We start from the raw sequence: 70,326 nt of genomic DNA on the forward strand, positions 1-70,326 counted from the left end.
TTATCAAGAAAAAAGAAATTATTGCTGTTTTAAACTGCACTGCCAATGTATTTCCTCAAAGCAATTTTTAAATTTTCCCCATTTAAACAGCTGGAGCAATTCAGATTAAGTACCTCACTCATGTTACTACAAAGGGCACCATCTGGGCCTTGAACCCACCCTCTTCAGGTTACAAGATTGTGTTGCTAAGCTGTAGACTACCTACAGTCTAGCCTTGTATGAAATCTATTTTTTTCCTGATGTTTAGTTCAAAGACAGCACTGGCTAACGCTGTTTTGGCTTAATGATGTATATGCGTCTGTCACATTCAATACTAAGGGTTCTTTTTCTTCCTAGTCTGTGTCTGTCGCCATGCCAAGGGACTTTGGAAGCCACAGCCACAGTCTTTCCAAGTCTCTCATTTCATTCCAACCTTCCCTGCACCTTAAGTCTCATAACCACGTTTCCAAGTTATACCACCTGTCAGATCTGTTATTTGGGTGTTTTTAATTTGGTTATGCTTTATCTGTTTCTGGGCATGATCGGGATACACTGACGAATGATTGCGCAAGTGGTGACAGCCAACAAGTACAATAAATAGATAAAGCAATCCACATACCCACCCTTGCTATCTTCCAAGCTGTAAAAATAGCTCTGTTTTTTCCTTGTATTGATTCATTTTTTCATTTATTTATATGTCAAAGAATATGTTGTTGCACCCTGACTGCTGGAGGTAAATTGACAGGTGAATCTCATAAATGTAACCTCTAGAATCGATTTTAAAATATACTTTTTTTATTTCTGTAGGTCACAGACATGTTGTACGTTCCAAAGGAAAAGGTCACCCTCTTTCCCCTGTCAAACAGAGATTGCTGCTTTATTCCTGTGGTGGAAACCATTGTGTCCGTTTATTACACTTTGGTGCCCTCGCTGATATGAAGGAGGATTAAGGGTAAAGATGATGGGAGTTTTGGTTTTGTCTTTCATGGAGAGAAAGTGGTGTGGTAGTTGAGGCACTGGGATCAAAAGTTGAAAGCTCAAGGCTTCACTATTGAACCCTTAATTCAATCTGAGTGAAAGACGCACATAAACATATCTAATAAACTAAATGCTTGATGTGTCTGTAATGGCACTGGTCAAATTTCCTGTTTACTGGTGCCAGATGGCACAGAACAGAGCTTTATTCTACATACGCAACTATTCATCTGACCCTCATAAAAATGTTCACTTGTGTCTTCCAGCTGTAGCTTACAGCTGTCATGTGCAGATCTCTACATTTCATGGCAAGGGCAGCCTGCTCAGGTGCAAATTTTGTTGATTCGCTCTGGTATGTCTACCCTGTTATTGTCCACAGAAGGGGCAGGGGTGAGCTGGCCACCAGAATACTAACCAGTGGTGTTCTTGCTTCATGCCGGAATGAGTCCGTTGTCATTAGTCCCTTCTGAATCCAGTGAGTGACCACAGACTTTTAAAAACAAGTCTTGAACACGGTACACTATTCTTATTATTTATTCATGTAGCTGACCTTTTTCTCAAAAGTGACTTACAATTATTTATTCATTGCTATAAGGAGGTGCGGTGGGGCAGTGGGTTGGACCGGGTCCTCCTTTCCGGTGGGTCTGGGGTTCGAGTCCCGCTTGGGGTGCCTTGCGACGGACTGGCGTCCCGTCCTGGGTGTGTCCCCTCCAGCCTTACGCCCTGTGTTGCCGGGTTAGGCTCCGGTTCTCCGCGACCCCCGTATAGGACAAGCGGTTCGGAAAATGTGTGTGTGTATTCATTGATATAAATGTGTAATTTTTACCACAGTAGTTCAGGGTAAGTACCTTGCTCAAGGACACTGCAGCAGGTGGTGGGATTCAAACTGACTCCTTTGACTGTAAAGCAATGGCTCAAAGGCTCAACCAGCTGCCCCTTTTAAATAATATTCTTAGGGGAAGTGGTGATGTGCTGTGCAGAGGAATGAGGTGCGGAATGTCTGTGTTGTACATGATGTCAGATCATATCAGGTTTATAGATCATCTATAAACGCTGAGTTCAACTTGTTCACTTTCTGGTGATACTGCAGACAGCTGCCTGGGCGAAAGGTGTTGCTGAACACAAGCGTCCAGTTGGAGTAGTGATGACAGTAAAGATTCATGTAGCATCACACTGCTGGATGCATTGATGTCCCTAGCTCAAGCACCCAGCACGGGTCTTCTCCGTCCTCAGCTGTCACTGTCACATCCAATGAGACGTTGCTCCTGAATCCATCCACAGACAACAAATCACTCATTGCCGAAGCTGCAGTCCGGAGAGCGAGGCCAGATTCTACACATGTTCCATGTTGAGAGTCAGCCCTCCGGAACAACTCCTCATGATGGATGGAAGACTTATATTCCCAGACATTTTGCTTGGATGAAGTTTTTTACAATTCCATGTATCCCCCCAGATGTTCCAAACAGGTCCTCTTCAGTGTAGTTCCAGATAGCCTCTATGCTTGTGTTTCCAAGTGTGGCAACACCAAAGGAAAAACATATCCCCGTCGCGAAGGAGCGGGCCTGGCCCTGCATCTGTTTTCTGAATCAGATCTAATCTGGAGTACCACGAGGAAGCAATCAGTATCATTGCCCTGGGAGGGGGAAAGTCATCTTACTGTAAGGTGGCGGGGCCAACAAAAACAAAACATAAAGCAGCGTATAAACACAATGTGCTCCACACAATGCCTGACGTTCAGGACTGTGCTGCGATCTCTAACCCCTCCTGGACAACGAGTGGCCAGTCTGCCACAATAGCTCTCAGAAAACAAATTAAACACAGACTTAGTGTCCTGCGTCTGAACTTCAGCTGAAAATGGTGTATTTTTTTTCCAGCAGATATATGCTTTTGGGGACATCTGAACCCCATAAATAAAGTACATAGACAGCTTTCCCGTGCTCGGAGCTGGCACAGAGAGCAAGCTGGGGTGCACCCAGGGACCAGTTATAGCGATTTTTGGGGATTTATGCATTTTTCATATGCTGCTCTAGGTTTCACCCATCAGGTACTATATATTGTCAAACTCTGACAGGTCTCTTTTATTTGAGTAATGGTTGATGAAGGGCTAATGAAATAAATCAAATGACATTAGTTTCAATTAGTTTCCATGGCAACTCCAGTGTAGCACATTTCTCCTAGATTATTTTCTGATTAGCTAGTTGCCATGGACCTGGGGCAGGAGGTGGCGTAGTGGTTAGAGCAGCACTCAATTTCAAACCCCTCCTTCAGCAAGGTACTTACCCTAAATTACTTCAGTACAATTACCCAGCTGTAAAAAATGGGTAAATCATCACAAGTCTGTGGAGAAAAGGATCAACTAAATGAATGCAATGTGACTGTAGTACCGTGTGCTGGATTTATGGCACTCTTCCATGGGTCATTTTACCATAGTCTGGACTGCTATAACAGCCCTACTGTGTGTTGTACATGTGTTTTGTGCCTGATCCCTTTACACACTACCTCTTCATTAAAGACACTCACTTTGAAGATATCTGTTTTAACTTCTTTCAATTTTGACCATACACTGCCTGCTTCTAAAGGATATGTACAATTTTCAAAGAAAAACAATTATTTTAGTCTGTCTGCCACTAGGCTTCATCACTGACTTATCTTCCCTAATGTAATATTCCTTGCTCCTGGCACACACTGAGTAAGTGTCACATAATGAAATTTTAATTGCTGTGGAAAGATGAAATAAGACTAGGACCGTTGTAATGGCATTGATACTGACAGTCCAGCTGTAAAATGTAATATCTATGCATTGCTTCCCTTGCAGGCTGCATTTAGAACCACACTGTTCATGACACACTCACACAGGTAAAGAAGAGCACAACGGACTGGAACTAATGGAGCAATAATCACTGCCACATCGATGTCTTCTTTCCACAAATGCTGTCGATTTTGTGTTTTTTCCATTCCTGGAAAATAAATTCATGAGTTGCGATCCTTAGAGCTCTTCCTAAAATATCGCCGTGCACGCAAGTTAAACAAACAAACAAAAAGAGGTAATTATCACGGATTTGTGCCGCGCTAAAGTTGTTCTCCTTTCCACTTCCTGTCCTTAGTTATTTGCTGGCAGCCGCTCGTCCTCCATACAGACGAGGAAGATACGCGACAGGCTGAGCCCAACAGGCTGTTTATCTGGATTTCGGCACATAGCCGCTACCGACGGCTCCTGCGCCGGCTCTCCTGCCAATAAACCGTAGGCTGGAGGTAAACAAACACCCACAGCTTGGCTCCGGGACTTCTTCAGAAAGAGCAGGAATGAAAAAAGCTCAATTAAGATGGCAGAGAGTGCATGTATTTTCTTTGAAGGGGATTATAAACAGGAAAGATTCGCTCTGGCACCCGAACCCTTCGTTTTAAATATGCAATAAGCAACAAAACATGAAAAGCTCACTGAGGAGTTGGTGAGGGATACGGGAGCGAAGGGTTGTTATTTCGAGATGGGCCTGGCTGCAAAGATACATCCCCAGCTATACAATGTCAGTCAGAATCCAATTCCCAGATGGGCTGTTTTCACACAAGCAACCAATCAGCATCTGAAAACCACGTTACTGGCATGTTATTGGAATTGAAAGCATTTAGCTTCAAAATATCTGCATGAAGCTAAGCTGTCCAAAAAGCTCTGAGAGGTAGTACCATGCTTATTTGGGTAGTCCAGCATTAAATTGCCTTCATTCCTATAGTTTAATGGGTAGCTCTTACTGTATCAGTTCGGGGTCAGTACCTTGATCAAGGGTAAGAGAATGAGCAATGGTTTAAAACTGGGACCTTCAGGTCTAAAGGTGGCTGCTGTGACCACTACGCCACCTGCTGCTCCAAGTTGTGGAAGGAGACTGCATTTACTGCTCTTCTTCTGGAGTTCTGTCTGTCATTGCTTCCTGAAAAGGGCTGAAAGTCAAACTGGGCCTTTCCGTTGACATCCTCCTTGGGTGTTCTCACTCATTAAGCAATTAGGGTCCTCGCTTTAAGGACCCATCCCCTTTGTGCTTCACCACAGGGACCTGTAGCTCAACAAATCCTAGGCCTCGAGGGGAATTCATTCATTTGCCCCAGAGGATCATGGTCTAGCTGATGAGGGCTCTGTATTTGGCTTGTCCCTCCTTCTGTGCGTTGCCGTGCGGTCTCCTGCCGTTCTTGTCTTGGTGCCAACGTAACTTTGTGTTGTCGCTTTGGTCTTGTTAAAGTTGAGCAGAGGATGTAGGCGGCAATTTCTCAGAACTTTTCACAACTATTGTTCTCCTTCAGCTTCGTCGCCAAGTATAGCTGTTATGCCAGATTAACAGCTATCCGTAACCAATAACTGCAGTGTGGCGTGGTAACGCAAACGCAGGGACACACTTTGTCTGAAAGTCCCCATATCTTCCAAAGGCTCGCGAAAGGGATCCTTCTGGAAATCTGGTGGCCTTGATTTGGGTACCCAGCAGACAGCTACATAAAGCCCGTTCCAAGCATTCCTATACTGAGTCAAGCTCCTTTCTGCACTTACTCAACTGGGAATGTATTACATTCTTGCAGAAAGCCAAGGGTCCTGCTATCACCTTTTTTTGGAAGTTTTCTGATGAATTTTAATGCCCTTCAGTTTCTGTGCTGCTGCCCCACCTTGCCACAGAGCTGCTGGCCCCCTTTGTCTGCTGTCAGCAAGCATCTCTTGCTTCATGCCGCTGTTCCAACAGCACAGCCTCCTTTCAAGTTAATGTCAAGGTCTTGCCCGGAGACTTTGTTTATGAACCCCGGCGAATGTTCCACGAAGTGAGATCAGGTTCTATTACCGTGAGAGACAGTAAAGGGAAGGAAGGATGCCGTAAAGCTGTCTGTTTGTCAGTTGACTGACTATGCACCGCCCATCCAGGCAGCATACTCTGTTCTTACCACACTCTCCTTCTGCTGCACTGTGGCTATTGCTTGTGTGCCCATACATCTCCTGTTCTTAAGAAGCAGGGCTTCCTGTTAAGTCCAGGAGGTAAAACTGATGGGAACACTGGGGCACATGGTGTGTGAAATAGTGTGTCTTCATACATGGTCTGAACAGGTGTGTGTGCGAGTGTGTGTATGTGACACAAAACACTACATGACTCAGGTTCTCCAGGAGCACAGACAAGTCTGCAGGGTTTCCGTTTCTCTACATCCGCCTTACATTTTGTGTAATAATAATAATAGGACCGATGACGTCAAGGAGAACACGACCCCATCTTTGGTTGCACTCAAGATGAGCAATGATCAGATTATAGCAATGCTTGTCGTTTGTGCCCCTGGCATCTCACATGGTTTGGTGCTTCAAGTTGGACTTGTCACATTTGGCAACATCACAGCCTGCACTCACAAGCCTGGGTGTCAGAAATGACCTCAAATAGTCCCGCAGAGTATACTTGTAGTTTATCAAGGGTGTAAAGAATTTAGACCCTCCTTTCTGGTGGGAAATCCATGCAATCCTACTTCATTTTTATCAACACAAAGCCCCCAGAAAGATTCCTGCTAATTTCTGAGCTTCCAGCTCTGCTGTTAGACACCTCTTAACATCTTAAATCAAAAGGAGACAATACTTACATCTATTTATTTAGCAGACCCTTTTCTCCAAAGCGACTTCTAATGAACTCTATGTAGTGTTATCAGCCCACACACCTTATTCACCAAAGTGACTTATACTGCTAGATACACTACTTACACTGGGTCACTCAGTCATACAGCCTCTGTCACTCACACTATGGGGGAACCAGAACAGCATGTCTTTGAACTGTGGGAGGAAACCAGAGCCCCCGGAGGAAACCCACGCAGACATAGGGAGAACATGCAAACTCTAGCAGACTGAGTAGGGATCGAACCCACGTCCTCACTGTGTGAGACAGCAACATTTTCTTTTCTTTGTGCACCAAACAAAACAACAGGAATCTGGCACAATATTCTAGACATGGAACTTGAAGTTAAATCTCTGGGTCAAGCTGAATCAGTCTTTTCTTTCTATAGAAATGAGCCCTGGAACTCCAAGTGTGTGCCTGAAATTGAATCAACAACAGGCTGATTACCTCCGTCGCTCAGACAATTCAAGTTTGTCTTTTCTTTGGGGAGATGTAGATGCCTAATCTTCTACTTGTGCCCTGCCTTCTCTTGTCCATGTTCACTCCATCTTCGAGTTTAAGCAAGAGGTGAGATGTCGGTCAAGGTCCTTAATGAGCAATAACCCAGTTTCCACTGGAGAGCCATTACGGTCGTCTGTAAACAAGCCAGCATTTTTATTCACCATTTGCATATTTTCAAAGGCCCGCATCTTTGAGTTTCATTGCAGTGATTCTGACTGACGTTCGGATTATTTAAAGTACCTACTAGTGTCTGCTATGGATACAGAGTAATACACCAAGCCTTAATTTAGTAAGTACAACAGTGCATAATGAAAAAGGTAAAAAGTACAGTTTAAATGTTGCACAAGGAATAGAAAGCTGGAATTGAAATGGGGTACAGGTACTGTAGTGGTTAGCTGTTCCTGGTTAATCTAACAACCTGGGTTTGAATCACTCAACCAGTACTTCTAATCACTCTTATTTATTAATTTAGCGGGCATCTCTGTACACTAGGTCTGTGCCAGGCGAAACATAGGGGCCTGGGATAGCTGGACCCAAGTGCAGCGTCGTTTGTCCAGAGAGGAGGGATGAGACAAGTTCGCGGTGTCAGGGACAGGCGAAGGGTCAGTCGATCGGCGGTCAGGGTCAGAGCGAAGATCCATGGGCGAGGTCAGGGAACTTAGCGAAGGGTCGGTCGAACGGCGAACAGGACAGGAACGAGGATCCGTGGACGTGGTCAGGAAACGAAGCGAAGAGTTAGAAACCAGAGGACGTGAACAAAGAGCTAGCGATGCTTGTGAACAAAGAGTCATGGGAAAGGGCAGTTGTCCCTGACGAGATTCCGCAAAGGTCTGGGAGTTGCGGGGTGTCTTTTAAAGGGTAGGTGCTGAACTGGAGTCAGGTGCTGTCGATTGAGTTGTGGGCGTGGATGTGACAGTCTGTACACTAAGCTACATACTTACAAATATTTAGCCATTTATATTGTTGGGTCATGTAACTATTAATTCAACGTAAGTACGTTGTTCAACGGTTACTACAGCAGGAGGTGGGACTGGAACTCAGGTCTTTTGCAAGGTACTACTGCTGCGCAATTCATGATTGAAACTGATTCACCTGTTTGGTTTTGGGGGCGCGGTGGCGCAGTGGGCTTGGCCGGGTCCCCCTCTCTGGTGTCTGGGGTTTAAGCCCTGCTTGGGCTGACTTGCGATGGACTGGTGTCCCATCCTGGGTCTGTCTCACTCCCCCTCCAGCCTTATGCCCTGTGTTGCCGGGGTGTTCTGGTTTGCCACGACCCCACTCGAGACAAGCAGTTTCAGCCTGTGTGTGTGCTTGGTTTTGATAAATTGATTTGAATCAATACAATTTAGAAAGAAAAATCATGTTTTGATTCACATGTACTGCCAGTAACTTAATCCCCACAGTCTACATTTTTCACAGGAGAGACAACTTGCAGTTATTGAAAAGGTGACTACTGTGTGGCACTGACCCTATGACTGTCAATGAAGCAGACAGGAGACTGAGGTATGTGTGTGGACCCAGTCGCAGGATCTTTATTGTTGATGGACAAGGGAGCAGGCAAGAGTCATGGTCGGGGACAGGCGTGCGTCAGTCAATGCACAAATGTTGACCTTAGGGCGAATCTGGAGTTGTGGTCAAGGAGGCAATGTCTGAGTTGGGAGCCGTGGACATCGGGAACAGGGAACAAGGGACGCAGGAGTACGAGGGACTGGGAAGGAAGGGTAGGTAGATGATGGTTCATTCATGAGTGTAGGAGATACGGGTTTCTCGGATAGATTCTGCAACGAGTGGGTGCAGGTGCGGCTTCTTTATACCCTGCTGCGAGCGTTTGGAGCGAGGTCTTTGGGTGTGACAATGATTAGCAATAATGCCTCATGTTTGACACATTCTGTTAATCAATAAGCTCAAGACTGTCATTAATAAATCAAATAAAATAGGAAAAAATAAATTCACTAACATGTTGAATTTAATCTTTTTTTTTTTTTTTTTGCTACAATGCACCAGCTCTAACCAGTACATTATCTTTTGTATGATCAGACATGGTACTGTACCCTAAATTGTTCAATTTGCTTAACTCTACCCTAAATTGCTGGAATTACTCAGCTGTATAAATGTGTAAATAATTTTAAGTCAGTAAGTGCAGTATACCTAACATTATACATCGTCTTGAACAAAACATCAGCTAATCAAATAAAACGAAATGTTGTAGGATGACAGGTCTGAAAGCAACTTCCAGCTGATGGAGATATAGCGTTCTGTGTGATACGAAAATACGAAATACGAAATACAAGTGAACTTTATTGCCAAGTATGTTTACACATACAAGGAATTCGTCTTGGTGCCAGAAACTTCCACAGCACAGACAGAATGACAGTGACAAGACACAGATAATAAAAGAAGAGTATAAAGAGATATATATAGATATACTTTATATAGAGTATAAAGTACACAATATACAAAATAGACACTAGACATTATATGTTTGTACAGGTATCTTATATACAATGCAAGGGAAAGTAAATAAGAGATATGATGTGAAAAATAAATATAAATATAAATAGCGTTGTTTATTGCACCAGTTTACTCCCTAGGGGGCATTTAGCTGTTCATGAGGTAGATGGCCTGAGGAAAGAAACTTTTCCTGTGCCTGGCTGTCCTGGTGCTCAGTGCCCTGTAGCGTCGGCCAGACGGCAAAAGTTAACAGAGGAAGTGGCCTGGGTGCGAAGGGTCTAGGATGATTTTGCCAGCCCTTTTTCTCACTCTGGAGGAGTACAATTCTTGGAGAGTGTGTGTGTGTGTGTGTGTGTGTGTGTGTGTGTGTGTGTGGGGGGGTGCCAATGATTCCTCCAGCCGTCCAGACTATCCATTGTAATCTTGATACATGACAGAAGCTGAATGAATTCACTCACTGGCATTTTTTTGCACCTTCCCCAAGGCCCTGGTGGGACTCTGAAGAGGCATGAAGGACCGTGGGATGTGGGGCACAGTCTGCCCCATAATTACACCCCCATCTCTCTCATAGTGACTCATCGGCAGTCGAGTACTTCAGGCTACATTCGAGACTCACTTCTCAACATTGGATTAACCCACAGCCCCACCATTTAAAAATGTTCAAAGTTGCATTTTTAAAAACGCATATATTTAAAGACAATCAAGTCATGGCAGTGGCAAGTTACATCCCAGGTGTGTGAGACAAATGAGCTCGCAAGAAATTATGAAAAGAACAGAGTAATGTAACTACAGTTCTGCCAAAGAGCCGAAGGGTCAGCAGAGACAACAAGGGCAGGCAAAGCCCTGCGAGGCTGATAAGGTTAAAGCACTGTGTGAATGTCAACTGTAGTTGACTACTTTCATGCATTATTATTATTTAGTTATTTTTCTAAAAAGTTGCCATAATTAATTAATTGTATAATCCTATATATAACAGTCTGGATCCTGTACCATTGTAGTTTCCCTGTCTAAGGACTAGAATCCCACTTTGGTAAAATCCTACAGAGCTTCTCCACCAGTCTGAGTCTTGTACCCAAGCCCTTTGGGGTCTCCAGGAGAGTTTCAGCTACCACCTGATGAGAGTGCAGTGATCATAAGATGTGAGAGAAATCTAGGGCAGGTTCTGCTTAAAATGGAGTATTGTTTGTGCTGGTATAGGAGCATGTTTACAGATCATCGTTGGCTTCATCTGCACAAGACGAAATCTCATTCGCCACAAAATCTGTGGGAAATTGATAAAATTCGCAGTTCCCCCAGGGGACTAACGCGATTACCCCGCGTTAATCAGCAGTTTGTGCCTCCCCAGGAGGCCCAGTGTCTTCATGCACGGCTCTCTTAAAGGATGAACCTTCTGGTTGTGCAGATATATCGGGGTTCCTGGAACGATTAAACCGTAGGCCTGCTGGCACGAGTCGACAGGTTTTAATCCGTATTTGTGAGCGCTCGGATTCCCATGCTCTCTGGATGTTTCCCCACACCTTGTGATCTGATTTATTGAGAAGACATGCCCTCGTTTTTGGAGGCAGGAAAGCTTGATTGTGTCCTTCACTCCAGCACTAAGAGTTTTGGAGTAGAACAATAAAACAAAGTGAAAAGGCACCTCCTAAGTCCAACCTCCTGTGAGAGGTTGCACTCGGCGCCAGGTCCAGATCGCGCTGCTCAGCCATGAGGTGGGGGATCAGAGCATGGCAGGGCTTCCATAGTCACGGATGATCCCTCAGTGGTTCAGCTGGGAATGATCTGCAGGCGATACTGGAGGTTTATCCATGGAGAGGTGGTCTACCTGAAATCATAGTATTCTTTGAGTATTTTCATTCTTAGGTGCATGCGGGGTTGAGTAGTTTCTTTGTGGATGTTTTGGCATCAGCTGAGGTGCCATCATCATCAACGCAGAACAAGGGAGAGAAGTGCGGTTGTGTAAACCGCTGATCCCAGTAAGCGGGTGGTCATGATGGACACTAGTTTTCTAGGGCTACCAATTTTCTCTATGTCTAACATCCCTTGAATATTACTCTGATCATCTCTCACTTAAGAATGGCAGGTCCAAAATGACCCACTGGTGGGTTAAAGCCCAGTACATTACAAGTCAAGAGTCTGCAGCAGGGTATCGGATCTTATCCCACCTTTTCCAATTCTGTGAAACTCTTCCAGATTTAAAACTGAAAAAGAGATCTCAACTGGTATGAACCAGGGAAGCAATCCAACCTTCCACCCTGGGAGGCTAACATGGGGTGCACTTCATACCCTGCTGCCAGTTTTTGCGATGTCATTTCTAAAAGCTTGTAAGCGACCAGTGTAACTAAATGATTTTTGCATTTATGGATGTCACTTCCTTTCGGATGTATGGCACTTTGATTGATATAATAACACACTTCCCGTCAGCCATTTTGTTATTGTCTCTATAATGGAAAGAAGGTTTTCTGCTGCAGAAGCTGAGTAGCTCTTTACAAACTGGGCAGAAAATAATGATAGTGAAGTGAGTCACATTTCAGAACATAATTATTTAGAAATAGATGTTAGGGTAGAGAGTGATTTTGCTGAAGAATTACCCAGTGCTGCTTGGTAGGAGTGAAGATGACGGAAGTTTTGCCTGGATCAAGACAAACAAGACAGAGTTTTTCTTTTGTCAAAAGATGGTAATACTAAATAGAGTGCCACAGAACCACAGACAAACTGGAAAGACATAATTAGTTGTAGGCATTGTGTATAAGTCTGCTTGCTGTGTTGCTGTAGAAGAGCAACATGAGTAAAATCAGGATCATGGCACTGACAGCTGATCTTGTGCAAATCCAAAGCTAAGAAAGCTGATGCTCACCATTTTACACTTATACGGGTATTCCCCGGTATATGGACTCCTGATTTACAGACTTTCAGCATAGAGGCACTAGAAAAGTTGTACCCATGTTTGGTATACAGACCAGTGCACCTGCTATTACAGATTTTTTCCGGTGTTTGAAGAAGACTTTTTCCATACGATACGATACGATAGGCAATGAGGCGCCTACTTTTCAACAACATATTCTGAGTTCTTCTTAATTATGCATTGTTTTTGTTGTTGTTGTGCAAGTTGCTTTATTGTACTTTTCAGAAATGTTTTCCTTTTTTTTCTCAGTGTTTTTTAGTTCACGTACCTCTTTACATTTAAGAGGCATCTCAAAGCTCGACTCTTTCTAACTCACTTCACCCCTGATCTCACAAGTGTTACATAAACATGTATGTGTTTTTTATGCTTAATAATTTTAATAACAATTTGTTTAATAATGGAAAAGACTACATACAGCTATTTATAATGTACACTGATTTACACTGTAGAATGTGACAAATTCAAATTGACTATACTCAGAAATCACGTCTATGCATCCACAACTCTCCTTCTGTGCATGTAATGCACCTTTTATACTGTTATCTGAGATGTACGTCGCTTTGGAGAAAAGCAGGAATAAATGAATAAATGTAAATGTATGTAAATGTAAATGCACTGTATGTGTCCTTCATATGTTTACATGTACTTACTGTACAGTAGTGCAATGAAAAATAACATTTTTGCCCTAATTTGGTCTTTTTAAATTTCTTTCTTCATTATGTTTAATATCTTATCATCCTAATAATTTTATTGCTAATTCTTGAGCCTTTTGGAGGGTGTTTATGGAAATATTTGGGCACATCTACCTATAAAGTCCAGGAATGTAACATATTTTTCATTTAAAATAATGGGAAATGTTCTCCTGTTTACAGACCAATATACAGACTGTTTTCGGGAACAGATTATGTCCATACAGTAGGGAATACCTGTTTTTGCATCTTATTTGTTTATTTATTGTATATCAATAAAAAAAATATAACTTGCATTTGGAGCTCTGAAACTTTGAGGAGTGAAAAATTCACCCAAGTTACCTAATGTGTGATTTCTTAGGGGTTCAGTTTCCAAATGCAGTCATTTGTGGAGACAGAAAAATAGCACAGTTTTACAGTTGAATCCTCCCTCATGGCTTTAGGCTCAATGCTTTCGGATGTATCCTGTCATCCCTGCTGCGTGTCCAGCACACAGTGTGTAAAACACCCATCGATTCGCAAGACTGGATAGCAAACAACAGGTGGAGGAACGCACCGGCTAAAGAAGTCAACTTTTAACCCCAAGGTTTGTTGGCCTGATGGTAACTGTAGAAGAATGTATGCTGCCTGGCTTAGAAGGTCTCTGCAAGGTCTCTGGGGAGGAGAGGTCGGCATTGCTGTCAAGCACTAAACAGAATTGCAAAGTGGAGGGAAAAAATGTCGCTATGCATGGCATACTCTCAAATACTAGTAAATATCGTTCTAATCTGTTGTGATGCAACTTGTCACCAGCATGGAGTGTGCAAAGCAACTACAGCAGCAGGTATTATTAAAAGTGATGCGCTCTAGATCTTATTACAGCCGCCTGAAAAATCTGACAAGTTCATGAAAAGTTCATTCCAATGCTCCTTTCATATTTCCTGCTTCATATGTCTCTCATGTCTGCAATGCTTGTCTAAGCATAGTCTGTTTGAAGACAGAGGCTGAATATAATCAGCGCTTGCTCCCTCTTTTGTGGTGTTTTGAGACGGGTGTTACCGTCCGACTCAACACAAAAAGCTTATGTCGTAATAAATACACTAATTGAGATGCTGTTATTGCAAAACCGACATTGAAATTCCCCATTAATAACTTATGAAATTAGCTTTGTGGAGCAGGGGGACATGGAATCCCGAAAATGTGCTGCTCGGTGCTGGAGCGCGCTGTTCCAGTATCAATGTTTATACAGCGCGCTTGCAGTGTAAACAGCCATGTTACTGATTGTGCAGCCTGTTTTAATTAGCACTGTGAACATCATTATCTCTCTAATAGAGGCATTAGTCTAGAAGGCATCCTGCCAGAAGGGGTGATAATTGCCCACTGCCCTGCTCTGGGAAGCTCTCTGCTGCTACCTGCTGGTCCACACAATGATCAACATGCACTTGTGGACCCAGTGGCGTGGTGCCTCTCCTGCCCTGCTGTATCCATGCGTAGTCTAGGGCCATTGTAGGGACAACTGGTAGTGTAGTGGTTATGGCTACTACCTTTGGGCCCAAAGGTTACAGATTCAATTCCCACCATTGTTTGTAGTACCCTTGAGCAAGGTATGTATTGCTCCATCACCCAGATGGATGTTTAAAACAGAAGTGTCAAAAAGTAAATGTAGTTTTCAGCTGAGAGTTCAATCATACACCACTGAGTTAAATTGAAAATGCAGAAAGAGAACAAAATTTTGTATATATTTACTACAACAGTGTTTATTTGATTTTTCTTCTGACTTCAGCAAATCTGGTTATGTTAATGACGCTTAGTTGGTCTATAGTCCCTGAACTTTTGAAAAGATTTCGCTACCAGCATAATTGCTGCAACTGTTATTTAGATAATGACCACTGTGCTACTAATTTCAAGGGAGAAAACTGCGAAACATTCTTGCAGACTTTCCTCGCAGTCCCAGCTATTCCCCAAAATCACATGGAGTTGAATGAAATTGCAGAAAGATATTTACTGCTCAACTAACATGTTCAGTTTAATGTTACTTAAATCATGCTATACATTTGACGAACATCTCAGTAAAGCATTACTAAGAGATTGGCGCATATGTAGGGCTATGGAAAGTGAGAAGTACAATTATTAAAAAGAGTAATAGGTGTAATGGTAGTTAAACATGTAGACTTCTAGCGTGCACGCTGCCCATTCAAGGTGCACAATGGGCCTTGCTGTTGTGCCCTTACATGAAGTACGTGTAGCCTTAATTGCACAGATAAAGTATCCAGGTGTAGTGTACAAATGGCTAAAAACCACTTTGTATGAAATTACAAAAGATATTTAAGCCCATTTTATTGTTACAGCATTCACAAGTCAGTGCTGGGCATCGAGTACCTTTTAACAAACAAACAATTTATGAACTATTTTATAGCAGTCCAAATGAGCCCTTGAAATAAAGAGTGAAAGGATGATGTGGCGTTATTTAGGTGAAGGCGTACAGTTGCCTCGACTCCCACTCTGTCTGTCCTTCCCTGATGGATTCTTTTACTTTCAGAGTTATGAAGTTATGAAGTGCTAAATGTTTTGCTCACACTTCACTTATAGGTCATGCAGCCAGAGCAAATAAAGGCAGAGTATAAGGTCATCAGACCTGACCATACAGTCTTCATGGAGGGAAACACAGCGAGTGCAGTATCTATACCCCCCACTATCCTCTGAAGGCTGCACTCAGCATCCATTGTGAGAGAAGCAGGCCAGTGGATGATGTATCATACTGCTTTCTCTTTATTAGCTGAACTTTTCACCAAAAGTAACTTACAGTGATTTTGTTCAGATGTACCTTGGATCTTACTGGAACACCAACCAACACCAGCAACCGTTTGTCCCAAGCAGGACTGTGGCAAGCTGGAGCCTAACCCGGCAACACAGGGTGCATAGCCAATGGGACACACCCAGGACAGCACACCAGTCCATCGCAAGGCACCTCAAGCAGAGCTCAAACCCCAGATCTGCCACACTGCGGGCGCTGGCCAAATCTGTTGTGCCACCACGCCCCCTCCAACCTTACTGGAATTCTTCTATATTATCTTTTAACTCAAGGTTCCACCTGGGACTTGAACTGGCAGCATTCAGGTAACAAGTCTATACTTACAGCCGCCATTCTTTTTCTTGAAGCCTCTCCTGTTTGGATGAGGGAAAGGGCTGCTCATCCATGATCTGTCCGCTTGGTGTTCAGACACAGGGTTTTCACAGCAGACTACATAATTTATCCATTTGAGAGAATCGACACAAAAATGCCTCTTTTAACACCTGCATGTTTCTTGACAGCATATTACCCTTTGAATGAAAATGAACAAGAAATACCCAAATGTGCAGACATGATGTACAAATGTGAGGCTTAGAGACTGCAAACATCTGTTTGGTCCACTGATGAGCTGTATCTCATCGTGTGACTGCAGTCCTGGTGCTCAGAGTCCACCAACTGGCTAAGAAAAGAAGGATTTTTAAGAATAGTCTCAAGAACATAATACAACTGGAAGAACAATCTGTGATCCTGCATTGATGACAAAGGCAGTGAAGTCGTTTTTAAATCATTACACATCACAGGTAATGCTCAGGACTTTCTTTGCTGATGTAGCTCTCCAAGGCCTGTATGGATGTTTTTAATGCTCTTGTTTATTTGTTTTGCAACAAAGTGCCCTATTCTGCTTCAAGACATGAATTGTGCCAGAAAAAAAGCGTGGCATCCATTAACAAGTTATAAATGTATTTGTTTACGTGGGCTTTTTTCTACCCTGTTTCAGGGGATTTATTGTAATTGGAAAGGTTATCATCTGAAATCTCGCCCTCCATAATTAGAGGCTTTTTAAGAGAACGGAATAAAAGCTGCTTTATCTTAACAGGCAGTTAAAAGCTGCTCTCGCGTTCCTCTAAATTGCTGCGGATCTCCAGGCTTCATTAAATTCCACATGAATAAATCATGACCATGTAATGCCAGTTGTTGCAGGCACGGTCTGCTCTGAGCCGTCTTTGCTCTGGTCTCCTGCCGTACTGACTGGTGCCCGGTGAGATGCGGGTGCATTGCTGTGATGTTCCCTTCACCAGATGGTGGAGAGGCAGGGATCCACTGGCAGAGAGGTGTATCAGCCCCACATCCCACATTGTTTCCATGGGAGCTACCAAGTAACAACTTCTTGGTGAAAGTGTGGAACCCAAGTCTGATCTCCAGACCATACATCCTTGATTTATATCAACCCTGGAACACGTAATCCCATTCCAAAGTAAACACACCTGAGTACCTTAGCTGTTCTGTCTTACTTTCCTGTCCAGCTTAGGAGTTCCCAGCATGTGGTTTATTCAGGATAAGGCACATCTTTTTAAGTTTCAGAAAGATGTGCAATGCTCTGTCTGACCTTCAGAGCTGACACGAGTTGACACTCTATTTCCCTCTTTCCGTCTGAGATCCATCCCTTATTGTCTGACTGTAGCACCATGGTCCCTCTGCAGCTGACTGGTCTAAACACGGTGCAGTTAACACCGGGTTTACGGGGGTTACCATTTAGCTGCCTCCCAGGGGTTAAATAATCCCTCTCTTTCACATTGACCCCCTCAGCTGCCTCCCAAAAAATCGATCCATGCTGACTTCTCTGGGCAGGAGAAGAGTGGAGTTTGACACTACATTGGTCATTAAACTGGCCCATTTTGGGTGGAACTGATGACCGACATGCTCCCTGGGCAACGGTGGAGGTCATGGCTGTAAATGTTCATCAGCATTTGAAAGGGGAACATCCTGGAGGATTTCCTTCTCACAGTCCTGCTTCATTCAGCACAGTCCTGCTCCTTCAACATGGTCTTTAAAGGCCTTCATAAAACCACACACACAGCCACAGGTTGTGTTTCAAGATGGTCCCAATTTTTCCTGGTCTAAAACAGTACGTAAATATGACTGTGTTTCACCTCCGAATGCTTAATGAAACAGAAAAGGCTCTCATCACTGGCAAAAATTCCGCCGTGGTGCCCACTGATAAGAGCCGCCTTTCTAGAAATTCAGAGGAGTCTGAAGCTGGAGGGACCTTATCAGATTGGACGATGGAAGTGGGTGCTGAGTTATGTGCACGCAGCCGAAGACAAGGCCGCGGTCCAGGCTTTTAGGGCAAAGCTGGATAAGTGGAACAAGTCCAGTCTGTCTGGGTAGTGAACCACTGTATGTAACGTGCTAGTTGTGGAGCCAGATCCTTATGAGCGTTCCGAGAAGTTAGGGAGCCTGACTAACCTTAAATATTCCTTCCTTCACAAGATTTTTACCTAGTTGTTAAGTGTCATCAAATCATTGTTGACTCTTGGTGACCTCAGAAATAGTGTCTCCCAAAACGTCTGCCCTTATGTGTGTATTGTTGAATGGAGCATGTTCATTGACGTGGCGATGGAGTCCCTCCATCTAGCTTCTAGTTACCCTCTTCTTCTTTCTCCTTTGGCTTCCCCAAGCAATAAAGCTTTTGGAGAGAATTTGATCTTCTCACAGTGTGTCCAAAGTACTACAACTTCAGCCTCATCTTTTGTGCTTCTATTGAGAGTCTCGGTCTGATTTGACCCAGTATCCATCTGGTTCATTTTCCTGGCTGTCCACCGTATTCTTAAACACTCCTCCTGCACTACAGTTTAAAGGAGACTGTGATTTCTTGGTCCTGTTTTGAATTGTGTTTGAGACAGCTCTCAATATTTGGCGTTCTTCTCCAAAATTGCGTAGCCTATTATAGCTGTTGATAAAGCAGTTATAAAACATAGAAGATCACCTAATGTTGTTGCACCTTTTAACCAATTTCATTCCTACCCATTTTCATAAGTTCCTCACTTCGTTTTGGAATCTATGGCCTATAAACTTCATTTAACTATAATGATACCATAATGTGTGTGTGTGTGTTTGTTTGTGAACTCCTGAGTCTAGTCATGGGTCCTCTTTGCTCTTTATTGTAGTCTCGCTCATTTATTGCCTATCCGTGAAACTGGTGATCATTAATTTTATGTGTTCAGATACTCAGTGTGAAGGATGTCCTGGAGCTTTATGGCAGTCAGAAGAACAAAACTTTTCTCAGGAAGAAGAGAAGTTGTATACACAGAATATGGGGTGTTGAAGTCCAACTTCCAGTCGAGATTATCACCCAATGACCCCACACTGTCTGCTGTGTTGTCCAGCTCACTGTATGTGCATGAAGCTGACAGCTGTGTAACCTCTCATTTCATCAAGAGCCAGTGTGTGCAGACTCATCTTCACTTATAGCTAGAGGTGGGATTCAAACCTGTGATCTTGGAGGCAAAGGGCAGCAACTCAAACGATTATACTACTATCTGAGCTGTGGCTATCTCCATTATGTAGGGATACACTTTCGAAGCCTTTTCATCCCACACAGGAAGTTTCCTCTCCACACTTCCTGTACTGACCAGGAAGTGTGGAGAGGAAACTTCCTGTGTGGGATGAAAAGGCTTCGACAGCCCATCATCCTTTTCCAGCCCACAGTTTTCAGTGACCACAAGAATTTTTTAAAGTCTTATTCATTTAGCTGACACTTTTCTCTAAAATAATTTACAATGCTAAGCTACCTACAGTTATTTAGCCACATATACAGCTGGGTAATTTTACTGGAGGAAGTACCTTGTTCAAGAGTACAAGAGCTGGGATTCAAACCTCTGACTTTCAAATCAAAAAACAGTAGCTCCAACCAGTATGCTACCAGCAACAGGGTACCACATCCAGCGTCAAGTGAATTTTGCAAAGGGTCTCATACTTGGCACTCTCTCAGAGGTGGTATTCCAGGCAGGCAATTTTCATCCTCTTCTGGCCAGATTCTTAAATATAGAAACATTCTGGCAGCTACCCCACAGTAAGGACTGCTGGTTTAATTCAGATACAACAATTTTTGTCTGTAAAACTTTTAGGTGTGTAGTTTGATGCGGGTGCACCTTCTGCTAAGGTTTAAATGACAGCATATGTAAAGCCCGGTGAACATGTGGCATATTATCATATATTGTTCCCCGGCTTGTTTTCTTACCTCCCGAAGGACATATAAGTAGTCAATCTCTGACCAAGCATGAAAGTGTAGTTTAAAACCAAGACCTCTTAAAGTCAGTCTCCTTTGGATATTTCAGTTCTCCACACACACCATGTGTTCTCCCTGGCCATCTGCGTATCACTTTGTGGTACGTACAGAAACGTCATGGTTTCAGCAGTTTTGAAAATAATCTCCTAGGGGTAACATGCTTGTGTAAAGCATTTTTCTGGAGTTTAGGATTGTGAAGTTCCACATGGTACCCTTGACTTCAGTGATGTACCCAGTTGCACAAATGGATGATTCACCCTCTGTGTGAGAGCTTAACAAATTACTTAAAGAATGAGGAAACTAGATATTCTGCATAGGAATATGACATAATTTTTCTCTGTGTTTTTGCTAAGCTTCACATTTCTGTTTTGTACTCTACAGATGATGCTCAGCAATGCACTGTGGGCTGTTCTTTGATCTGAGACACCCTGCAGCGATGAGGGATCTCTTGCGCTCTCCAGAGGCAGCTGTGTAAGCCCGCAGGGAAACTGCCAGCCCCCTGCGAGCACCGTCTCGCCGCCTCTTTAAGAGCCCCATGTTGGCGTAAACTCAGCCCCCTTGGGGGTCTCTGCTGCCATCCAATGAGAGCTCATCTTAGCCCCTCCCACTCCCACCCCTCCAGTCAGATACATCACTGGGGGAACAGCGAGGCTTGAGAGCTGAAAGTTTGATCATGGTAACAAGATGAGCATGGCAGCCCATCCTTCGGCCCCCAGCAGAGCCCTGAACTCAGCCAGGAGGCAGAGGAGCCTGAAGACTTCCAGAAGATTCTACTTATCTTACCAAGACCAGTCGTATGGGTGAGCATCCTTCATCCTCGCACCATGCTCTCCATCAGGCACACTTACTTTATGGATATAGTTACAAAACGTGATCCTCAGTCTGGCCAAATGGATTATTAACCACTTACAGGGTAATAGTTTGGGGTGATTTTTAGGAACTGACCTGTCATCAGACCAGTGTCATTTACTATGCTGACATATGACTAAGCTGTTAAGCTGAAATTGCACATTTCAGTATTTGACCATTTCCTTTTTAACTTCTGCAGTTAATTAATAAATTTTAATATTTATATTTATATTTATATTGGTCTCTTTTTGAAACTGAAAAGGTCTACTGTGAACAGTAATGAAACAGTTATAATTTCTAGCTTGTTCAATGCATCACCCTGAACTCTACAGCATATTCCTACAAGCTCTGAATTTGTTTAGAATTGACTTTTCTGAAAGTATATTCTAATAAGTAATTTGTGTGGGTCTGATGTTTGCAGACATCACCAATGTGTATGATGGTTTAGTGGTGTGTTATCTCACTCTTCAAGCGACGTGCAGCATTGATGGGTAGTTTATTGGCTTCAGCAGGAAATCTGTGGCCTTTAGAGGATGTATTTTTCCCCCTCTCTCAGGTTCTCAGATGAGGAGGAGAAGGATGAGGAGCAGCCTGACAGCAATGACCCAGAGAAGGTCTTCCAGAATATCCAGTTCCAGAAGGAGATCATTGCCAATATCCGCAGCAGACCCTGGCCCATGGCACACAAGCTCAAAGCCCTCAGGTGAGACCACACAGGGTTTGGGAGACCACTCTGATGGTGTGGTTTCTATTGCTGGATGTTCGGGTATGAGCAGGGTCTGCTTGAGATGAGGGGGCAGCAATGGATGCAGAAGATTCAGATGTGTCCATTTTCAATAGCGATGGGACAGATTGCCATTTCCCAAGAATTGCTGTCACAGTTGGTGTCTAACTTATTGACATCTGAGTGGCACAGGAACGAGATCCAAGGTGATTTACAGTAACTGTTTATCTATCTGGCTTCGATAACACAGCCCTTCACAGACGCCAGCACTGGGACTCAACGTTCTGCACAGACGATGTGTAAACAATGCATCTTCATTATGCCAGTGGGGCTCGTAAAGTGTTTAAAGCTCTAAGTGACACTTATGGAGAGAAAAAGATTATTCTTCCTAAGAGTGGGCCATAAAAATAACCGTTAACATCCACGCTTGCAAACGCTGAGCCACAGTCACAGACCATACAGAGCCTCTTTCTGCCCATCATCCTTTTCAGTCATTTAATGTGGTCTTGACCCTCCATATAAATGCCCTGTGTGAAGAGGCTACGAATAAATGGGATTTCAGTTTTCTGAAGAATGGTCATTGTTACAAATAGTCATCTGTGGAGCAGCAAACATCTGTTTACTTTTAATTTTTCAGCCTATTATACAAAATGTCTGATCCAGGCCCAAATGGATCTGTGTGTTCTCTCAGACAGGCCAAGGAGATTGTTCTTAAGTACGAAGGCAGGCTGACTCGAACCCGAGGGTACCAAGCAGCTGGAGCTGACGTAGGTCTCACACTCTCGATTGTTGTTCGGAAACTGAAAGTGAGCAAAGAGGTACCTGGACTGATGGTTAACTAGGCAAAAGACCTCAGACCTGTTTTTCTTGGACTCTAGTGTGTGTGTTCACTGTTCAAAGAGAGCCTGGTCACATGTATAAGTCCGCAAGATCAGTATTTTCTAACCTGCATCCATGGGGAAAGAACAGTGTATGTGAGGCATTTTATCTGAAGATACATCTATCTACAATAGCACAGATGCAAAGTATAATCAGGAAGTTTTCGACTAGTTTTGCAGATTTGTCACAATATGTAGAAATCTATGAGTTTTCAGAGGCTTTGACCACAATAAATATTCAGTGCTCTGGTTCAGGGACATTTCGTGTTTGTCTGTTTCTGTGTTCCTCCTTCACCCTGGTGTTCACAGCCCTGTCTCCTGCTCACTTTGTGGCATTGATTTCAGCTGCTGAAAAAAGTGTCTCGCGTGTTCTACAATGTCATAGTGCTGTTCATCCCCTGGGAGGTGAGGATCAAGAAAATTGAAAGTAAGGCCCAACAAATTTGTCATCTGTAAATAAATACAGTTCTGCTGTAATGATCTCATATTTGGCAAGAAATGTCATAAATACTATAATGATTATTATTGGGGGGGGGGGTGCGGTGGCGCAGTGGCGCAGTGGGTTGGACCACAGTCCTGCTCTCCAGTGGGTCTGAGGTTTGAGTCCCGCTTGGGGTGCCTTGCGACGGACTGGCGTCCCGTCCTGGGTGTGTCCCCTCCCCCTCCGGCCTTCTGCCCTGTGTTGCCGGGTAGGCTCTGGTTCCCCGCGACCCTGTATGGGACAAGTGGCTCTGAAAATGTGTGTGTGTGTGTGTGTGTGTGTGTGTGTGAGTGATTATTATGGTTCTTAGCATGATCCTTCAGATAATTTTTCCACATCTTCTCTGAGGATTGATGTTTGCTGCTTGGATGTTCAGACTTACACTTCTCTGATATGCTCTCAAGGTCATTTTGGATCTGGCGTGGCCTCCTACTTCATCTTTCTGCGATGGCTCTTTGGGATTAACCTCGTCCTCACCGCGATGACTGGAGCTTTTGTTGTCCTGCCTGAGGTCAGTCACCACTCTCGTGTCAGATACTTACTGTCAAGCACAAACTTTTCATTTGTGACTCTTATAATGTTTCATGCTCTGCTAAGATTTCTGTAAAATAAATGCAGGCAGTATATGTCATGGCTTATCTGGATGGAACTGTTGAGTGAAGGAGAGAGTGCATGTTAGCAGTTGGTGTACAATCAGAACCTATGGCCAAACATAAATAGAAGGATAAACGTATAGTATAAATGAGGGGGGCTGATATCACACCATTTGCTTAACCCAAATTGCTTCGGTAATTACCATATAAATGGGTAAAAGTACGACATGGAAAGGTAAGTGAATTGCTTCAAATAAAAGATTGTGCTAAACACTGCAATATTGTTGTAATAAAGAAAATTGCACCAATAAATTGTGCCATGAATAATGAAGCGAGTTGCTGGGCTTGCAGCAGGATGTCTCACTAGGCTGCTGTGGAGATGGGATGGGATTTAGGGGCCACAGCTCCACACCTCAGCCTTCACGTTTCCACTGTTCTGCTTCTCTCTTTAGCTACTAGCCGGGGCGCCGTACGGGAGCACCAAGAGCAAGACCGTTCCTGAGGAACAGCTCTCCTCCGCCCAGGACTTGGACACCATCTGGTCACTGGGGGCAAGGCCACGACCCACACTTTCCACTTTTTCCGCTATCGTGTGTCACAATGTCAAAATGAACCAGTCTTCCATCCACCAGGCTGCGAAGCACCTCATCAATCTTTCCAACTCTTAGCATTGCTCTCCCTCCTCCACAGGGCTACCTCCAGTATTCGGTGCTGTTCTATGGGTACTACGGCAGTGTCCGGAAGATCGGCAGTGTGGGATACAGGCTGCCTCTGGCCTACTTCCTGGTCGGGGTGGCTGTGTTTGCCTACAGCTTCTTGGTCCTCTTGAGAAAGTAATCTTCAGAAATGCCTCTTATAGACCATGTGATATACTCACAGAAAAGACAAGTATTTAAGCGAAAGACAAGACAATAGAGCTTCCCTAATTAATTTTTTCCCCAGTGAGTCAAACCACTGCAGAGTTCAGATCTGCAACTGACACCAGGCTTATTCAGCTGAGATGCGACAAACCTCCTCTGTTTCAGATTACAGAACTGCAAAATGTAAAATTAGTGTACTTGAGTTTTTAAAAAAAAAAAAAAAAACTCCTGAAAAGAAATATTTTCCATTTATTATTTTGGCAACAAAGGTTAAAAAACTGCCATGCCATAATATCTGTATATGAATGTTCTATTTACCGCTCATTTCATTGTGTCTGTGTTTCTGTATGCTATGTGATTCAGCGTTACATTCTTGAAAAGACATATATATTTTGATTGTCAAACCTTCGTAAGAATGGCCAAGAACTCCCGACTAAGCCTTGTCAGTGCTTCTGACGAAAACTACACCTTCTGCTGGCGTGTGTTCTGTGCCTGGGACTACCTGATTGGGAACCACGAGGCTGCTGAGAGCAAGGGAGCAGCCATAGTCAACAGCATCAGGGTGAGACACACAGCGTGCTCCACCGACCCCCTCATATGGCGTCCTCATTTACAGTTTTAGTTCCTGATACTGCAGTTGTCATCCATACAGTACATCACTATGACATACTTTTCTGTTTTCTTTATGAATATTGTAATAATTTACCCAAAATCCTTTTGTGCTTGAAGTCCACTGTGTGAAGAACATGCTGATTGTGTTCTTTCGTCCTTCTAAGGAAGCCATTGTTGAAGAACAGGAGAAGAAGAAACAAACAAGTCTGTAGGTGATCAACACTTATTCATTTGATGCTCATTATTCATCCCACAAGCACTTTTATTCTGAGCACACAATATAGCTTTCATTTTCTGGAATATACACGTACAGCTGTTATCTTAGTATAATAGTATAGATATATACTGTATATTCTTGTAGGTGCAAAGGCACTGTCACACAACCCTGACACCATGCGTTTTATTATTCTTTGAATGTATAGGGTATTTTTTCCACTCTTTCCGGGTCTTGTCGACATTTTCAGCTCCAGTTCAAAACAGGTGTGATTTACAAAGGCTGGCTGGGTCAGATGCAATCCCAGCACAATGCATGCTGAGTCATATTTCACAAACATCACCCATTATTACAAAGTGTGACTCTGTCTGGGCTAGACAAAGGGTAGACATACACAGACATACATATTAGTGGACTACACCTCTGCAGTGCTCTCAGAGAGCGAGACAACAGTGCTTGTATCTGTCCCCTAGGCTTACGCCCTACAAAGATCTAATTAAACCATCTTATCTGTCTTGTGCATTATCTTTCCGCTTGCTAATTTGCTTCACCTGCTTAGAAACCACGGCAGTCCCATAATGTGCACATCTACATTTAACGATCCACATACTTTTCAGAATGTGCTTCTCTGTCTGTTTAAACTCTTCAGCTGCGCCATTTAAATTGCACACAGCTTTTCATGACTGCTTGCAACAGATTGAATGTATTATACTTTGTATAATGTATTATACTTAGTAGACCCCAATGTCAGAGGAAAACACAAAAAAGTCTCGCTTCAATGAGTTCTCAAGTTTCTAGAGTGGTCATGTTGGGCTGTTGATTTTCTTAATCCTGTATTTCCAGTAAGGTTAATAGATGTGTGATGCAGAACTTAATGGTTCAAATGGTTTCCGTTCCTCCACCCAGCATGGTTCTGGTCAGCCTAAGGGTGCTGGCTAATGTCCTGGTGTTGCTGTCCCTGGCTGGCAGTATCTACATCATCTACTTCGTAGTGGACCGCTCCCAGCGGCTGGAGCAGGAGAAGCAGGAACTGACCCTGTGGGAGAAAAACGAGGTGTAGAGCAATGTCTCTTGCGGCTACGATGACTTGTATGGATCATTTGGAACATCTTTTACAAGCTCTAAGTTTCACAGTTTTACGTGGACTTCTGGGTGATGTGCTGCTCAGTGCAAATGTTGAAATTGTTGGAGTGGATTTGCCATTTTGTCTGTATTTAGAGCTATAATTTGCTCCAGAAGTCTGCATGCTCTTGTATTTCACCTGTGCCCCACATACCTGATTCTTTTGACCTGAACGTGTCTATATTGTAGTCCGGTATCCTAATCCTATACTATTTTTGTACATCTTGCCCCTGTTACTTCCTCGTTGTGTCTCTTGTGTATTTCACATATAATGCCATGAGTCTATACTGCATTCCTCAGAATTTGAATGCTTTTTGAGTGACTAAACTGAGTTCCTTGTGTCCCAGGTGAGTGTGGTGGTCTCCCTCATCACCATGATTGCCCCGTCTGCTTTTGAGCTGGTGGCCCAGCTGGAGATGTACCACCCCCGTACTTGCCTCCGGTTCCAGCTGGCCAGGTGAAGTGTGCTCTCACATGAGGAGTTTGTCACAAAAAAGTCCAGCTGATCAGACAACCTATTTCAAAACAAAGAGCTGGTGACACATTTGCCTCCTTTCAAACCATCTCCCAAAGTCAGTAATTCCAGCAATTCCATTATTAGTTGGATCTTACATGACAGAAGGGCCACTTGTGTGTAAGAACAAGTGAGAAACATTACAAAATCTGTGATCATTATAGCAGGGTTGTGAGTTTGTGAAAAGCGTGTGTTGTATGAATTTAACAGGTGATGTTTGTTTTACTAGGGTTCTAGTTTTGTACCTGGGAAACCTGTACAGTTTAATAATTGCCCTGCTGGACAAGGTCAACAGCATGAACTCAGCTGTAAGTAGTTTTCTGACCCTTAGTCTAATATTTTTATTATCTTACATCTTACATACATGGGTAATTGGAATATGCCTTTCTTTGTTGAATGAAATAAACATTTAGATATGTTTTCAAAACACAACCAAGAGAGTAGCATAGTGGGTAAATATGTGACCATCCACTACAATGACCTGGGTTTCAGTTAGACTCCCGCTGTATCAACAGTGAGCAAAGTGCTCTCACTGAATCCATAAAAAAATCATCTCCCTGTATAAATGAGTAAATCATTTTATGTACTTTAACACTGAATACAAACAAAAAACAAAATGCTATTGATTTGAATGCTAATGATTTTGAAAAACAAACAAAAATAAACATTTCACTATGGTACTGGAGTTCATTTGTTGACATGTATTTTTTGCTTTCATGTACCATTTTCAGACTCAGTGCCTTTTATTCTCATTACATTTATTCATTCAGCTGATGCTTTTCTCCAAAGAAACTTACAGTTATTCACCCATTTATACAGCTGGGTAATTTTACTGGAGCAATACAGGGCAAGTGCCTTACTCAGGGGTCGTACAACTGAAGGTGGGGATTCAAACCTACAACCTCTGGCTCCAATAGCAACAGCATTAACTACTAAGCTACCAGCAAACATAACAATATTTTGTTATTTGTGTGTGTTTCTGTCCAAGAGTCCTGCTGCTGTTGCAAACTGGTCTGACTCCAGTGCATTCCTGGCCACCATTGTTCTGCCAGGTGAAGAAAACCAATCCACCATCACACCAAAGGTCAGCGAATGGCAGAATGGCACATACAGCCCGACCATGGAGGCTGTGAGGACCCCTGGTGTCACACCCTTTTCCACCAATAAGAACATCTCCCCTGAGTTCAGCATCAGGCCACTGCAGGACCAGTGCTGGGAGACTTATGTTGGGCAGGTTCGAGAGAAGCCGTGTCACATCTCATGCAGTCTGGACTCAAATGGGACCTTTTTGTTACAATAGTTGATGTGTGCCTGTTACTGAATATTAAAAAGTGTTAATCACATCCCAAAGCAGGGCAGACCAGCACAAACACACTGGGCCAATTAGATCTGTGTACTCTGTCAGTGTCGTTCATAAAGAATTAAAACTCTTTGTTCAAGGACCTGCTATTATGAGATAGCATTATCTTGACAAGCACAATATAAACATATTGCCCTGTTGCACTGTTGTTTTCCCAATGGCATAATTTGGAGATTAGATATTGACTGAAATGTGCAGTACAATATTTATTTGATGAAACTGCCAGTGGGGTAAAATGAAGCATGAATCACCTCTTCGTTAAAGTCTTACCGATTCAATCGTTTTCTCCATGCAGCACTGAGAAGGATATTATTAATGGACACTGCTTACTGCTAGAGGGAGAAAAAAAAGAAAATGACAATTATTAATTCATATAATTTTTTTCTTGTTTCATAGGAAATGTTGAAACTCTCAGTCATAGACATGATCTTCACGGTGGCGAGCATCTTGCTAATCGACTTCTTCCGAGGCCTCTTTGTCCGCTATGTGAGCGATTGCTGGTGCTGGGACCTGGAGAGCAAGTTTGTGAGTTGCGCAATGCTGAGACCCAACAGAGCTGTGCGAACAGTGAATTCTTTGTCGTTTTAACCCACTGCGGACATTGCCTGTGTTCTACCTGCAGCCTGAATACGGGGAGTTCAAAATAGCAGAAAACGTTCTTCACCTGATTTATAACCAAGGCATGATATGGTACGTCAGGACCAATTATATGCACGGTTAAGTAATGAAAAGCTGCTGATGGAGTAGATTGTAGTAAAGAAGTGCAATATGCACATGCTTTTTTGGAGTGGATGCATATGCTATTTGCCTTGAAGTCTTAAAGGAGCGCTTGCTAATTTGTCATGTGCATATGGCTGGTCAGAAGTGCAATTACAGTGCTGGAGGCTTGTCAGAAGATGTGGCTACAGTCCAGTTTTATCTCATCCACATGAACAAAAAATTATTGGAGTGTATCCTTTTCACCCAAGCGGCCCAAGGCGCATGTTCGTTGTAAACAGTATAGGCCCATTGCAGAATGCAGTTACCCCTCAATGAGCAGTCCATTAGATGTACAACTGCTTATGTGCAGTCTAAAATTATTTTCTACCCTCAGGATGGGTACCTTCTTCTCCCCATGCCTCCCGGCCTTCAACATGCTCAAGCTCATTGGACTGATGTACCTACGTAGCTGGGCAGTGCTCACCTGTGACGTCCCGCATCAGCAGGTCTTCCGGGCCTCCAGGTCAGCGAATATATTTACTGTACCTTTTTTAAACCAGTCACAAATACTAGGTTACCAAGTTCCATTTTTATATACAGCTGTCATTTCTTCATGCAGATCAAATAACTTCTACCTGGCGATGCTCCTTTTCATGTTATTCCTGTGTATGCTTCCAACTGTCTTCGCCATAGTTCGATACAGACCGTCACAACACTGTGGACCATTCAGGTAAAAAAAAAAAAAAAAGCTGTTTCAACCACAGTGCCATAACCGTACGTTTTCATTACTGTGCTGGTGCTGCCGAACAAAGAGTCCCACAACTAATCAGCATCAATCAGATGATTCATCAGACTTTCCAGAGTCTCATTTGCCTGGATCTGCTGTTGTGTGCTCCCTTCCCAGCGGCCAGGAGAAGATTTATGACATCATTCCGGAGACAATAGCTGCCGACTTTCCACTGTGGCTCAGCGCGGTCTTGAGTTACGTCACCAGCCCCGTGGTGGTTTTACCTGCTCTGCTCTTGCTGTTGTAAGTGCCTCCACCTAGGGATACACCTACACCTTAGTCCATCCTGTTACAGCAGAGATGTAAATCTACTTCCTGGAGGATACATGTGCTGGTGTGATTCACTCCAACACATTCAGCTGCTTACTTGACCCAATTAGTTGTTCATTTTAAGTTACACAGGAAAAACAATTCTATGGCTTCATATGCAAAACTATTGTTCTAATTAGGAAATTATGAGTGTGTGAACCAGAAAAAATTGTATCAGCATATGTGAACCTGTTGACTTCTCATCTGACCACATTTATAAGATGCATTTTAAATATATATATTTTAAATATGGGGGTGCGGTGGCGCAGTGGCGCGGACCACAGTCCTGCTGTCCGGTGGGTCTGGGGTTCGAGTCCTGCTTGGGGTACCTTGCGACGGACTGGCGTCCCGTCCTGGGTGTGTCCCCTCCCCCTCCGGCCTTACGCCCTGTGTTGCCGGGTAGGCTCCGGTTCCCCGTGACCCCATATGGGACAAGCGGCTCTGAAGATGTGTGTGTGTGTGTATTTTAAATATATGTGTATATATATATATATATACATATATATATATGTATATATATATAATTTGCCTCTTCCAGCATGCTGATCTACTACCTGCAGTCAATTGCAAGATCTCTGAAGTTCACCAACAATCAGCTCAGAATCCAACTTCAGACGGCAAGTCAAGTTAATCTTGCTGTTAGAGAAATAGAATGAAGTTTTTAAATATATGTAATGTTTCATGTTTCTTTGTGCTTGTGTCAGAAACAGCAGGCTGATCGGAGGGAGTGCAGGAGACTACAAGTGAGTTACTAGTCCTGTTAGCACTCCACCATCCCATAATGTCAGTCACAGTATCTTCCGCATTCCATTCAGTACTTTGGTTTGGAAATAAAAGTTTGTGGTTTTTTTGAGCAGAGCTCTTTCTAAGCATCCTTGTGCCTATTGAAGTATGTTCATCTGTTCTAGGAAAATGTGGCAGATAAGAAAAGAGTTTTAAAGTTTGCAGCAGGTAACCTTTTCTTTAGATTGCATGCAGTTTATAGCAACAAACCACAACTGACCTTTTACACTAATTGGCTGTAAAACCATTTAGTCTATTTATCAAACCAGTGGAGTTTATTCCAAAAAGCTTCTGGTCGGCCTGCTCACATAATATGGGTCATATTATGATCATAGGTCACTGATTGTGGGTCCTAGTCACACCTGGTTATTTCCTTATCTCCCTTAACTTTCATAGTGCGGTTGCCAGCTCCTGAGGGTGGCGAAGAAAGGGTGGAGGAGGAAAACAAGGTCATTGACCAGGAGACCTCCACCTTCTCCTCAGCATCAAATCTCAATAACAGCGTAACCAACTGCAAGTCACCAGAGCATCGGGGGCACAGCATTGCCACCATAACTCGGTCTGCCTTGCACAAGGACATCAGCCAAACCGCCAGAGTGCTGTGGGGCGGGCAGACTCAAATAGCGCAGAAACACAGAAAAGAATACAAACCAAACAGGTGTGATATGTGACCCTCATAAAGTAAAATCCTGAGTAGTCACCATTTCCTGTATTACAAGTCAGAAAAACTTGAATAAGGCTACCATTTCTCCTATTTGTTTGACAGGTGTCCCGATCATCCAGGAGAATCTGATAGTTCCGACAAGTTATACCACCAGGGGACAAATCGTCCAGCCGGTCTCTACACTGATCACACTCGCTTTAAATCCCTCTACAGAAAGGCCACTCGGCCAGTGCACCGTAAGTCTACCCAGTATGTCATCGTCAATGAGCATGGGGCCCACCGGAAGCCACTGCAGCCTGCTAGCTCGGCCCCCCGGTGTAGCCGCCCGAAAGAGCTAGCCGATGTTATGGAGCTGTACCCGCAACATGGCTGCTGGCCTACCACCTTCAGTCCTTACCAGCCTTATCTGACTGAGGAGGAGGAAGAGGGGGTGGAGACCCCGAGCATCCAACAGTTTTCCTTTAGCCAAACCCTCCAGCCCCAGTCTCTGTCTAACCTCACTCATCCAGTGAACTTCTATGTAGAGGACGTGGCACCCCACAAGCCAGCCAGGGGCTTGCACAGGTCTCAGGTAAAGCCGGACTGGCAAGACCTGACGTTGCAGATGCACTCCCATCCTGATGTAAGGAGCCGCAAGCCCCCAAGCAGAGAGAGCATGCTGCACAGCAAGATGAAGGCGAAGCCCAAGAACAGGCACAAGGTGGAGGTGTGCTTGACGGAGTCAGACTCTGCCTCCCTGGCTTCCAGCAGCGACCCACAGAACAGCAGCAGCGACCAGTACATCCAGGTCATCCACAGCAAGGAGAAGTACCTCAAGCCCTGCAACAGCCTGCCCAATAATACTCCCAGAGCTGGAACTGATTTAAACATGTCAGCAACAAATGAACTTATTTATTCCAATGTTTGATGATCCATCCATCGTCAACAACCACTTGTCCCAAGCAGGGTTGCTGACCCGCTACACAGCAGGCACCGGCTGAACCCGCTGCACCACCACATTTGATGATGTGACTGTTTAAGTGTTATCTTTCACTCTGTAGAACACACTGCCTTTTCTAGCATCTATTTGTTGTTTACATATCTAATATGATAATAAAAAAGATATGGTCAGACATTCATTCATTACTGTGAAGCATACAGTGCTGCTTGAACGTATGTGAACACTTTGTGTCCCTTAGTTTTACCAAAAAATTTAATAAGCTTTGTTATGTTCAGTTGAATTCAATTCAATTCAATTCATTTTTATAGAGCGCTCTTCTCACGCAGTGACACAGAGTGCTTTAACACAGACATAAGGCAAGAAAAACAAATACATCAGATAAGAAACAAAGAAGACAGTTGACTAATGACTACCATAGTATAGAACTTTAATAGAGCTATAAGTATGCCTATTGGCCACGGAGGAAAGGAACAAAAACTCCCAGCTGAAAGTTGAGGGAGAAAAAAACCTCTGGGGGTCCAAGGGCCATTGGTTGCCCACCCCTCCTGGGCATTCTAGATTAAGTAACAATTCTAAGCCAGTCAACAAGTAATAATGATATTGTTATGTGATATAATAGGTATATAATGAGCAATTCTGTTATGTTGCTTTAGAGGAAATCACCTGTAGCAGCAAAATGGAAGTAGCGTAGGTGCAAAAAAAATAAGTGAACCCCAAGTTGCATTAATTAAACCAAGTAGGTAAGTACTTGGTGAGGGGTGTAAATCATCATCATTTGTTAATTTTATAAGTTTAGGATTTAAGATTTAGATTTTATACAACAATAATGACCATCCTTAGAGGGTTCAAATACTTTCAAGCAGCACTGTAGGTATAGCAATATATTTGATATAGAGTTACATGTACGTGCTAATGTGAAGACGTCCTAAAACAAGACATCTACATGGTGGATTTTATGGGCTGCGAAACAGCTTTCTTTTAAAAAACTGTGGTCAGTGTCAAATAAGTGTATTAGTAGCATTGCAACATGTGTTTAAAATTTATCTAAACTGAAAAGTATTTTAGATTACCATTTGTGATTATATAGCACATAATTCAGCATCAGACATCTGTGCAAACAATGTGATGAAAGACTGAACGTTTTCAAGTCTACGATTTTCCATTAATGTTGCTGTCATGTGAAAAATGTATTGTAACGGCGCTGAGGGGGGCTGATGTAGACTAATGTACTGTAAATAGTTGGCGTTAGCATCTATCCCTGTACATAGTTCTGTGTTCTGTTCTGATTTGCTGTTATGTTGCTTTTTCTTGGTTTTCCACGAGGAATTCTGGGGGGTTCAAGAGGTGACCTCCTAACCATTGGGTGGAGTAGGAGGGCTTAGAGTGGCCTGGGAGAACATTCCAATATGCAGGAACTGCTTTACGCTGTCTAGGGTATCTTCGTCAAGGCTATTGTGGAAAAGACAATAAAAAACATTTTCCTAAAACCCTAATTCCTAAGCGTGTTTCCAGTAGCTACGCAGATGGCTGCTATAGTATCATTTATTCCTAAGTAAAAATGAGTTAAATATAGACTACATCTGGTGGCACTGCGGAGCGGCTGGGATCAGCGGCAGGTGCTGAGGTAAGAGAGCAGTCGTCTGGGGCCAGTGTGGCACGGTCTCCTTCTTCGCTGGGCACTTCTGAGGGGTCCTGGGCCGAAGAGGGGAAGGACACACCTGGTCACTCAGGTATTTTACGGGACTTTGTGGGAGTGACCAGGAAAAAGAAAAGGTGCAGGAGGGAGGCTGGGTTGATCTCCGGTACTACACTGGGGGTCCCGGTCTTGACTGCGACCTCTCAAAAGGGCCAAGAAGATGCCCCTTCCTCCATAGCGGTACCCGATCATTCAAGTTTACTATTGACTTGTCTCAGGTGGGGTCTCCGCCTAGGTTCAGTTCGTCAGGGCCAGTGGAAGAGTCTCACCCGACAGCTTTGGAGGATAGAGATTTTTGTTTAGAAAAATTGTTTGAAAATTGATTTTAATTTGTAGATTTTATAATGTTTTAGAGTTTGCAATGTTTTATTCTTATGTGTTTTGTATGAATGATTGTGGTTTTGATGACGGAGCTAAATCAGAGTGTGGTCCTTTAAATTCTGATGTTTATTATTCTTTGTACTAGTGATCAAAGATGTTTTTAGTAGTGAGTAAGCTCTGTCATGTATATGTTGAGAGATGGTTTGATAATGAAATGTGAGGATGTTTTAGGTTTGTGATGTGGAATGTTGTAAGTTTTTTGTTCTTATGGTATTGAATAAAGTAGGGAAAAAAAAGTATGATTTACTACAAAAAACTTGAGATCAGAGAAGTGGCTGTCAAATTACTTCAAAAATTGTTGTTAATAAATAACACCGAATGAATCGCCTAAATTTGAGAAAATATTGACCGTGTGCGAGTGGCTGATGGGAAATGTAGTTTTACAGTCGTTGGCTCTACAAGCACTTTGAAAGGGGCGAACCTATGTGTGAACTACACCTTCCATAGTGCAATCTCCGAACCCGTTTTCAAAACTACGGAAATCTGGTTTCACACGTAAAACGAAGGACAGGTGTAATGTTCTTAAGAGGTTAAGTTGTCTGGTAGGTTTACAGTCTGTGGTACATATATAATACGTTAACAGAACCTTTACACTTTCTCAGGGTTATAGTACTACAAAAATCTGAATTTGTGCTAAAGTTGGTTGTCTTTCAATATAGTAAAACACCCGTACTTCGGTGCTTCACAAGACACCGGCGTTTCCACCGACCGTTCGAGCGAGCGAGCGGAGCGCGGCGGGCTGCCTCGGGTGAGTGAGTCCGCCTCCGGTCAGACGGGTCAACGACGCCAAGGCTCTGCAGTCTGCTTTGATAAATAAAAATAAATAATAAAGTGTACAGGAATGTAGCGCGTGTTAATCCTTGTACGTTCGCCCTTCGGGAACAGGTGTGCCGGTTGCAGGTGACACATGGACTACCTCGACACGGTGGAGCGGGTCGCGCACAGCCTGCTGGGATACGCCCGAGAGCAGAGCGCTTGGAAGAGCTGCAGAAAGACGGTGAATGAAGTCACTAATTGAGACGAGTGACAGTATTGATAACACAGCACTGCTCTCGAGGGTCTAGGGAAGGTGCGCTTCAGTCCCGACTCCTGGCGCCCAGCAACCGTGTGGGATGCGGAAGCTCGTTCTTTTCGAGCGCATCGACACTGTAGTATTTGTTTGTGTGACAAGAAGCCTCTAACCTGTTCACGTTGTTGTTATTATTAATATTTTTTTAAATTTTTATTTATAAATACAACAGTTTATAAATAATTTTAATACATAATAATACATTTTTTTTAAAAAAATCAAAGAACTGTATAATTATTTGATTTCTTTCTCAGAGGCAGCTTATAGTGTCAGATAATGAATTTTAGAATGATTTTACCACTTCATTTAAATGTGTATGTATATATGTTTATATTACACTATGTATATATTACACTAAAGCAAAGAACACTGCACTATAAAATTAAACTGTAAATAAAAAACAAACATAAGCACTTTACATAAAGCCTATTCTAATGGAAAAAATCAATAAAGAAAATTTATGGTGAAATTACTACATTTTTTAAAATTACAAATTAAAGTATATAAAAAAAATCTCTCTCTACTGATATGTTATACATTTGAAATCCCATTGTTTATAAAAAATTAGGAAGGCTATAAAAATGAGAGTCTGTGGATGTCTGTCAGCATCAATCAAACACTGAGAAACAGTGCCAGTTACTGCAGTACAAACAGTGCACACAGAACACAGCTCCACAATGTAAAATGTACCCATTTATACAGCAGTGTATTCTTGCTGGTTCAGGCTAAGTTCATTGCTCAGAAAGAGCACAAAGGAAGTGGGATTTGAACCAGGGACTTTGGGAAAGTGATGTCCCTGAACACATCTGCTGCCCTTTTTGTTTGGTGGGCTGAAGTTTCTTTGGTTATGTTGAGATATGCAGTATATTTCAGTATATTTAATTGTGCATTATATTTTGTGTTGGAGGTCCGTCGCTGCTGTTCGTGGTGTTTCGGGTAAGTGTAGTTGTTTTGCTACCGCTTTTTCCTGATGCGCATTCGTGTTGTGTAGCTGTGCAGATTGATAGACACAATCGGTTGTGTGTCTCTGTACTGGTGTGTGGTACTTTAATTAATTTTGTTAAATAGTATTAAGTGGTTTGTTAGGGTGCATGTTCTCTTGGCACGTTCTGTGTCCCGTAGCGGGAAGTAGGCGTGACTCCGTGGATCGATTAATCGCGTTTGTTTGGTGGTTTGTTTTGGTCGCCATTGTTGGAGTAATTTCGATTTCGATTAGGAATCTCAGCTGGTAGGCATTTAGCCCAGTTTATATAGTGGCTGGCGAGCCGTAGCGGCAGCCTCTTGATGCGAAGACTTGGGGTGCAAAGACAAGGGAGTCTACCTGTGGGAGTCCACTGAGGAAGGCCGCCGGTACAATTGTTCACAAGGGATCATGCGTCCAACATGTCCACCATCAAAGTCTTCTACAGTAAGCGATCCATGGGACTTCACCACCACTGGAGACCGGGCGCTCCCGCTACTACAGTAACTTGTCTGTCCTCACCTGTCAAACCTTCCATCTTGCTTTAATTTCTTCATGGGACTCTGGAACTTCCAGTCTGCTGTGAGAAAGGCTGACTTCATACCAGCCTACACCTCCCATGTCTCACTGGACCTCCTGGCCCTAACTGAAACCTGGATCACTCCAGACAACTCAGCCACACCTGCAGCACTCTCTACTAACTATTCCTTCTCTCACACCCCTCGTTCCTCTGTCAGACGTGGAGGCACAGGCCTGCTCATCTCTCCCTGGTGGGAATACTCTATTCTTCCTCTTCACCTCCATGATCTGTCCTCCTTTGAATGGCATGTTGTCTCTATCACTGCCCCAATCACTCTTGTTGTGGTTGTCCTTTATCGCTCTCCTGGCCTTCTTGGCTGCTTCTTGGATGGCCTTGACATCTTGTTGAGCTCTCTGCCAGGGGACAACTCTCCGCTAATTCTCCTGGGTGACTTCAACCTGCATGTCGATGACATTCATGCAAGCAGCCTTCTGTTGCTCCTACAGTCCTTTGATTTCTCCCTGTCCCAGTTCCCTGCTACTCACAAAGCAGGCAACTGTCTTGACCTTCTATTTTCCTGCAACTGTGGCTGTCCCGTTCTCTCTGTCACTCCGCTGCAGTCTCTGACCGCTTCTTCATTTCCTTTCAACCCTCCCTCTCCACTAACTCCTTGCCTCTTTCTGCTCCCGTTGTCACCTTTCGCCACAACTTAAAATCTCTCTCACCTTCCTGTTTTGCCTCTGCTACTCTATCCACTCTCCCTCCTGCTGCACAATTCTCAGATCTATCAACAGATGATGCCACTAACATTTTCCTCTCTGCCCTATCTTCCTCCCTTGACTCTCTCTGTCCTCTGTCTTCTAGACCAGCACACCCCATTGCTACCCCATGGCTGTCTGATACGTTGCGTGCTAACAGGACCAAACTGCGGGCTGCAGAGCAAAGATGGCGTAAATCCAAAACTCCATTGGACCTGGATGCCTACCAGTCACTCTTAGCTGCTTTTCACTCTGCTGTCTCTTCAGCTAATACCTCCTTCTTCCACAACAAAATACAGTCTGCATCTAAAAAACCATGCAGACTCTTTGCCACCTTCTCATCCCTTCTGTGTCCCCCGCCACCTCCTCCTCCCTCTTCTCTCATTGCTGACGACTTTGCTTTGTTTTTCAGAGACAAAGTCAAAGCAATCACTGACAAGTTCTCGGCATCAACCTGCCCGGTTTGTGCTGGACTTCCCTGCAAAGCTATCCTCTCCAAATTCAAGCCGCTCTCCAAACCTGAAATTTCTGACCTCCTGATATTGCGCAGAGCCACCACCTGCTCACTTGATCCGATCCCATCGTTACTTCTACAGAACATTTCCTTGCAACTCTCCACCTTCATCTCTAAGATCATCAGCCCCTCACTCTCCTCTGGCTGTTTCCCAGCTGCCTTGAAAGCCGCTTTCATTTCACCTTTGTTAAAGTCATCCCAGTTGAAAATTGCTTGAAAATTACAGACCAGTCTCTCTCCTCTCCTTCTTGTCTAAAACCCTAGAGCGGGCGGCCTGTGATCAACTGTCTGATTTCCTCACCCAGAACCATCTCCTCGATTGTGATCAGTCTGGTTTCAAAGTTGGTCACTCCACTGAGACGGCCCTTCTGGCGGTGTCTGATACTCTCCAAGCCGTTAGAACCGCCTCCCTCTCCTCGGTCCTCATTCTCCTCAATCTGTCTGCAGCATTCGACACAATCAATCACCGGATTCTACTCTCCTCTCTTAACCAGCTTGGGATCAAAGGTGCGGCACTCAGATGGTTTGAGTCCTACCTCTCTGACAGATCCTATCAAGTGGTCTGGTGGAGCTCTCGTTCTTCTCCTCTGCCTCTCTCAACCGGTGTCCCGCAGGGCTTGGTATTGGATCTTCTTCTTTTCTCAATCTACACCTCCTCCCTCGGTCCGGTCATAGCCTCCCATGGATTTAAATATCACTGCTATGCTGATGATACCCAGCTCTTCCTGTCCTTTCCACCTGGTGCATCAGACATCTCCGCACGCATTGCTGCCTGCCTGTCAGACATATCTTCATGGATGTCTGATCACCAAATCCAACTCACCTCTCCAAAATAGAGATTCTTCACCTCCCAGCTGGTCTGTCCTCCTGTCATGATCTATCAATCAAACTGGACAACTCACTCATTTTGCCTACCTCCTTGGCTAAGAGTCTGGGAGTAAAGATTGACACGAGTCTGACTTTCTCTCAGCACATCGAAGCCACAACCCGGTCCTGCAGATACGTCCTGCATAATATTCCTAGGATCCGTCCCTACCTCACAATTGACTCTGCCTCACTACTTATCCAGGCCATGGTGACTTCCGGTCTGGACTACTGCAACTCTCTCCTGTGTGGCCTTCCCGCTACTGCCATCAAACCTCTGCAGCTATTACAGAATGCTGCTGCACGAGTTGTGTTTGATTTGCCAAAGCGCTCCCATGTATCTCCTCTACTTATTTCTTTGCACTGACTTCTTATAGCTGCGCGAATCAAATTCAAGACCCTGGTTATTGTCTACAAATGCATCAGTAGAAGTGCTCCCAGCTATTTACAAGACTTGATCAACTGCTACACCCCAGCCAGAACCCTTCGCTCATCTAATTCTGCTCGCTTGGTGGTCCCGTGCATGAAAGGTAAAGCATGGAGGTTCTCGGTTCTGGCTCCGTTGTGGTGAAACGACCTTCCCCTCTCATTCAGAACTGCGAAACCTCTGTCTGCATTCAAGAAGGGTCTAAAAACTCACCTTTTCCGGACCCATTTCCCCCAAGATCTCTCCAGCTCATGTGTGGTGCAAATGTTCATGCATCGTAACTTGAGGAGCATCCCCAGATAAGCCTTTATTCAGTCGCTACTCTGGCATTGTATGTGATTGTGTTTCTTATAATATAAAAAAAATTGGTAGGAGGGTTTCAGGATTTGTCTATCCTGTGTTTTATGGACGTACTTGAACGATGAACATCGGTGCAGCAAGTGGAAGGTAACAAACTAGGTTTACTTGAGAGTCACATGTCTGCAGACATGTCTCTTTCTCTTAATGTAATGCATAAATTGTACATTTGCTGAGATGTACATCGTTTTGGACAAAAGCGTCTGCTAGATGAATAAATGTAAATGTAATGCCAATGCTGAGATGTACGTTGCTTTGGACAAAAGTGTCTGCTAAATGAATAAATGTAAATAAATGTATGATGAATAACTTTTACCCCTGGTTCTGTCCCAGAATGCAGTCACGGTTTACTGGCGACCATCGGTTGAATTCCCAGGGAATTTGTAAGTAATTATCTCTCATGTTTGTGAAAAACCAGATGCAGCAACTTTACTGCGTGGCTGTGATTTGATTGACAAGCATGAACACAGAAGAGACGTTAAGCCTGTAGCAAGTTGATTGTTGCCTTTTTCCCCTGTGGCACTTAGAGGATGTGTCTTTTTTTATCAGAATTAACAGCAGGAATACACCCATCAACTCTTTTGCTTGCAGAGAAAATTTAAAATGATTTTTAATGCGACCAGGTACAAAGGCGACGGCATCATAAACGGGAGCCCCGACAAGGTGTGGGAGTGTTTGAAACCGGTTCCTGATGGACTGAGAGTGAAGTGGGATGACAACGTCAAGAAGTTTGAGCTGATCAAGCGGGTCAATGACGTAAGTTTATGTTCCCTATCAGGCCCATACTCCTAACCCTAATTCACACACACTTGTAGAAGGTATAGATTTGCTTGCTTGGCCTTTTCCTGTTTTGTTACTTCCTCCCCTCTGTCTGTCAGTGATCAGCAACTAAGGATATGCCAGGAAAAGCTAGCATGTGTTTGCCTGGTTAAGGACAGGGTTCAGAGCAAAGAGGATGTACTGTAGACCATGTTGTGTACCACTGGGCTTTGCAAAGAAAGCATGTTGATTTTTACTCATCTCTATGCTTTCTTCAGAACGTCTCTGTGTGTAGAACCGTCACTCCCTCGGCAGCCATGGGTATCATTGCACCTCGAGATTTTGTTGATGTTGTTTTAGTAAAAAAATATGAAGATGGCACAATTACATCCAATGGTGCGTTGAACTCTCATGTGTCACATGCGCACAGATACCTAATTGTATCACATATATATTTTAAATTTATTGGTACTTTTTGTTGCGCAGTAGTTTTTGAATGTGATTCGTCCTTTTCCATAGCTACCCACGTAGAACATCCTGATTGCCTGCCCCAGCAGGGCTACGTTAGGGGGTTTAATCACCCCTGCGGTTGTTTTTGTGTTCCCATCCCTGGGTAAGATTCACTTTGAACTGTAAACTCTTAAGCTTGACTGTTGTAGATGCAAAAAGTAGACATAAGGGGGCAGCAGAAAACTTTTGCAATATGAGTTTTTATCCTAGTAAATTGTAGTAGCGTGTTTAGAGTTATTGTAAGGTTTTCACACAAAATTGATCCCTCTGTATTGGACCAATTAGTGACTGTTGTTGGCTGGATTAGTCTGAGAACAATCGGAGCCACATGTGACTCCTGGGCTATGCTTTCTTCTCCTTCAGCGAACCAGGCAAGACACAGGTCCTGAGCTTCTTCCAGACAGATCTGGGAGGCCTGCTGCCTCGCTCTGTCGTGGACTCCTTCTTCCCCTCCAGCATGACACAGTTCTACTGCAACCTTGCCAAGGCTGTGAAGTCTCTCTGAGGCTTTTGACACTGTCCTTTTAACAGTCATTAGCGAAATCCAGTCCATTTGTTTCATTCCTTTAGCTTGTACCAGGTTTCTTTGTAGATTTTTTTCCAGTACTGTCAGTGATACTGCCAAAATTTCTTCAGTACTTTAAGACATACATACACACAGAGCACGGAATAGTTCCATATCAGTAGAAACTGTTATTAAACAACCTTTTTTTATTATTATAAATGGGAGAACTGTACACACTCTAATTATGCGCAATACATCCTTTTTCTAGACATGATAGAGTCAAACTGTATAGGAGGAGTCTGACACTTTTTCCATTCCTTAACCTGTGTCCTATTACTACTGCACTTTTAGTTGCCGTTGAAGATTTTCATTGGATAAGTATACCGGGAAGGGGGGTCAGTACTTAATAAATAGGCTTAAATACAGTGATTTTGTCTGCTTTAAAGAGACTCTTACCATATTTTTTAATTTGTTTGTCAGAGTTTTTTTTTTTTTTCTTTTCAAAACAAATTACAAACGTGTGTTTGAAGGCTAAGCTGCTTAAAGTTTCTTATCCATTTATACAGCTGACTATTTTTAGTCTGTCAGTTCCTTGATCAAGGTGGGGAGATTTAAACCCAGATCCTTCAAGTGGAAGCCAAAGGCTCTAACATTTCACTACAAGCTGCCCACGTGTTTGTCATGTATGAATTCCCAGTGATATCTAGCTATAAAATAAATTTCCATGTTTAATTTGTAAGCGGATAATAGTGTAGTATGCAGAGGTGTGCTTTTCGGGATGAAACTGCAATATGAGTTATATTCTGGTGGGGTGAACATGATGGGGCTTAGGTCATGGCTTATAAATCAGCAGACAGGGAGTCTAGCTGACTATGCAGACATACATTTCATTTATCTGTCCTCTACTGTCTATCACCTTTAAATCACATTTTAAATTGGCTTAGTTTTTTGTGTCAGAATGAAGCACACACTGTTTTATTCATTTAACCTTTACAGTATAAGTTTCAGACTAGTGTGGTTGCTGTTATCCACAAATAAGTCTAACCATGAAAAGGTACATTGTTTAAGTGCACCTCAGCAGTACTGTCTTGTCGGCCCTGATTTCTTTTCTATCCTTTTCCTCTCTCGTTGAACTCTGTGCCATGTGTTTTGTTTTATGTGGGTTTTAATGTGTAGAGTGCTTGAAAATATATATATTTTTACTTGAAGCATGATTTCCATATTGGCTTTATTATCTGTAGATTACTTAATGTTGACACCGAGCTGCTGCTTGAAATGACCACTGTAATGATTGCTGCTGATGGACGAAAGGAAAGATGCAGAGGAAACGGACTGTGTGCCTCTGTGCCGTGTTCCTTTCAGATGGCTGTACATTCACCAATACCTGCATTAAAATTAATGTGACCAATAGAATATCTACTGTCTTTTTGGATGCACACTTTGCGTCGTTTTGTAAAAGTTCAGGGAGGTGATGACTAGCAGTACTGTTTAGGTTATTACAGTTATTTTTGTTTTTTTATTTGTTTTTTCTTGTACTACATATATTTATACATTACACTTTTTGGCAAATGTACAAAATATTGACCATAATCTCTCCAGTAATGAACATGCTATTTTATACAGTAAATTTCTGTGCTTCAGTAGGAACAGCCTAAATACGATTGTAATCTTTTTGGTTACCATGTTGAAGCAGTGTGTTTTGAGTGGTCATTGAAAGAGAAAAGACTTGCAGCAGAAGGTTATGGAGATGATGTCACGTTACTGTTGTATGGTACAGCAGTATGTGTAAAATGCAGGTGCTGTTGGTCCTATTTCAGGTTTATATGGAAAGTATATGTTCATATGTGACACTGCTTCATGGAACACAGTGCTTTGGCTCTTCCTCTGCTTTTGTTTAGAGCAGTATGTGTATGTGTGTGTGTGTGTGTGTGTGTGTGTGTGTGTGTGTGTGTGTGTGTGTCACACTCTTGTAGGGTTCTTCTGTAGCAGCATCAACCATACAGGTGGATGATCTTTTTTACTGCAGTCACAGGTCATCCTGGTGGCTGCTGAAGTTCCAGAGTTGAGTCTGTGGTGACACCCAAATTAGTGTGCAGTTTTATGGACACACAGAGGTTCTTCAGCTGATCTTCATCGTTTTCCCCAAATTGCAGCATGCACTCGTTCCTAAGACATTTAGCATGTTCTTCTTTCTCCTAATGAATATGTTGAAAGGTCTTATCATTACATCATCACCACAGTCCCATAGTCTGACTCTTCAGCCTCTAGAGGAGTTCTGAACCTTCTCTAAGTCATCTCAAGACCATTTCATGGTATGCTCTGCTCTGTGGTGCCACCTGTAGGAAGACAAGTAAACACATCTATTTGCTGACATCTTTCTTCAGATAAGGACGATACATCTGTGGGGCTGTGGTTTACAGTATAAGTGAAGTCACCTGTGACACACTTTGCTGGTCTATGTTTACGTGTGATCACTGTCGGCATTGCCATCCTGGCATTCTGTAGGGTTGCCATGGGGATGCCACTGTTTGACATGTCTCCTAGTGACCTCCCGGTGATGGACAGCAGCACACCCCCCGTCTCCATGGTCCCCTCCTGATCCCATCCTGTCTGAACCTCACAGGGGGATGGACCCCAGATTTCAAAATCAAAGGCAGGAGATTTGAAGTAGCACTGTAGTGGCATTTCTAATATTTGATTTTTTTTTTTTTTTTTTTTTCTTTTTTTTTAGTTTGATTTTGTATTTCACAGACAGGTCCCACTCAGTTAGCAGAAACATTACTTGTGGTCCAGTGCTGCTCCACTCACAATGGCTTTGTGCTCGAGGTTCGATCCACCAGCGATGCCCAGGTCAGCAGTCTCCTCTTTGGGTAGAACCACAATGTGGATGTCTTCAGGCAGCTGAAAGAGAAGTAGAACATTCACACTGAGACACTGTTCAGCGCCTGGTCCCGATGTGGATACAGAATAAAATCAGTCACCATTCCAGACATTTTCACAAACAGCTTCTTTTTTTGATGTTTTGCTGTATTTTTGCAACCCCTTTAACGGTGAAGTTATGTTTTGGAAAATGTTAAATATTTCAGTATTTCTGCAAGCAGCCAGATTTGACAGTTTGGCCCTTTTTGGCTTTTTATTTTTTTAAGGACAGCTGCAGCACTTGGCTTCACCAGTGATATCCAAAATATTCCTAGCTGCTCTGAAGCTCAGCAGGTGTGCTCCTTCTCACCGTCACTTCTCGGGTAAATCACTAGCGCAGTCAGGTTCCCTCAGCCACTACTGAGGATCTGCTTCTCCTTTTGGGGACTGTTTGGAGTTTTATAGCACATACAAATCCAGCTGTAATTGTCTGCATATAATTGGCCTACGAGAGGCAGGAATTACGATGTGTGAATTGGAGAGACATTACGCAGGTGGATGAGCAACGTTCCCCATGTGACGCTGATGGGAAAGGTCTCCATTACCATACCAAAAGGAACAGGGATGCCTGTTCTGGGCTTGGACGTCTTCTCCGATCATCACGCTCACTTAGACAGTTTGTTGTTAAATGATAAATTCCTTCAACACCTTGAGCCAGAAACTAAATGGAAAAACATCCAAGCCAAGAATCACAGAGTAGCTCTTGAGAGAGCTCCTCCGTTCGGTATTATCTAGCTGCCTCTGAGATGGGACACGACAGACTTACCTGAACAGTGTCGACGTCCAAGGCCTTGGCTTTCGGCCTTATCTTCTCCACACCCTGCGCTGGAAACCCTAAGATCCCATAGTGGGTGCAGGGATGGGGAGACGAAGAAGGCTGCACACCAGGCTCTCGGTCCATTCTCGCATCTCTTCCCCCAACGACACTGGTCAACAGTGACACACTTGAATTTTTTCATAACACCTAGAGCACAAGCTGTGAACCTCCAGCAGATATACATACTTGGTGCTTTTGCTGTTAAAATACACTTCTACCATCTCCTTACTCAGCTATGGTGTTGTGCAAAGTGACATTCACTTTTACCCACCTATGAAGCCAGGTATTTTCCTGGAGCAATTGAGGTGACATATCTTCTTCACATGTCAAATGCATTCTGCTAGCTAAGGATTCTATCACAAAAATTAAGCTGCAGATCATGGCTCTGTGGTGAGCTAAATGACAGCTGGATGTAAGAGTAGCTCATTACCTCAATCCCCTGGTGTTGGTGTCTGGGGGTGTCTTTTCAGGTCCAGCCCAAGGTGACCCTGCGAGGGGTGCGCATGTGTGACGGAAGCACGATTTGGGGTCTGGGAGCTGAGAGTGCAGAGGGGAGAGCAGCTCCTGGGTCACATGCTGGCTAAAGGAGGGAGTCTCTCCCATGTTTTCCCCATCGCATTTGGACCCCCACCTGCTGCTGGCTCTCCCCGGTGCTTTGGACCTACTGGGGCTCACAAACGCATGAATCTTCTGTTTGATGGACAGGTTTGCAGTTTGAATTGTGTCACGTAAACTGCTTCCAAACACTCTGCCCATGTCAGGGGGCGTTTTAGGGGTCAATGTTGGCAACCTGCCATTTCTCGCACCTCTCAGACTCTGTGGAATCCAAATGGGCTTAGGTGGCACGGGTGGACCTCTCTTTCTATTGGGCATCTTAGACTCCAGTTCAAGGAGGGAGGCGACAGGGGAAGAGCCAGCAATGGTGATGGCTGCGTGGCCAAGGGTGGAAACTGTAATCGAGGGGGCAGTAGCTGGGTAAGGGTTCACAGGTAGAGGGGATCCAATGGGTGCAGTCTGAGTGCTCTCCAGACCCACAGCGACATGGTCATGCTGGTCCTCAGACACTTCACGCAGTCTGACCAGGGCGTCCGGGACTGGAGACTCAAGAGGCAGCTCCACGTGAGCCTGCCTTTGCAGCACAGACCTCCTGTTCTGGGAGAACTCGAAACGAGGGGACTCGATGCCTAAGGAGGAGAAAGAAGAGGTGCCGTGTGGGCTTCCAGATGTGAAATTGTCTCCTGCACTATCCTCCTCTTGTTTTCTTCCAGAAACCTTTGCTAAAACAGTTCTGAATCATCCAAACATGCAAAGGAATTGATTTGAACTAGGTTTTACCTTGTGTTGCTCGTCCCCAGGTCGAATGCTGGGTTGAGGCAGGAGAGACAGCGAGGAGGCTGTGTGCTGTGTTGGAACGCTCCCTCCATGAGTCCTGGGGCACAAGAAGCACAGGAGACACCATCTGTGAACATATAACACTGAGCAGCGAGCTCTGATTAACACTGCTCAGATCATACAGGGATGTTCCCGCTGACTGGGGCTTCATGAATCTTACCTGATGTTTGGAATGAACTGCGTTCCAAATTTCTTGTTTATGCAAGGTGTCCTTGCCAGATTCCTTTGTATCATCCAGGGACACATCTTGCAGTTTACAGTGCCCTTGGGGAGAGCTTCGGAGTTTGGGCTTGGAACTGTTAGTGCACCGGATGACCTGAGCCAGAGGAGACTGACTGTACTTGCTAGACTTGTGTGGGTCGCTATAGCCATCATCTGCGCAGTGCAGTGGTGGTCCGCTGTTGAGCCGGTTCTCGGACTTTGGCGTTGCGAGGGCTGGAACTCGGTGGGGTGGGGTCCTCAGGTCGGGATGTGGATACAAGTTTGCACGTTCATGCACAGTGATCCTGCAGGTTTGGTGAACAGATGTGCTGTCTGCAGACTTGTGACACTTGTAGGAGCTCTCACTGCAGTGCTGGTTAGCAGTGTGATTGTCACAGGTGTGTTGGGTGTCTGGCTGGTCCTCACAGCTGTGACTGTGGCAGTAGGTGCCATTGCTGAAGGAGGCAAGGTTGTGGGTGCGATTATTGCCAGTTTGATGGATACACCTTCTGTTGCCACAGCAGTGATGCATACCGGTGTTGTTGCTGGTAGAGCCACCCTCCCGCCAGCAGCATTGGTGTTCAGTGCTTTCTCTCCCTCTCTGGTTGTTGCTTGTGCTGCCATTCAACAGTTGACAGTGGCAACTGATGTTTATGCAGGGGCGGTGGTTGAATGGGCTGTTGCTACAAGAACATGGAGGGTGTGTGCTGTAACTGCAGGACTGGTGGCTGTAGATGCTGTCGCTGCCTGAGCGGATCATCACCCTTGGGCTCTGTGAGCTGTTCGGCTGACTGAAACTCCTCTCCATGCACCGCTCGCATCTCTGCCTCCTGTGGGAGCAGGGCTCCAGCTTCCTCGGGCCTGTAAACACACTCGTAAGAAAAGTTTCTCTTGTCCAGACCATTCTGCTACATACCAAGCTACCGATGATTTTCACCTGCTGCTTTTCCAAAGAATATTGAATCTTTTCCAGGGAAATGCCATTATAAAGTAGAAAAATAACTCAATAATTCCATGAATTGTTTCAAGAGATTCTATCCTAGATAACACAGGTCTTGCAGGGTTTTGTTCTTAAGAAAAGTCATACTGTTAAGATATATTTAATGCCTTATTTAGGAGGGGATACTGTTGTGTTCTGCAATGTCTCATTTACAATCAGGCTGCACAATCGGATGTAGTGGCAGTAACTGATACCTTCTATGCCTTCTATGCTCCACTGGCTCTCCTTCTTCAGCTTGCTGTTGTTCACAGCTTGAGCGATGGCCTCTTTCAGCTGCTGCTCAGAGACCTGGACACAAGGGCAGGGTTTAGGACTACCTCATTAGGTTATTGCAGATCTCTGCAGGAAAGTTTAGGTCTCGCTGGATAGGGAGCCCCTGCACAGAGACCCACAGAGACGTACGTTTAGGTCTGGGTGTCGACTGACGATGACCTGAACAGGTCCTGGATTGCATTGGCTCAAGACTGTATAGACCTCATTCAATGTCATGTTTTGGACCACCGTGTTGTTGATCTCGATGAGCTCATCACCAAACCTGAGGAGGAGAGTGCTTTACAAATGGAACTTGTTTTTCACTCGGAGGGTTAAGTGCTTGATTAAGTGGTTTGAGGAAGGAAGAGAATTTGCGGTTGGAAGGTAGTTGACAGGTTAACACATGAGGGGATGATGGGGAAGATCAGTAGTGGGAGTCTCACCTGAGTCGGCCATCCATGTGGGCCACTGAGCCAGGCGACAGGGTGTGAATGTAGATTCCAGGGCACCCTTCACTTGAGGGCACGCAACACAGCCCAATTCCCAAACCCACGCCAACCTCTAGAGCCCAGCATAAGAGAGGGTGAGAGTCTCCAGTGTGCGACCTACAATGCAGCCCACTGCAGGGGCTACAGATGGTCAGGGGCTATTTATGTACAGAGATATAAATATCTGGAATACTAAAATGCCCTGCACGATATGATTGTTCACTTGATGCTTGGATTTTCACTTGCCAGCTGTCCTTGGAATAGTTGGGTGTTTTGTCTACAAGATTGTGAAGGAGGCAAAGGAAAGCTCCACTCAGCCAGACTGACCTTTCTGCAGGGTGATCTCCATCACGACACGATGATTGGGTTTGTTTGGGCCAGCAAGGTCGCAGGTGAACCTATAGTCTCCCAGATCCACACTCGCCCTGCTGATCGCAGTACTGGAGCTGAGGGAACGTGAGCGACATAGCTGGGGAGCCTGGGCCTGGCTCTGACCTGACAGAGCCTCCTGGCGTAACCGGGTCCGCACCACGAGCGTCAGCATTCCCTTTTTAATTTGCTTTAGACAGGCAGATAAGAGCTTCTTAGTGAAACCATGATTCAGCCTTGGAGGGTTAGTACACTATATGTAACAGTACAATGAAGCTGGAAGAAAATAGGATCTTGGATTGCAAGGGGTGTTGTGCACACTCACTTTGAACTTCTGCAGGGCTTCCTCGTGGGTCAGGCCATGCAGAGACTCTCCATTGAGCTCTAGGATCTCATCCCCTGTTAGACAAAGCATTAGGGTGTGAGATCAGTGATTGGCTAGATCCCTTTCCGAGTCAAAGACAGTTGTAGCGGAATACAATCCAGCTCCACCTTCCTGCAGCCGACCATCTGTGGCCGCAGCTCCACCAGCAAAGATGGTCTTGACGTAGATCCCCAAGGGTCCATACCTGCTGTCCCTCCCGCCGACAATGCTGAAGCCCAGTCCCTGTGGAGAAAAGCAGGGTTGACTAACCCAGACCTAGGCCCCGTTGGGTGGCAGTTTCTTTCAATTCACAGACTTACCTTGCCCTGGCCCTTCATTAAGACGATGCTGCAGATGACAAAGGCATGTGAACCGCTGTTTCCATGGGGGAGAATGGCCGAGCTCAGAGAGCGAGAGGGTCTGGGTCCGGCCTGCAGAGGGAAGCAGTAGGGACAGCCTGTCTTGAGTTAACACGCAGCTCAGACACCCAGCTATGAAAGCTCCATGAGCAGCTTGTCTTAGGTGGACACTCAGGTTGGGCACAATTCTATGGAAAATCTCACAAAGACCCTGCCTGTGTGTCACCTGCTCTATTAAACTCGGAAGCTCAAGCTGTGGAGAAAGAGACTTCCTTTTCTCGCAGAAGCTGTCACTTCCATGGCTGTGGGTGCAGAAGATCTCAGGTTTTCTCAAATTGTGGGCATCCAACTCTCCAGCACAGCAAGGCCTGATGCCTGGGGGTGAGTCACAGCAAGATGGACACTAGGTTTACCTCTGGAGGTTCTGCAGTGGAAGCAAATAATCAGGAAGGCTGCATTTTGCAGGCACACTGCTAGCATGGTAATTTACATGCCCTTTTCATTCCAAGGGTGGAGTCTACATAAGATCAGCTCCTCTACCCTGGTTGTTGTTTGGTGGCTTACCAGTGGAACTTGATCTTGTCCTCTTAGTCACTGACTGATTTGGTGAGCTTTCTTCCAACCTCTCCATCTCCCAGCATGCTCGACTTTGGCCTTTCAGCTTTAAAATGGGCTCCTTATGGAGACAGAACAACACAGGGCTCATCTGGAATGGGGCTGAAGAAACAGGACTAGAGAATCCTTTGAAATGAGTATTTCAGTCCTGGATTCCTGTCATTGCTGTGAAGGTCAGGACAGTGATCTTGATGCAGATCTTTCACATAAGAAGCTGTGTTTAAGCAACATTGCCCATTCCTTCAGAACATGTATTCTTGACATTTTATTTGAGAAAAATAATAGGGCTTATGACATTATAAAAATGCCAGGGTTATGAAGAATACTAGGGTTATCATGAAGGCTCTCTTTGAATTCCAAGTGATCTGGAGACTTGTGTCCAGAGCTACTTATGTTGGTTTTGCTTTCAAGTTAAGCCTCCTTAACAGCTGTTCCTCCTCTCCTCCTCCCAGTGCTAGTGTCAAGAGCCAAGACGTTAAACTGAATTAATTCTCTCTCTGCCTGCTGCAGCAGTGCTGCAGAAACAATTTAAGACACAGGCTAGAGTAGATGGAACTGTATCCAGAGTGCTCACATGTGCACATTCCTTCCTGATCACTTCTATTGTTCCATCTATAAGAGCAGGCCTTGGCTTAAGCAACGTAACATGATGTCACATGGCACGAGGTTCCACATCTCCAGAGCACACCGTTCCTGTTCCACTTATTTGCACTGCACTATGGGAATGACATGTGACACTGTCCTAGCAGGGACTCTGCTGGGAGCAGCAGGTGCGACGTGCTTCAGCACTGTCAACACAAAGTTTACTATCACACCTCCCATGGGGGGGTGTCGGGATGGGTTTAGCACTCCTACCATTACAACTCTTACATTAAAAGGAAGTTAATCTTGTAGTTTTTAAGCAAATTCTACTACGAGCACTGATCTCATTTTGGAAGAGCATCCTGGTAGTTAATTTATTATGATAGTACAGAGAAGGAAAATAAATATTTCTTTTTGCTTTATTTTCACAATGTGACCTGTTCATATTTGCACTTATAAAGATGGATGACACGGGAGTGTCTGACGTACCTCCCTGCGGGCCATGGTAGCAGCTGCTCCTGCAGGCGGTACAGCATCCGAGAGATTGTTGACAAGCTGTTGAATCAGTGGGAGGGGCTTGTCTTTATGGTCACTGTTCATGGAGAGATGTAAAGGTGCAAAAGCGTTGTAAACCATGCTCAGGTGTCTACTGAATCGGCAACACTCATTGGTCCTAAGAGGCTCGGTTCTGAGGCATAATGGCTTAGGTCTCATTTGTGCTGGCTTTGGCTGTCACCATGGAAACACCTGGCATTTCTCTACCTGTGTCCTGCCCCTTTATCGTTGCCCTGGTCAGCAGGAGTCTCCTTGTTTACAGGGCGTTCTTGGCCTCCTGAGCCTTCTTCACCCGCAGATACACACATCTTCCAGATGCTACTGTCCTGCTTCAGCAAAAACACCATGCTGGTCATCAACATCCCCTCTGCCCAGGGGCAAAAGACAAATGAGACAGAATAAATCTTCAACCTGTTGAATTAAGTACAGACATTTGTCACTTAACGACCTGTTTAACGACCGCACGGACTTACAACCAGCTCTCCGACCAGTCGGTATTGTACGCTGTACGAGAACTTTGGTCATGGAAATGGCAGCGCGGCGTCTCAGCGTCAAGCATCTCATTTCACATCACCCTTTCTCAGTCTCGGTCTCGGTCCCACAGTCAGTCAGTATTCACTACACTAGCGTTTGCAATCTCCAAGACTACATATTTCGTCTATAAATATAATATTTCAGTAATTTTGGCAGAAAGGCCTCATTCATGAAATGGAGAAATTACTGGCGATCTGGTTTGATGACCAGATACAAAAAAGAATGCTGATGAGCCTTTTAATAATTCAAGCCAAGGCACGCAGTATCTTTGAGACTTTGAAGGCGTGCGAAGGCGAAGAATCAATGGAAACATTTACGGCAAGCCACGGATGGTTTCAACGGTTTTGTCGGAGAGTCAACTTGCAAAATTGGAGAATCAGCGGTGAGATGGCAAGCGCAGACGTAGAAGCAGCGGAAAAATTTGTTGACCAATTTGATGACTGAAATATTGGTAAGGGGTGACTCCTCGCTTATCGACCAATTCGCTTAATTACCTAGTAGTAGGAATGGAACTCGGTTGTTAAGTGAGGAGTGTCTGTACACAAATAAGGCAAGCAAATGGAGCTGACAATACTGATATCGAACCTATATTTAGTTGTCTACTCTAGGAATTACACCTACAGCGTTGCTTGAAAATATGTGAGGGTCATTACTCTTGTATAAAATTTAAAACTTAAAATAAACATAAACTGAATAAAAGATTATGATTTGCACACCTGATTCTACTTACCTACTTGGTTTAACCAATGCAACTTGTTCTTCACTTATTTTTACACTTGCATTACTTGCATGTTTACATTTATTAATTTAACTGACACTTTTCTCCAAAGTAATTTACAGTGTTAATCTACCTACGATTATTTACCCGTCTATACAGCTGGGTAATTTAACTGGTGCAATTTAGGGTTAAGTACTTTGCTCAAGGGTACTGCAGCAAGAGGTGAGACTGAAACATACAACCTGTGGGTCCAAAGGCAGCAGATCTAAGCACTACACTACAAGCTGCCCCCCACACAGGATTTCCTCTAAAGCAACATATGGAACTGGTCTTTACACACCTATTATGTCACATGGGAAAGACTGATTCTCATTAATTAACCATTTTGTAGTAAAAGACTTAGTAAGGGGTACTAGGGGTTCACATACTTTCAAGCAGCACTGCATACCTACAAGTGTTTGAACTGTAAGAGCAAGAGAAGGGTTAACACTAAAGAGCAGACTTACATTCTTAGCTTGGTTAAGGGGGTCAATGAGATTTAATGTTTTCATTATCCAGTTGTGATGCTGTGTTACTGAGCAAAAGGAGACACACACTGGGACACCAGGAATCGGTTTCTGTTGAGCAGTTAAGCTTGAGATGAGCAGCATGGGGGGGTTTCCTCAGGGTGCTCCAGTTCCCTCCCACAGTCCAAAGACATGTGTTTCAGATGGACTGGTGACTTTAAATTACTCACAGTGCACGCGTGCGTGTGGTGTGTGTGTGATTGCTCTGCAATGAGCTGCTGTCCCTGCTGCCTGAGGCCCTGTGTTTCTGGGTTAGGCTTGTGACCGCGGTGACCCTGCCCTGGACAGGCAGTTATGAATAATTTATGGATGGATGGAGTTCAGCATGGGGCCAAACTACAGTTCAGTTTCTGCTCACAGCGTTTGACTTTGTTTTACTTTTCTTCAAAAATGTGTTACATTGCGGGGGCTAAAACGTTGAGTGCGAGCCCCTTGGTTCTCAGAAACAACATTACTAACGGTTATTCATAATCCTGATGTATGACCTCAACCACAATCCTTCCTTCCCCCTTCAAAATGAGGTACAGGAGGACAGTGCTCTATTTCCAGTCAGCACTACCACGACCAATTACTCCAGTATTTTTTACTCTACTTCTGGCTGCACACCCAAAACATGGCGTTTTGACGGGCGTCATGGTGCCGGCTGAGAGCTAGTTAGTATGGAATTAAGCAGGGCTTGAACGCAGTGACATCACCAGAGCCCAGTAGAAGATGGGCCTTGCTCTCACTCCTGGGCTCAAACAGAAGGTCCTTTGTGTGAACCAGGTGGGCAGAGCAGCCCATTTAGCACTGCGGCTGTTTTCCAGACCGCAAAAGCCTCGTGGACGTAATTCAGTCGACAGAGCGTACGCCCGTGTGGGGAGCAAAGAGGCGGAGATGGAATCATTTCAGACCTACAGGGAGGAAAATGTCTAGATTTGTTTTCTTTCCTGTTGTACAATAACAGCTGCAGTGATTTTTTTCCTATTTAGCACAAGTAATCTGATTTAGGCGTGTTCATCCAAGCAACTCATTTTATGATATGATTTTTTCATTACCCATATTCTGTGCTTCTGCTAACCATGAATGAAATCGATGGGGCCACTGTTTCACTAGCTCAGCTGCAGGAGGAAATGTGTCCGATTCCTGTCCTGGTCTCCATAGCCCTACTTCGAAGTTCATGAGCAGGTGTGAAGAACCAGGAGGTCGCAGTGAGCATGGTCTCCTAAGATCGGGACAGCGGGGTCTTCGCTGCTCCTCACCGGGCCTTGGTGCTACACGCAAATATGCTCTTCGTACTCAGAAAATAGCCTTTTGTTATATTGCCTACTGTAGTCTTATTATTGTTTATTCATCTGGGTGACACTTTTCACCAAGGCAACTTACAGTTTGTACACTGACTTACTTACAATGGTTTACACCTTTATACAACTGGGTCATTTTTCTGGAGTAAATCAGGGTAAGTGCCTTACCCAAGGGTACTAGAGCAGGAGTGGCAATTTGAACCAAGGTCCTTTGATTGCAAGGCAATGGCTTTAAGCACTATACCAGTGGGTATATGATATTAAAACAGAATATTTCCATAAATCTTTTTATACTGTCTTCATCCTTATTAGAAGAAATATGGCAAAAACGGAATAAAAAATGTTGCATTTTGTGTAAATTTTTTTACCGAATGTCACTGAAATGGTAAACCAAATGACTGGCAGCAGTTAGATCACTAACAAACAGTCTAGTCTCATTTTCCTCTTAATTTGCATTGCTGTTGAATACAAGGGAAACTTTTTTCTTCCCATCCAAAGTAATACTCTGTGGCCTTACTTGAGGCATTAGTCATGCAGAATCGTACCACGGTAAATAACAGCGCAGGGATCTCCCCATTAAAACCCTAAAAGTAGGATCAATCTCACCTTGATGTTGAAGGTCTTCCTCATGGGGCCCTTTGCGTTCCCTGGATCCTGGGGATTGGGGCCCCACTCGGGAGGTTCCGGGTTTGCCGTGAACTCAGAGGAGTGTGGCATCCCCTGCCGGGGCAGCCGGTACCCGGTACGTTTCTCCTCAAGGCCGGAGCTTTCATCGCTGGGCACGGTGCTGCACAAGATTAGGGACTTGGAGATGAGGGCCAGCCTCGAAGACCTGCGGATGCTCCTCGTCTCCATGCCACAGGGGGGTCACGCCCGTTGTTTGCCACCGCTCCTGGATGTGCCACAGGGGCTGAGCAGCGGCTGTCCGCCCCCTGGCTCCGTTCAGTAGACTGAATCAGTCTGCGGTGGTGACAACGTGTGCTTTAGGGTTCCTTTTTCATAAACTCTTGTTGTGGGCCAGTGCTAGACAGAGGCTCTCTTCTTTCCCTGCCATGGAAATGATGGGTGTGTCGCCTCATGACTTGTGTTTAACTATCCTTGTGTTTAACAGCTGGACGCGGGCTGGACCTCCAGTGATCTGGGCACAGACGTCCCTGTGGGGGCACAGTCAACGATGGTCACTGTCGGAAAGCTCAGGCAGCTCTGCCCTGGGCGGTGTCCCCTATGACCAAACCACCCACCTCAGTCCAGTGTGTTTCAGGCAAGGCTCACACACACAGCCGTGGTACAGATCTGTGGTTGACGTGAGGTTTCTCATGCATTATTATTATTATTATTGATCATTATTGACTCTTTTCTCAGTGTTAGCTTGGGGGCAGTAGGTAGCGTGTTGGTTAGTGCTGCTATTTTCGATCTCGAAGGTCACAGGTTCAAATCCCACCACCTGTTGTAATACCCTTGAGCAAAGTACTTAACCCTGATTGCTCCAGTAAGTGTTACCCAGCTGTATAAATAGGTGAAGAACAGCAAGTAGCTTAACGCTGTAAGTTGCTTCGGAGAAAAACACCACCGAAATGGGTAAATGTAGGTTTGTACACCTTACTATTATAGTGCTTTACCCGTGTACACGTCTGATCGTTTTTACAGTCTCAGTTCAGGGTAAGCACTGTGCTCAGTGACAGTGTAGAACCTGGGTCCTTCAGCAGTACAGCTACAGTTCCGACCACAACACCACCTGAATTATGTCTATGAACATAGGAGAACATGTCTGCCTGGAAAGCGGGTTTCTCCAACATGACATACCAGGTGTGAAACACTGGCAAAAGTGTAAGCAGTGTGTTACCCAGTCTCAGACAAAACCTATTGCGAGGTTTATTTTTGACTTTTTTTTGACTCTTGCTTTTGCTTCCATGTGGAAACATAAATATTGAAGCGGTTCAACATACAGTTTCATTTGCTGTAAAGTGGTGTTCCGAGGAGGTGGTGGATGCCACCGTCCTGCGACCAGCAGCCCTTGCCCACATTTCAGTGTGAATGGGTTAGCTGAGGTTCACGTTAGCTTCCTAGTACACACACCAAGTCATCAAGGCTGCGAATGATGATACTGGTTGGTCTTGCAAGAACTTCAGTTGTTTGCTTACTAAGCACTTGGGTAAACTATATAGATCTAAGAGACTCAGACCCTTGTACATATATGTATCCATAGACCTGGTAATGCAACTGCTTTTCAACTGTGTCCAGATGACTGTGACAAGGGAAGATGAGACCCAGACCCCCTCTGCAGCTTCCTCCTGCATTTATACCACATTACATTAGCTAAGATACCCAGCCCATTGGAGCTCTTTAGTCAGCTCCTGGAATACAGCACAAATATGCTTCTTGTGGCCTTCTCAGAGTGATACAATATCTCTCTGGGATCATGCTGGAATGGGTGTGGTGAGCAGCTCTCTGGGACCACCACTCCACCACAAACCCTCTTTGAGCCACAGGTTCACACATTACTCTTGGGACATTTTCTGAAGCAGTTTTAACTTGAGGATCATGTCCATGGATACAACTGAATTTTCCCTCCCAGAACTTGAACCTGTAACCTTTTCATAATCAGCCCAATTACTTACATCTGCCCTACTCGGGCTCATAACAAGGTTTTTCATCCATTTATCTAAACTGATATCTTTTCTTCTGCAAGCGCCTGCATTGTGACTGAAGGGTAGGTAATTCACATCATCTAGACTGACATATGAGCTCTGACTCTTGGTTTCCCGCCAAGCACTTTAATCTAATAGCGCTGGTGGAGATGGAGGGGAAAGGATCTCCGTCTGCCTTTGATGAGATCTAAAAACAGGAACACGTCCGCCATTACTCATCGATGATCAAATTGATTACGTGAAGTAATCTGATAAGGCGGGACCGGGCCGAATGGCTTTTTGTTGCGTTCCGGTTCAAGGCTCTGTGAGACGACGACATGCCCATTTTCCACATTGTCACACACCATGATAGGGTTCCATCGCTACCGTGTTAGATACGGTAATGCACTGAAGCACAAAATTTGTCATTCCCATGACTGGACTGGTATCCCATCCGGGGAGCACCCAGTCAGCATTCCGTCCTGTGATTCCAGGATAGGTTCTGGACCCCTGCGACCCTGATTTAGACAACAGATTATGAATAGTGAACGAGCGGTAATTCCCATTAGCTTGCCGTAGTCAAGCTGTGTTTTATTTCTCTGAGGCATAATTAAAAACAAATGAGAATGACAAATATTATGGTGTTCTTTCATTCTCGAGTCTTCTCGTCTGACTGCAAAACACCTGGGAGATGGTGAGGGTCACATGGGAGGGAACAGGCCCCCTGTGAAGTTTTTGATTTCGCTCTCTTGTCCTGCTGCCACTCGCAACCCCCCCCCCCCCGAAATCACCTGGTAAAGTCAGCACAAGCCCTGCTCTTAAATACTGCACATCACAGCATCGCCACCTGCTCCAAGTCATCCTCACTGACACTATTGTTTCCCACAGGCGTGACACCACCCTTTCCACAGGGTGCATAAGCAGACAGTGCCACGAACGGATCGGTTGTTACAGGCAGGGGTCCTCCAGGGCACCTGAGCACCAGGTGGACACAGCAGCGTGTGCTCGTGTGTTCCGATCCCAGGCGCTTCCTCTTCACCCGTCCACACAAACGTGTCCGGAGCAATCCTCCAAGCACCAACACAGCCTGTTCTACGCTCCAGGACAATCAGTTACTGACCTGCACTCAAGAGAGAAGATCCAGTAGATGCAATATTCAGCAGAACTTTTCTGTGTGTCAGCTGCCTAAAGCTGCTACCTGCATGTGTGTGACAGGCTGAGCAACGTGTCCCTCACACAGCCACATATCCTCAACTTGAACCCCACCAGCAAAACACGTCAAGACTGAAACGGACGGCACCGCACCCCAACGTGCAACTGAAACAGACGGAGGGCACAAAAGAGTCTCTCACCGGGGCCGATCATCCCTTCTGCTGAACATCCGCAAAGGACTCAGGAGAAAACGTCACCAGCCGTCTCATGCTCTGCGTCCGCCGCCCGAGAGGTGATGGAGAGCGGCTTTAGGTGCTGAACGTGCATTAGGGTTTAACAGGCTTTTCCTGCTCAGCAGATTGTCTGAACCCGGTGCCAGAATGCAAGATGATTTAGGCTGGGTTCTCGTAACTCTGTTACCCCCACCCCCACCCCGTCCCCTCCTCCTCGCCCCGCCTCCGCTCGCTCGGGCGCCTGGGAGCACAGAGGACATTTCATACCAGACTGGAGCCTTTTCCTGCCCTGCTCCAAGATTTCCAGCGGGAGGGAAACGGATCTAGTTCTAGTTCGCATCAAGATCCTGCACATGGAGAAGTTCTTCCACAGCGTGGCGCTCTTAATGGTACCATCATAGAGCATAATCATACATCCATAAGTCTTGTCTGACTACAGTCTTCCCTGTACGTTGACAGCGTACACACGCATTAGACACATAAATATTGAGCACAGCCAAAACCGAGCATAATTTTGTAATAAAAATATACTTTTTACATATACCACACATATACTCCAGTGCCACAGTTGAGTATAAAGTTGACTTAAACCCAAAACAATTACAATCCTCAGAAAAAAATTCAACATCAGTCATACACTTCTGCACATGTGTTGCTACTTTTTCAGCCCAGTAAAATGTGTTCCACGTGACCCAGAGGATTGATTAATCCTCTAAGTGAAACTGACTGTCCCCACATGGCTTCCCCGTGTTCCCAGAATGCCTCTGGCTCTCCCCCTGCCATCTACATGACAGGACTTAGTGTGAGTGAACGCCGCACCCTGCCAGTGTGGTAATTACCTCTCACTGCTCTGGCCTCATGAGGGGCTCCTGTGATTCAGGGCCCCAGCCATGTGTTTACCTTTCAAGGGTCACATTTGGCCCCTAATCTGGCAGGGTTACAGCTACAGTTTCCCTTACCTGTTGCAACGTTTAACAGGTACTGTTGGTGCCTCGCACCACCTGGGCCATGCAGTCGGACATAGGTTTGATATACGCTCATACTGTGTGGAGTTTGCATGTTCTCCGTATGTTTCAGGTGCTCTGGTTTCCTCCCACCGTCCAAAAGGCATCTGTCTCAGGTCAACTGGTGATTCTAAATTGCCCACAATGTGAGTGAATGAGTGTGTATCTGTATGATTGCTCTACACTTCATGCCTCTTGGATAGGTTCCAGACCACTGTGATTCTGCATTAGGATAAAGTTATTGATAGTGGGCAGCCGGGTAGCGCTGCTGCCTCACAGCACCTGGGCTGTTCGGGCGTAGGTTTGAATCCACCCATCTGTTTAAAGTTTGCATGTTCTCCTTATTTTCCAGGAGCTGTTTTACTCCCACAGTCCAAAGACATGCTAAATTTCTTATAGTGCGAGTATGTGCGTGCGCGCGTGCGTGTGGTTGCCTTGTAATGAACTCGCATCCCATCCAGGGTGTATCCCCCTCAACCTTGCACCCAGTGACTCCCCGATGGGCTGTGGATCACTGTGACCATCATCAGGCCAAATAGTTAATGAAAACGGATGAGGGGTTACTGGCAGTGAGTGTTGCCATAGTAACAATAACAGTGCAGTCTTTTGTGTCCCTCTGCCGGCCAATCACTAACACTGCAGCACAAACTGTGTCTCCAGCATCAATGTTTAGCCAGAGAACAGCAAAGGTGCTTATTAAAAAAAACATTGTGTACAAACTAACTGAATTTGGTTTTATTAAAAATGCCAACTGCCACAGTAAGACCTATGATTATTTATTTAAGTAAAATCACTCTCCAAAGGGATTTACAATTGTAACATGATGATTTACACAGCAGGGTATGTTTACTCTATCAACTCAGGGTGGGGGTAGTGCTTCAGGAAACCACAGCAGGAATAGACAGTCAAACCTGGTACTTCAAGTCCAAAGGCAGTGGCTCTAACCACTGCGCCACCTACTGTCCATCTGCACCTTGCTCTATGAGCAGTTTTAGATATTAGTTTAGTTTAGACATTATTAGTTTTGCTTTTCCTCTTCCCCATGGTCGTCTGTGCCTTTGTGGGCATCGTACTCCGAGGTCTCATTGGGTACCAGGTTGGACGTCGGTTCGAGCTTGTCTGTGATGCCCTGGCCCTCTGTGCCACGGACGTCAGTCACAAATATCCAGTGGTTCATTTCCCGCTCGGCTTTATGGGAGTCCAGGAATGTGTGAGCTGTCACCTCATACTCTTTTCCATAGATGGTCCTGAGTGCAAAATAATTATTATTATTATTATTATTATTATTATTATTATTATTATTATTATTATTGTTACAATTGACTTTGAGGTTCTCCTTATAATCAGAGTATGTAGATGCAGGCTGCAGATCTGTCATGAGGTTTAAATCACTGTAAACAAGATGTACTGGTGAGGCTGCAAACGTTCTTGAGGTGTTTGAACATAACTGGTCTTTCTGGGGAGATTTAGTTCAGACTCTTTCATCAATTTTCCACCACATTAATACCCACCACATGCTGTGATTTCCCAGGACAGCCAGGCACTGGTTGGTCTTGCAGTGGACGACAAGCACCTTTGTGTTCGCCTGCGGAGGACAGCGGCGCCGTCACTAACAGCTGTCCGTTCAAATGCACGATGCTCCCGTCACGCAATGAACGTCCTTGGGTTTGAGGTCACAGAAAATGCAATGTGTTTGAGAGCAGAGGAGTCTTGACCAGGCCTCACCGGCACGGGCAGCCTCTCGTTTTCCAGGCGCTCCTGTGGGTCCAGGTAGACCACCTGCCACCAGGTGAGGAAGGACTCCTCATCTGTCAGGCTCACCTGCTGCAGACGCGACCTGTTGGCACACCTCAGGAAGGTCCGGTGGTCACTCACTAGGTACAGCTGGGAGGGGGAACAGAGCCCATGGAGAGTATCAACCACATCCTGGCTTTGATTCACAACAAACTTCACAGTATTCATTCATTCATTCATTCATTCATTCGATCATCTGTTCATTCATCCATCCAGCATAAATACCCATTTGTCCTAATAGAGGGTCACAGTGGTGTGGAGCCTATCCTGGAAGTATGGGTACACCCTGGATGGGTTGCAAATCCATTGTACAGCAGTCACTCACACATACACACACACACACACTGTGGGCAATTTAGAGTCATTGATTCCCCTGAAACATGTCTTTGGACTGTGAGAAGAAACCAGAGCACCTGGAGGAAATCCCCATGAACATGGGGCAAACACACAAACTGAATACACGCTGGGCCACATTCGAACCCACAGGCCAGGAGCTGCGAAGCACCAGTGCTACCTGCTGTGCCTCTGCGCTCCCATAACATTGCTGTGACAACTGACACTTACAGTGAGACGCAGAGCTACATAAAATGTACCTTTGGAAACAGAAAAATATTGTTTCCATAAATGTAAAAACTCACCTGGCCACCAAAGCCCTGTGTTGTCCTAAGAGCGAAACTTTGACTGTATCTGAGCGGCTCCCCCACTGGAGTTCCATCCACGCTGGTTGAGCACAACACACAATGGGCTCTTTTAAAAGGTGCTCAGATTCAGTGAAAACGGTGCCTGTGAGGATTAATTGGACCAAAGGGTCCCTGCGTTACCTGGTGACCACAAACGCGGTCCTTACACAAGGCTCCAGGTCCTGGGTCCCTGTGAGCGGGCAGGGGGCCTGTACGGACAAACGGCTCTGCACCGTGCCGGGGTCCACGCTCATGCAGACGGCCACGGGGTCCCTGGTGGACTGCCAGTCGCCTCGGTCAGTCCCGGGGTTGACCAGCATGACCACGTCCCCAAAGCGCAACCATCCGTCTGTTGTCACTGAAAGGTCGACCTGGAACACAGCGCACGACACGCACTCACGGCACCTCTTGCTGTTTCTTTCACGTTTCATTTCCTTTTCTTAGATCTACACTACTCACTAGGGGGCGCAGCAGTTAAGGGCATTCACTTGGAAGCTGGCGGTTGCTGGTTCAAGTCTAGCTCCCGCGCTCAAACGTTCGCCCTGCTCTGCCACCATGAAATACCCAGCAGCTACATAAATTAGTCACACAATATTGTCATAACAAAGAAAAACTGAATTCAGAGTACCTTCCTGAGAACATTCTCTTTGACGAAATCGGTTTTCTGCATAGTCAGCTCTCCTCGGTTCCTCTTGTCCAGGAAGTCCTTCAGCATTTCCTGAAATACAATGAAACCCGTGCTTTAGACTTTAGTCTCCTGTCTCTGACACCTTTCATTTGCATGGCGCGATTTATGATCATTTGTTTCATTAATTTGTTTGTGTGCATCAGACAGTGATGAGGATCCTCGCGTGTCGGCCCGCGTGTTCGCCGCTCCTCCCGCGCTGACAGCACCCTCGCTCCGACCATCACCTCCTCCATGAAGACGTCCTCGCACCAGTTGCCCACGCGGACCGCGGGGCTGTACGTGCGCACGTGGGCCATCGCGCCGGGATCGCTGCTCGTCTCGTGCCGCGCCGCTCTTCGCCACTGACAGCTCTTGTTTTGTTTACGCTTCACCATGGCAACGAGGGGCGGCTCGTCGCCTCGCCTCGCCTCTCTGTCTGACTGACTTCCAACAGGGGGCGCCCTTACTCTCCGTTACTTTTGAACGCGCTCATTTGGGTTTTGTAAATAAAAATAATAATTTAACTAGGATATGAACTAGATTAATAATTAGTGATCATTATTAACCTTTATCCAGGTGCACCACACTGAACTCCTTACAGTCGTTTGTCCAGTCATTAGCTCTTCCAGCACAGCAATCACTCTAAGACACGCACACGCACACGCACACGCACACGCACACGCACACGCCAGTTCACCTAAAACACGCGTTTGGACTGTGGGCTGTTAAAAAAAAAAAAAAAAAAAAAAAGGGCCTCAACGTTAGTCAAGTTTTGGGATCAACTGTATTATAACACAAAGGTGTAACAAGGTGTGTGTCACTCTGTGAGTGAGGAGGTCTAATACTCCCCAATATGTATTCCATAATTCATCAATGGAATGCTGTGGGTAGTATCATGAGAACCTAGGACGTGCCCTTAGTGAGTGTGTGTCTTACATTGTTCTAGAGTTTATACGGTGGAATGATTGTAGGGATAAAAATCGTGATAAAAATCATTGTATGTCACTTTGGAGAAAAGTGCCTGTTTAAAAAAATAAATGTGATGGTGTAATATGATGTCTTAATCTTTTTTTTTTTTTTTAAAAATCTTAGACTGATATTAATTACAGTCTGGTTTTTCTAAATAAATTACTGTAAAATCCACACCTATTTATATCTGGTGCAATATGATGTCAAATATTTTTAAATTAATCTTAGTTTTAGCCTAATTACAAGTTGGTTTTTATAAATTACTGTAAAATGTACAGCTATTTTTTACTTAACTGATAACTAACGCATAACCACATCCAGTGTTTAAAGCATAATCGTTGTCACGGTTGCGCGTAGCGCGGACGGACTCAAGTGCAGAGTTCTCGGGTCGACGTGCACAGAAGCCGAATCAGAATCCATAATCGGTGTCGAGGGGCAGGCGAAGGTCAGGCGATCAGCAAACGGAGTCCAAAGGGCTAGGCACAGAACGTGGTCTGGAAAAAACAGGCAAAGGGTCGAAGTCGGGATGGGTTTCGTGGTAACACGGTTCGCTAAGAAACAAGGAGGCAAAACAAGGTTCCGCATCTGGGCTTCCTCGGCTTCCCTCTTTATAGTCGTTCCCATCAGGGAACGGCAGGTGTCGCAGATGTGCCAGATGCGGAGAACGTGACAGTACCCCCCCCCCTCCCCCTCCCCCTCCACCTCCACGGGCGGCTCCGGACGCCCTGGGCTGGGAAGGAGGGCGCCCCCAGGGGCACGGAGCCGGGCACTCGGGATGGTCCCTATGGAAAGCGGCCACCAGGTCGGGGTCCAGGATGTCCGAAGCAGCTACCCAGGAACACTCCTCCGGACCGTACCCCTCCCAATCCACCAGGTATTGCAGTCGACCTCTCCGTCGGCGGGAGTTTAGCAGGGCTCGGACTGTGTAGACATCGTCCCCTGCAAGGGGTAGTGTCGACGGTGGCGTGGTTTCCACTGGTGGCTGATGCAAGGACACCCCAACCGGTTTCAGGAGGGAAACATGGAACGTTGGGTGCACTCGGAGGTCAGGAGGCAACTGAAGGCGGTAAGTAACCGGCGTGACACGACGTACTACCTTGAAGGGGCCGATGTAGCGGGACCCGAGTTTCTTGGAGGGGGTCTTCAGGTGAAGGTCTCGGGTGGAGAGCCAAACTCTTTGTCCAGGCAAGAACGAAAGGGTGCCCCGGTGCCGGTCAGCCTGACGTTTGTGGCGTTCCGCACTGCGGAGCAGGTGGGCCCGGACCGTCCTCCAGACGCAGGTGCTCTCGTTATGCTATGTCTCCACAGCCTGAACAGGACTTGGAGAGGTCTCACTAGGGAACAGGACAGGTTGGTAGCCTAGCACACACTGAAAGGGCGACATACCTGTGGATGTATGAGGCGCGGAGTTGTGGGCATACTCTGCCCAGGCCAGGTAGCGAGCCCAGTGGTGGGGTTTTTGGGAGCAGTAGGCTCGGAGAAACCTTGCAACATCCTGTTGCAAGCGTTCGACGTGACCGTTGGTTTGCGGGTGGTATCCTGATGTAAGGCTGACCGTCACTCCGAGCCGGCTCCAAAAGGCCTTCCATACCCGAGAGGTGAACTGGGGACCTCGATCGGAAACAATGTCTTCGGGGAGTCCGTAGAGTCTAAAGACATGCTCGAATAGGACCTCCGACACCTCGAGAGCGGTGGGCAGCTTCGGAAGGGGCACCAGTCTGCAAGCCTTAGAGAAACGATCTATAACGGAAAGGATCACGGTCTTACCCTCTGAGACTGGGAGGTCCACCAGGAAATCCAGCGCCACGTGGGTCCAGGGTCGGGTCAGCGTAGGCAAGGGTTGTAGGAGACCCGCTGCCTTCTCGGGCAGGGTCCTGGTCTGAGCGCAGGTGGCACAGGCCTGGACGAAGTCCCTGACGTCGTCGGACAGTGAGGGCCACCAGAACCGTCCTTGGACCAGGGACAAGGTACGGCGGATCCCGGGATGCCCGGCCTCCGGAGCCTCATGGGCCCATTTCAGCACCGCTGCGCGGAAGGAACTGGGGACGTACACACGGTCGGTTGGCCTCCCGGGCGGTTCTGGCTCGCTGTCCTGGGCTTCTTGGATGTCCTGGAGGAGTTGCCAGCGGACCGGACCCACCACGCATCCCTGGGGTAGGATCTCCTCTGGGTTGGGGGGCAGTGGTTCGGGGTCATGAACCCGCGATAAAGCATCAGCTTTCCCATTCTTGGAACCTGGCCGATAAGAAACAGTAAAGCGGAAACGGATGAAGAACAGGGCCCATCGGGCCTGGCGGGAGTTCAACCGTTTTGCGGTCTCTAGGTACTCTAGATTGCGGTGGTCCGTGAGTACCACAAAGGGATGGACCGCACCCTCCAGCCAGTGACGCCACTCCTCAAGCGCGAGCTTGATAGCAAGGAGTTCCCTGTTCCCAATGTCGCAATTTCGTTCGGCAGGGGTCATCTTCCGGGAGAAGAAGGCACAGGGGTACAACTTGGGAGGGTCCCCTTGCCGCTGTGACAGGACTGCACCCACCCCTACCTTGGAGGCGTCGACCTCCACCACAAACGGCAAGGAAGGGTCCGGCTGTTTCAGCACTGGGGCGGAGGTGAACCGTGTTTTTAACTCCTGGAAAGCGTTCTCCGCCTCCGCCCCCCAAGGGAGTCTTCGGTCCTTGCTTGCAGTTAACGCGGTAAGGGGTGCGGCTACTGTGCTAAAATTACGTATGAACCGACGATAGAAATTGGCGAACCCAAGGAAACGCTGGAGCGCCCTTACCGTGGTAGGTCGAGGCCAGGAGGTCACTGCACCCACCTTCCTGGGGTCCATGGAAACTCCCTCCTGGCTCAGGATGTAGCCCAGGAAGGAGATTTGGCATTGGTGGAATTCACACTTCTCTGCCTTCACATACAATCGATGTTGTAGGAGCCGCCTGAGGACCACCCGGACCTGTTGGATATGCTGCTCTCGGGTCTTCGAGTAGATCAGTATATCGTCCAGGTAGACGATAACGCAGTGATGAAGGAAATCGCCCAACACATGGTTGAGAAAGGCCTGGAAAACTGAGGGGGCATTAGCTAGGCCAAAAGGCATGACCCTGTACTCATAATGACCTAGTGAAGTGGAGAAGGCCGTCTTCCATTCATCCCCCTCACGGATCCGGATGAGGTTATACGCACTGCGGAGGTCTAATTTCGAGAACCAGGTCGATCCATGGATCTCCTCCAGAGCCGAGATAATCAACGGTAAGGGGTGCGGGTACTTGACCGTTATGGCGTTCAACCCTCGGTAATCTATGCACGGCCTCAGTCCCCCGTCCTTCTTACCGATAAAGAAGAACCCCGCCGCGGCTGGTGACGTTGACAGCCGGATCAGGCCAGCTTCGAGGGCCTCCCTGATGTACTCCTGCATGGCCCGTTGTTCCGGTAGCGACAGGGGATACACCCGGCCCCGAGGTGGTGTGGTACCTGGCAAGAGGTCGATAGCGCAGTCCCAGGACCGGTGAGGAGGCAGTTCGGCGGCACGGACCTTGCTGAAGACCTCTCGTAGATTCTCATAGTCCGGGGGTATGACTGGCGGGGGAAGGCCCTCTACCCCTTCCACCGACGTGGCCCGGCAAGGAAGTGTGAGGCAGGATGCGTGACAGGATCCCCCCCAAGAAACCAGCTCCTTGGTACTCCACCTAAAGACGGGGTCATGTCGTGCCAACCAGGGGTAACCTAAAATGACAGGGGTGTCTGGAGCTCGGATCAGAAAGAAGGTGAGTTTCTCGTGGTGACACGCGCTTGTTTCGAGCACGAGAGGTGCCGTCCGGGAATCAACCACCCCATCACCCAAGGGTTGACCATCCAGGGCTTTCACACTCAGGGTGACTTCACATGTTTTAATAGGGACATGGTGCGCTTGGGCAAAGCCTACATTCATGAAACAGCGGATCAACTCCGGAATCTATGAGGGCGTTCGTCTGCACCCGGCTTGCTCCCCAGGAAAGACTCACCGGCAGACGTAGCTGTCCCCGGTGCTCCCCTGGACTCGCCTTCGTTTCTGTGGAGGTCCCCTGAGGTGGTCGCTCGGGGCACGCCGCACGGAGATGCTCCGGGGACCCACAATAGAGACACAGTCTCCCCACCTGGCGCCGTCTCCTTTCTTCTTTCTTGAGCCGGTCCTCCGCTGGGCTGGTCCCCAGGGGTTGTCGACTCCTGCTAAGATTGTCGATGGCTGTCTCCACAAACCGGTCGAAATCCCCCTCCTCACCCCGTACGTGAGCTCGTCCTGGATCCGGGGATTCAGCCCTTCGAAGAAGCAGGTGAGGAGGGCAGGGGAGTTCCAGCCACTCTTGGCCGCGAGGGGTCTGAACTCAAGAGCGTACTCAGCCACGCTTCTACTCCCCTGGGTGAGACGCATGGGATAATTACCCGCCACGCGTCCCGCGTGCGGGTGGTCAAAAACCACTTCAAACTTTTCGCGGAAAATGTCATAGGTAGTTCTAGGGCGAGTGTGCCACCCAGCGGCGGCCCACGCCCGGGCTGGACCGGTTAAGAACGACAGGACAAAAGCGATCTTTGCTGCATCCGTCTGATACATGCGCGGAGAACACTTAAAAACCAACTCGCACTGCATCAGAAAGTCCTGACATTGATCGGGCGAACCGTCATACCTCTCTGGGGTCGCGATCCTTGTGACCGTCCCCGAAGCCTCGGGGGGTGTGGGCAGGACAGGCTCAGCAGGAGTCGCGGGTGCACCCTGGAAGGCGGGGTTGAGAATACCTCCAGTTTGGAGGACCTGGATTAATCCGTCGACCTTTTCTTGTATGCACTGCAACGACTGGGAATGTGTTCCCAAAAACTCGCCTTGCTTGGCGAGCACTGTACGCAGTTGCGCATACTCTGCTGAGTCCTGGTAGCAGGCGGAACCTTCTGTCACGGTTGCGCGTAGCGCGGACGGACTCAAGTGCAGAGTTCTCGGGTCGACGTGCACGGAAGCCGAATCAGAATCCATAATCGGTGTCGAGGGGCAGGCGAAGGTCAGGCGATCAGCAAACGGAGTCCAAAGGGCTAGGCACAGAACGTGGTCAGGAAAAAACAGGCAAAGGGTCGAAGTCGGGATGGGTTTCGTGGTAACACGGTTCGCTAAGAAACAAGGAGGCAAAACAAGGTTCCGCATCTGGGCTTCCTCGGCTTCCCTCTTTATAGTCGTTCCCATCAGGGAACGGCAGGTGTCGCAGATGTGCCAGATGCGGAGAACGTGACAATTGTATTACTGTAATTCAAGTCAAACATACTATTAGATCAGGTGTGGGATGAAATTTAAAATCTAAGATCATAGGAAATTGCTGGACTTTCCCAGAAGACAGATGAACACTTGCACTTTGACTGCAGGTTACTCCAAAAAAAAAACACAACCTTCTAGAAAATTAAGCAACAAATAGAAAATCTTTGTTGATTTCATCTGGTTTTATTGGAAATGCATTATTTTCCAAAAATGGTTAATGTCTACACAATACTTTTCAGTATTTAAAGTCAATCATTACATTGTAGATCACTAATTCAAAGTGTCCCAATCCTCAGTGTGTAACGGAAACCAAAACATAATGGATTAAAGGTTTTAATAGCAGGAGAAACTAAAGGTACGGGAAATGATTATTCTGAGCATATTTTTTAAATAATGTAACATTTAATTACTTGTGGAAGATGCTGCTGTTCCTTTGTTGACTGTCTCTAAGTCCCTGGCAGCTGCAAGAGCTCCTGTAGATGATCGGGTTGCTTCCTCTGCTTGCCAAACTTGTTCTCTTTTATAGTAACAATGCGACAGTGCGGTTATTGTGCTATTTCCTTCTTTTCTACGTCGGTAGTTAAATGCCAGCGCTTCATATCACATGTACATGTGTACGTGTGTCAAGTCAGCGGGAGGAAGAGTGAGATCTGGTCATGTGAGAAAACATGTTGGTTCTCGGCCAGCGGGAACGTGGAGGTGGTCCTGCTGGGTTGTCTTGACGTCACGGAGGACCCTGTGAGCATGCTCAGAACCAACAGGATGCCGGAGAGACGTCTGTGGAGGAAGCGGACCACACCTCTGTGTTGAAGTAGACCTTCCCGTGAACAGTAAACAGGCCAGGCCACAGGGCAGAGCGTGGGCCCCGCGCAGCATGGCCTCCCCCTACCACCTTCCCACGCCCCCACTCTGCTCAGCCTAAAGCTGTGTTAACCACACACCCTACCCAGGAGCCTGAGTCCAGATGTCCACCAGACCTCGCTCCCTTAGCAGCCAGTTCTCCCACCCTGTTTATTATAGCAACACATCCTGCC

The 70,326-nt window shown here is 45.6% G+C and overlaps 4 protein-coding genes across 4 annotated transcripts; 2 read left to right on the forward strand and 2 right to left on the reverse strand.

The window, feature by feature from the left end:
* The first annotated feature begins 20,860 nt into the window (after positions 1-20,860).
* LOC108942001 (transmembrane channel-like protein 3) lies at positions 20,861-32,582 on the forward strand. The gene is made up of 23 exons (XM_018765004.2): positions 20,861-20,970; positions 21,576-21,722; positions 22,435-22,510; positions 22,967-23,048; positions 23,507-23,613; positions 24,148-24,246; positions 24,386-24,528; positions 24,970-25,117; positions 25,332-25,375; positions 26,288-26,435; positions 26,851-26,960; positions 27,247-27,325; positions 28,006-28,251; positions 28,774-28,902; positions 29,000-29,067; positions 29,471-29,599; positions 29,696-29,806; positions 29,981-30,106; positions 30,711-30,789; positions 30,877-30,915; positions 31,081-31,123; positions 31,352-31,613; positions 31,722-32,582. Exons 1-23 carry the CDS (start codon positions 20,861-20,863, stop codon positions 32,524-32,526), a joined length of 3,330 nt encoding a protein of 1,109 aa, XP_018620520.1. The 3' UTR covers positions 32,527-32,582.
* Positions 32,583-35,098: 2,516 nt separating this feature from the next.
* LOC108941981 (stAR-related lipid transfer protein 5-like) lies at positions 35,099-43,373 on the forward strand. Its single transcript, XM_029253795.1, has 8 exons — positions 35,099-35,178; positions 35,296-35,384; positions 35,522-35,633; positions 40,440-40,489; positions 40,730-40,862; positions 41,144-41,261; positions 41,385-41,478; positions 41,739-43,373. The coding sequence occupies exons 3-8, from the start codon at positions 35,544-35,546 to the stop codon at positions 41,878-41,880; spliced, it is 627 nt and encodes a 208-aa protein (XP_029109628.1). The 5' UTR covers positions 35,099-35,178; positions 35,296-35,384; positions 35,522-35,543; the 3' UTR covers positions 41,881-43,373.
* A 773-nt stretch (positions 43,374-44,146) lies between these two features.
* Positions 44,147-55,547, reverse strand: LOC108942000 (pro-interleukin-16-like). Its single transcript, XM_029253796.1, has 18 exons — positions 55,501-55,547; positions 52,001-52,119; positions 51,728-51,830; positions 50,606-50,717; positions 50,268-50,416; positions 50,003-50,113; positions 49,811-49,925; positions 49,644-49,717; positions 49,277-49,508; positions 48,905-49,022; positions 48,612-48,744; positions 48,413-48,497; positions 47,169-48,070; positions 46,952-47,045; positions 46,047-46,800; positions 45,566-45,725; positions 44,689-44,781; positions 44,147-44,496 (listed from the first exon to the last, which is right to left on the reverse strand). The coding sequence occupies exons 1-18, from the start codon at positions 55,522-55,524 to the stop codon at positions 44,188-44,190; spliced, it is 3,687 nt and encodes a 1,228-aa protein (XP_029109629.1). The 5' UTR covers positions 55,525-55,547; the 3' UTR covers positions 44,147-44,187.
* A 5,139-nt stretch (positions 55,548-60,686) lies between these two features.
* On the reverse strand, positions 60,687-63,469 carry cfap161 (cilia and flagella associated protein 161). The gene is made up of 7 exons (XM_018765028.2): positions 63,297-63,469; positions 63,013-63,102; positions 62,526-62,755; positions 62,343-62,424; positions 61,636-61,794; positions 61,422-61,495; positions 60,687-61,157 (listed from the first exon to the last, which is right to left on the reverse strand). The coding sequence occupies exons 1-7, from the start codon at positions 63,444-63,446 to the stop codon at positions 60,929-60,931; spliced, it is 1,014 nt and encodes a 337-aa protein (XP_018620544.2). The 5' UTR covers positions 63,447-63,469; the 3' UTR covers positions 60,687-60,928.
* Between the last annotated feature and the right edge of the window lie 6,857 nt (positions 63,470-70,326).

This window comes from Scleropages formosus, chromosome 7, assembly GCF_900964775.1.
Source record: "Scleropages formosus chromosome 7, fSclFor1.1, whole genome shotgun sequence".
Lineage (NCBI taxonomy): Eukaryota > Metazoa > Chordata > Actinopteri > Osteoglossiformes > Osteoglossidae > Scleropages > Scleropages formosus.

Excerpts from the sequence above, each read along its gene's own strand:
- LOC108942001 (XM_018765004.2), top strand. The coding sequence starts at position 20,861 with ATGGCAGCCCATCCTTCGGCCCCCAGCAGAGCCCTGAACTCAGCCAGG. Across the intron at positions 20,971-21,575 it reads TACCAAGACCAGTCGTATGG|GTTCTCAGATGAGGAGGAGA; the intron begins GTGAGCATCCTT and ends CCCCTCTCTCAG. Across the intron at positions 31,124-31,351 it reads AGTTTTAAAGTTTGCAGCAG|TGCGGTTGCCAGCTCCTGAG; the intron begins GTAACCTTTTCT and ends TAACTTTCATAG.
- LOC108941981 (XM_029253795.1), top strand. The coding sequence starts at position 35,544 with ATGGACTACCTCGACACGGTGGAGCGGGTCGCGCACAGCCTGCTGGGA. Across the intron at positions 35,634-40,439 it reads GGAAGAGCTGCAGAAAGACG|AATGCAGTCACGGTTTACTG; the intron begins GTGAATGAAGTC and ends GTTCTGTCCCAG. Across the intron at positions 41,262-41,384 it reads TGGCACAATTACATCCAATG|CTACCCACGTAGAACATCCT; the intron begins GTGCGTTGAACT and ends CCTTTTCCATAG.
- LOC108942000 (XM_029253796.1), bottom strand. The coding sequence starts at position 55,524 with ATGAGGAAGACCTTCAACATCAAG. Across the intron at positions 48,745-48,904 it reads CACATGGATGGCCGACTCAG|GTTTGGTGATGAGCTCATCG; the intron begins GTGAGACTCCCA and ends TCTCCTCCTCAG. Across the intron at positions 48,498-48,611 it reads GTCGACACCCAGACCTAAAC|GTCTCTGAGCAGCAGCTGAA; the intron begins GTACGTCTCTGT and ends CCTTGTGTCCAG.
- cfap161 (XM_018765028.2), bottom strand. The coding sequence starts at position 63,446 with ATGGTGAAGCGTAAACAAAACAAGAGCTGTCAGTGGCGAAGAGCGGCG. Across the intron at positions 62,425-62,525 it reads ACCGCGTTTGTGGTCACCAG|CGTGGATGGAACTCCAGTGG; the intron begins GTAACGCAGGGA and ends GTGCTCAACCAG. Across the intron at positions 61,158-61,421 it reads CTGGGAAATCACAGCATGTG|GACCATCTATGGAAAAGAGT; the intron begins GTGGGTATTAAT and ends TTTTGCACTCAG.